The 56707-nt window shown below is 41.0% G+C and overlaps 11 protein-coding genes across 11 annotated transcripts; 6 read left to right on the forward strand and 5 right to left on the reverse strand.

The window, feature by feature from the left end:
* Nucleotides 1–3326: 3326 nt before the first annotated feature.
* Nucleotides 3327–5139, reverse strand: MELLADRAFT_46334 (uncharacterized protein; the record flags this gene model as incomplete). The annotated part of the gene is made up of 5 exons (XM_007404022.1): nucleotides 3327–4250; nucleotides 4362–4438; nucleotides 4516–4742; nucleotides 4820–4938; nucleotides 5008–5139. The coding sequence occupies 5 exons, from the start codon at nucleotides 5137–5139 to the stop codon at nucleotides 3669–3671; spliced, it is 1137 nt and encodes a 378-aa protein (XP_007404084.1).
* Nucleotides 5140–14428: 9289 nt separating this feature from the next.
* On the forward strand, nucleotides 14429–16136 carry MELLADRAFT_76274 (uncharacterized protein; the record flags this gene model as incomplete). The annotated part of the gene is made up of 2 exons (XM_007403528.1): nucleotides 14429–15050; nucleotides 15162–16136. Coding segments are annotated over 2 exons (1242 nt in total), but the record flags the coding sequence as incomplete, so codon positions are not given.
* Nucleotides 16137–19108: 2972 nt separating this feature from the next.
* MELLADRAFT_27594 (family 32 glycosyltransferase) lies at nucleotides 19109–19940 on the forward strand (the record flags this gene model as incomplete). Its single annotated transcript, XM_007403529.1, has 2 exons — nucleotides 19109–19520; nucleotides 19606–19940. Coding segments are annotated over 2 exons (747 nt in total), but the record flags the coding sequence as incomplete, so codon positions are not given.
* Nucleotides 19941–22024: 2084 nt separating this feature from the next.
* Nucleotides 22025–23351, reverse strand: MELLADRAFT_76275 (uncharacterized protein; the record flags this gene model as incomplete). The annotated part of the gene is made up of 5 exons (XM_007404021.1): nucleotides 22025–22375; nucleotides 22464–22731; nucleotides 22837–22945; nucleotides 23131–23168; nucleotides 23296–23351. The coding sequence occupies 5 exons, from the start codon at nucleotides 23349–23351 to the stop codon at nucleotides 22319–22321; spliced, it is 528 nt and encodes a 175-aa protein (XP_007404083.1).
* Nucleotides 23352–24340: 989 nt separating this feature from the next.
* MELLADRAFT_101103 (uncharacterized protein) lies at nucleotides 24341–24889 on the forward strand (the record flags this gene model as incomplete). Its single annotated transcript, XM_007403530.1, has 1 exon — nucleotides 24341–24889. The coding sequence occupies one exon, from the start codon at nucleotides 24341–24343 to the stop codon at nucleotides 24887–24889; it is 549 nt and encodes a 182-aa protein (XP_007403592.1).
* A 1294-nt stretch (nucleotides 24890–26183) lies between these two features.
* MELLADRAFT_123753 (uncharacterized protein) lies at nucleotides 26184–26900 on the reverse strand (the record flags this gene model as incomplete). The annotated part of the gene is made up of 5 exons (XM_007404020.1): nucleotides 26184–26212; nucleotides 26274–26342; nucleotides 26429–26530; nucleotides 26620–26688; nucleotides 26786–26900. 5 exons carry the CDS (start codon nucleotides 26898–26900, stop codon nucleotides 26184–26186), a joined length of 384 nt encoding a protein of 127 aa, XP_007404082.1.
* A 327-nt stretch (nucleotides 26901–27227) lies between these two features.
* MELLADRAFT_76276 (uncharacterized protein) lies at nucleotides 27228–28618 on the forward strand (the record flags this gene model as incomplete). The annotated part of the gene is made up of 5 exons (XM_007403531.1): nucleotides 27228–27322; nucleotides 27388–28011; nucleotides 28080–28109; nucleotides 28182–28354; nucleotides 28433–28618. 5 exons carry the CDS (start codon nucleotides 27295–27297, stop codon nucleotides 28616–28618), a joined length of 1041 nt encoding a protein of 346 aa, XP_007403593.1.
* A 5328-nt stretch (nucleotides 28619–33946) lies between these two features.
* Nucleotides 33947–37682, reverse strand: MELLADRAFT_46340 (uncharacterized protein; the record flags this gene model as incomplete). The annotated part of the gene is made up of 15 exons (XM_007404019.1): nucleotides 33947–34266; nucleotides 34412–34442; nucleotides 34520–34665; nucleotides 34780–34876; nucleotides 34978–35021; nucleotides 35087–35206; nucleotides 35307–35338; nucleotides 35429–35483; nucleotides 35578–35881; nucleotides 35976–36073; nucleotides 36153–36239; nucleotides 36307–36652; nucleotides 36729–36957; nucleotides 37035–37055; nucleotides 37133–37682. 15 exons carry the CDS (start codon nucleotides 37650–37652, stop codon nucleotides 34219–34221), a joined length of 2178 nt encoding a protein of 725 aa, XP_007404081.1.
* Nucleotides 37683–43569: 5887 nt separating this feature from the next.
* Nucleotides 43570–46456, forward strand: MELLADRAFT_101106 (uncharacterized protein; the record flags this gene model as incomplete). The annotated part of the gene is made up of 2 exons (XM_007403532.1): nucleotides 43570–43830; nucleotides 43982–46456. The coding sequence occupies 2 exons, from the start codon at nucleotides 43570–43572 to the stop codon at nucleotides 46454–46456; spliced, it is 2736 nt and encodes a 911-aa protein (XP_007403594.1).
* Nucleotides 46457–48517: 2061 nt separating this feature from the next.
* Nucleotides 48518–50574, reverse strand: MELLADRAFT_86856 (uncharacterized protein; the record flags this gene model as incomplete). Its single annotated transcript, XM_007404018.1, has 3 exons — nucleotides 48518–49173; nucleotides 49357–50097; nucleotides 50181–50574. 3 exons carry the CDS (start codon nucleotides 50572–50574, stop codon nucleotides 48518–48520), a joined length of 1791 nt encoding a protein of 596 aa, XP_007404080.1.
* Nucleotides 50575–53550: 2976 nt separating this feature from the next.
* On the forward strand, nucleotides 53551–55036 carry MELLADRAFT_73814 (uncharacterized protein; the record flags this gene model as incomplete). The annotated part of the gene is made up of 5 exons (XM_007403533.1): nucleotides 53551–53690; nucleotides 53757–54163; nucleotides 54227–54602; nucleotides 54678–54800; nucleotides 54877–55036. Coding segments are annotated over 5 exons (933 nt in total).
* Between the last annotated feature and the right edge of the window lie 1671 nt (nucleotides 55037–56707).

Here is a 56707-nt window from a genome sequence, read left to right on the forward strand (position 1 = left end):
ATAAGATCAAGGCAAATCTAGACCAGCTTGGATGGCAAGATGTTGCTTGGGGCATGCGGGACGATCCTTTGCACCATCTCGGTGCGAGTACAGGTTGTAATACAATCGCTTGCCTCGAACAAAAGACACAAGGCAGTATTTGCACCGGTAAGAACAAGGATCATTACCACTCTAAGTAAATCAGAAGGTCAGCACCATTCTTACTGGAAGAGATAGTTCGGAAAGATATCAAAGGTAAAGAAAAAGAAAAATTTGGGAGATTAATCCAACACACCTCGCCTTTCACATGAATAGGATCATCATAGTGCTCCAAGAGCTTGGAAACACGTCCAAGACGTGCCCGTCTGACTCCTGGAGTCTCAATGATTTCAACTTCGGAATCTTGATCGATATCTAGACCGGAGGGCACATCATAGTCCTAGAGAAACAAAGTAGAACCCTCAACATAAGAGCTATGGTGATAGATAAATGCAATGAAATACATACCTCGATTACCGTAGTCGACTTTCGTTTCTTGATCGGTGCTGGACGCAAAGACGATGAATTGGAAATGTTCCGAGAATCAGATCTCTTTCTCTTTCCTTTTCCAATGTTCACTTTGATAGGTTTGATGGCTTTCTTCTTCGAGTTCTTTGTCGAGTGTGCTTGGACTCGACTGGGAGTTGGTGATATGACATCAGGTGGAGTTTTGGAAGCTTCAGATGCATCATTGTCAGTCACAAATCCGTCAGATTCTTCGTGAGGTAATTGAAGGGCTTGACGCGAATCCGGGGACTGGATTACATAGCCAGGTCAAGGCCGTACTGGACTACGGACTCGAAGCGATCTAGATGAGTTCAAAGGAGGGACAAGACACGGAATAGTTCCAAACTGAAGAGTAGACTGAGTGATGTTTCTGGTATTGGCACTAGATGAAGGCATGTTGTAATGGTAGAAAGATACGCGGTTTAAGAGATCTATTTGGGAGGATATCAGATTAGATGATCAATCGGAAATGAAAAGTGAATGGAAGTTAACAAATGTAAAAGAATTTGTGCAAGATCTATGAGACAGATGAGGAAATGAAAAATCTTACAATTGTGGAGTCCTTGTATAGCCAAATCGAATGGCTTTGAATGCCCACAAAGCAACATCATCCTTCGTTTACGGTTTCTCTAAGGCTTGGGATCCGATTAGTTGAGACACATACAATGTGATCTTGGAGTTGTTATGTGGACAAGGAAGTTCTGGAGTGGTCCTAGGATAAAACAGTAGTGCTGGATGCTTGAGATCCGATTAGTTGAGACGTATAAGATGTGAAGTGAGTGAGAAACTGCTGGAATGGTGCTAGAATCGGTAGTGGTGGTGAGATGGAAGTGTGGTACTGTTGGTAGCATGAAAACATGACGGTGATTTTGATGGCTCGCGAGATGAACTGTTGGGACTGAGGGTTAGTGTCGAGGGTTAGTGGGTCAAGGGTTAGGGGATGGATAGAGGGTGAGTGAACTGCTGGGATGGCAATGGGCAACCCAAAACCTGTCACCCTTGGTGGCGCTCGGTGCACTATGGGCGCTATAGGATTTAGGGCGCTCGGGTTCGCTGTGAAGCCATATAGCACAGCGGTATTCCGCTGTACACAGCGCCAAAATAAATCGCTACATTTCCTAGGGTATAGCCATAGCTATAGTTATGGCTAAATATCGCTATGTGGCCAAACCCATAGCACGGGCGGAGTGTCCGCTCCGCTACCGCCCCGCTGCCGCTTTCTCGGGCGGAGCGACGGTGGTGTTGGTTGTGGTTTAAACCAAGCATCATGCCAAGGGTCAATGTAAAGCCAACTTATCAATGTCTAGGGAGGGCAGCAATGGCATGACCTTGTCAATTACAACACATTAAGCCTTTGAAGTGCTTGTTGTACAGTTGCCTCTGAATCAACCCATATGCCTGGTAGCCCATACACTGCCCCAGCCCATGATTTGTGTCTCCATATTTCTTACGGACAGAGGAAATGAGTCAAAAAAACCCTGACTCTATCATGACCCTTAAGCCATACATTTTTTTTGGAAACCAAAGACAAAAACCTCATAGTTTTTTGCAGGAAAAATGCCAAATACTACACAGGTGACTATTGAGAAATACTTGCAAAGCTCTCCAGGTCCATTTGATTTCATCAATTTCACACAGATCATCACAAGTTCAACTCTTCAACCAACAAAACTGATTCCTACATCTTCAAGGGCTGGTATCATTGGAGATTGTTCATAAAGATAACACAAAATTTGTTCCCAAACTCTTCATTTTGAATACCACCAATGAGCATGCAAGTGGCCTTGAGACCTGGACTCAGGAGGAGTTTTTCATCAAACAACACAACCACAAATACCTGCTCCAGAGCACTCTGCAGTTGAATCACCTGTGTACTCTAATTTACTCAAGTCTGTACATGTTTTTACAAATCACATCAGACACATATTCTAAGGCCGTGTGTGAAAGCATATGGGACTTAGAGGGCTTTCTGTTGAGCTCTGCAGGTATTTGTTGTAGTACTCTCCAAAACACTAGTTCAGTCCACACTTTTGTCTTTACTTTCCCAGTCCTCTTCCATATGCAATAACAGCACACCAAAATTGTGTCTTGCATTTTGTGAAAAATTGTCTGCAATAATCCATGAATCCATTGGTATGGGTCAGTGGAAAGAATCTTGGTAGCCTATCTAACCTAACAATGTCCCTCTTGGCAAGTGAGCCTGTGAGAGAGGGACTTGTGGGTTATCCACAAAATTTGGTGTGCGAGGAAGAAACTTTTGGCTGGGGAATTTTTCAACCCACTATAACTTCTTACCCTTCAAATAAACAGTGTTTGGACCAAAGAAAGGTCCTGTGTGCCTGCTCAACCTACACATGGTAGTCTTTGGAATCTCTCTCTAGGTTTCAGGAAAGTACTACAGAAAGACTTGAGAAATGGGTTCACATGTAACATTTCAGCTTGCCTGGTGTGAGCTTTTGACAGGTTGGACAGCTTTCTCGGAGATTTTGAGTTTTTTTTGCAAATTTCTGCCTTTCATTGCTCTGCAATCATCACATCAAATACACAATCAGACACATGAACATATGCAGGATGAGCAGGCACACAGGAGCCTTCTTTGGTCTGAAGACTGTTCATTAGAGGGGTAAGAAGTTATGGCAGGTTAAAAAGCTCCCCAGCCCAAAGTTTTTTGCTCACACACCAAATTTTGTGGGTAACCTGTAAGTGCCCCTCTTGCAGGCTGGCTCACGGAGAGACTTTGTTAGGTTAGGTAGCCCATGCGCTATGAAAACGTATAGCTTTTGGGTTCCACAAAGAGGTATGGGTTACAGTTAATGAATAACATGTATTGGATATCTGCATAGGGGTTGTCTACACAGGTCACGTGCTAAACGAACTTTAGGTGACTTTCCTTGCGTTTAAATCATGTGCTTCACCCGGCGGAAAGAAAAAAAACAAATTTGACAAGCATGAAACAAGTAGTTGGAATGGAACAGCAAGAGCAATATTGGCGAGATCACAAGGTGGGAAACTGTTGCAAGGCACATAACTGCAGGAAAAGATAAAGATGAATGAAGAGATTTTGCATGTGTTGATGATAAAAGTGGCAAAAAGATTGGCGTATCACATACGTCCCCGCAACACTCCGATACCTGATATTTGAGTTAAAGGCGCTCGAATGTAGCAAAGACCAAGTCATAACCTTCAAACTCGTATATGATTCGGTCGGTACGCTTGTACCCTCGGACAAGATCACGTCCAAGGACAGTCTTGAAACCTTGGTTCTCTCGTACTTGTACTTGATTGTCTTCGTCCGACTCCTCCGACTCTTGCGATACGAATAGGGTGATACTCATCCGCTTGGGTTCAAAGACCCCTAAGACACGATTGACTACCTTGATGAGATCCATTTTGCGACCTGAATAATCAACATTACACTCGAAAGATGCATAGCTATAAGCCTCTTCAGGTGTCACATGTATGGTGGCGTATCGTTGTTGGTCTGACCCGCCGATCATATTGGCCGAGAATCCACACGGTGAAAAGAGGAAAGCATCCGTCGCGCCGCCACCAATCAGCGATTCGGCATCCAATCCGAGCTCCTGAGCCAAAGCTAACCCAGGACGATGGCCCTCAACTGAAGGTTCTTCGGGGTAGCGGGTCGCAAGAGCCGTTGCAGAGGTGTAAAATTTTTCACAGGCCCGGGCCGAAAGGCCAGACATGAGGATCTCCAACGTGGAGTCAGGCTCAAACGAGCAAGGGTTGAGTTGGGCTAGTACAGGGGCTTCGAGCGCCGGACTAGCGATGTTGCTCTGCGGAATTCCGATTTGAGATATGGGTGAAGATGAGAGCAGAACGTCGTCCTTTGGTGGCGTGAGATATAACAACCAATGGTCACCTTCCATCTTGCCTACAGTATAGGCTGAACCACCATCTGTAATAAGTGAGAAAGATTGTGAGTCACCCATAGACCAGAAAGTGGTCATGTTCATCAAAGGCATTTTAACTGACCAAATAGGCTGTCTAAAAGACCGACTTCATGAGTCCAAGCTTTGTGGGGACCCAATTGTCGTTCGGGAAACATGAAGCTTTTGCGGCTATAGAAGCAACGCCAAACGCCTGGGAAACCGCAGATCTCTTTCGCAATCTTCAATAAGGTCTGGAGGCCCAGTAAGAGGGTCGTTGTCCCGCAAGTTTTCAAGATGAGCTTATGAGGCCAGACAAACATGGAGGACTCCCTGTTGTTCAGATGGAAAATGAAAACGGACCAATCAGGATGATGACGTGAGGAAGCAATGTGTGTGTTAATACTTACGAAAGGAGATATGCATCTACATCTTCCGCCTCCACAACACTCAGCACCTTACATTTTACCTCGTCCAACATACCATGCCACACTTCTTTCGCCACTCTTCGCAACCCCGTCAATTTCACCTGAGCGTGCGCGCCGTCCAAGACACCTGGGATCGAGTCGCGAGTGCCGATATTGGATTGGATCGGAACAGCGTTGGGCGAAGCTGAAAACCATAACTCTAGAAGCTTTTCAGGACCTTCAAATGGGCCTGAGGATGAGCTGTCATCCTGAAGAACTGAAAGGGCCGTGTTCTGAACGGCGGGAAAAATCGGGGCGGTCATGATGCGAGAGGAGCGAACGTTAGGTAGCTGCGATATGGGAGGGCGGATTATTTCGTTTTTGTTTTTGTTTTTTGCGCCCCCTTCTTCCGCGTAGGAAAGAGAGGCTGAAAGTAAGGAAAATCTGAAGCGGAGGTAGGCTATACGAAACGCTAGGCGGAAACACTTGAGGTTAGCTTAGAAGTTGATGATGGATTGGGTGATGTCAGCGAAGGTTGGAACCGAGGTCTGGCGGAGTGGCCAATCGAACTGAGAAGACTATAGTATGGGGAGCAGATGAGGGCATGGAATGCAATGGGTACACCGAAAGTGATAATTAAGAGTCACGACAGTGGAATGAGAATTTTAGCTGAGGAGAAGGACAAGTGTGAACGAGGATGAGGTCAATGGTTTCACACTGTCAAATTTCAATGCGATCGGGTATAGGTTGTGGTTTGACTGCTATGTACTTAACAACTCACCCTATGCTGAAACAGTTTAAACTTTACATACTGAACATGCCACACTCCAAGCTGCCTTGACTCTGGTATCCAAGGTAGATGAAATGTTGTTACCAAAGGCATTCTTCTCTCAGGTAACACCTGACCATGTGCAAAATGCTGTTTTGAATGCCAATGTCAAGGGATACGTTGGAAGCAGACAATCAAGTCAAGTCTGATCATTGAAGCTTAATCACAAGAAACTTGTCGGGTGAATAAGGCCATATCAGGCATAATTCTTTCAGGGTTTTTTGTTCAAGTTCTCTTATAGTTGTGTGAAATGTTGGACATGTTGCACTGAGTTCTTTTCTAGAAAATATTGACAACAAGTGGGTTTCCTGATCAGTGGGATCCCAAGTCTTCATCAACAATACAAAGGAACAAAGGTGTTAAATAAATAAATATCAAAAGATAGATAAAAACCGCCCAGACTGTTGCGGCTATCCCAATATCAGAGTCAAGAGGAACACATGTCATACATAGAAGGAAAAACAGCAAGTCTGATATATCAAAACAAATGACAAAGGTAGGGTTGCATAACCAAAGACCTCAACTTCCACCCACCATAAACCCCAATTCCTGTTGATTCACACACTGTTCAGTTGCCTTTAACTTTCAGGTTTTCAATCTTAAACTTCAGCTGTTGCATTTGAGATCTTTAAGCCTATGCTGAAGACCAATCTATGAGATGTCTGATGAATCCTCCCCCTGATGACTGCACAATGTTTACCTGCATAGAAGCAAGCAAGCACAGAAGAAAGGAGAGTTTTTATCTATACATTTGTAAAGAACCAGTAGTTACTCGCAGGAGGGGGTCTAAAGGGAGTTCTGTTGGGGGGTGAATGAGTATTAAGCCCCACTGAAGTGGGATTTGGACTTGGAGTCTAGAAGCAAGTCCATGTATGATTTATTTCTTATCACAAACACCGTGTTTGTATGCTTGTAGCACGTCGACGTGCGCACACCAAGTAGTTTCCTTAGACACTTGACAGACCTATTGAAGAGGTTTCACAACAGACACATCTTCCCTTTATAAACTGGGATTTTGGCAGTCAGTTGACCCCAGCTGATGAAAAAGGATTCTGTGAACCCCATAACTAAATCATTGTTCACAAAGGGTGCCCAAGAACAAGCTCAGTCTAAATCTGACTGAAAGACTTTCAAATTTATTATGAAAATCTCTGTGTGTGCACATTGACGGGCTCCGAGGATATTGACACGGTGAAAGGTTGTTGAGTTCATGATCTTGAATTCCTTGAGGTATATACAAACAAAAGGATTTAGAGAAATAGTGCTTAAAACAATAAGAATACAAGATGCCTTGATTACCTGTCTCCAAATGTTATTGAGATAACAATCTGTCTTGAATTCCTTGAGCAGTATATGTAAAAGAAATAAGAGAGGTATGTAGCAATGAAAACAATAAGACTGAATTGTGTCTTGATTTCCTGGCCAAAAGGTTATTGAGATAAAAATTGGTCTTGATTTCCCTACGGAGCCAGTATGAAAAACATCAAGCTTTGAGATGAATGATGAGCAGCTCCAGTATAGGTTCTAAGTAGTGTTATGCATATGTATGCTTGTAGTGATATAAGAATCATCATATCATCATTCCCATGTCTTGATGAAATCAGTACACATTTCTGTGTTTCAAGAGATAAAAATCCATGAAAAAAGGAAAAAAGTGTAGGTATAAAAACTGACAGTATGGCTGCGGAATTAAATCAACTTGTGTAAAAATTATATTTCAGTCAATCCAAAGATTGGGGAATATGATCTCACAAAACCTGAAAGCAGGTTTGAGGAGTGGTAGGTCAACATATTGACAAAGCAGAGTACCACAAATGGAATGCAATGTAGGTTTCATATAAATCTACTGGTGATTGGTGATTTGGCTGTGATTTTGCCAGTTTTTGGCATGTTTTGGGAATGATAAGACCTGTGAGAGGTGAGCAATTAGCATATCTAAATGTGTGATTTGGAGCCCTATAACATTTGAACTGGAATTGTCTCAGACAGGACAAGTGTGCTTTGTTCCACACAACTGTTCTTTTCTGAAACAAGATTTGAAAAAATGAGCTTCCCAAATCACCAAACCAAATTGCAATTGACTGTGTAGGCATAGTTCAAGGGCAACCAAAATACCTTCTGTGGAGTTCAGCACTCAAGATTTCTATCCCACTCAGTCTCACTGCACCTGTGTGGGGAGTCTATGTAAAATTGACAATGAGTGACCACCACACAGACACAGTCTGATATAGTTTGGAGCTCTTTGCAGAAATCTATTTGTCTCAAGCACATTTACATCAAGAGCATACATTTGCGCCCAAAAACCTCAGAAGTAATGATTTGATGACAATTCAAAGTCAGAAAATAACTTGGAGAAATTTAGTACCCTTTGACTCAAGCATGTGACTTTGACTATCCAGGTATTTTGTGTCGTGAGCTTCTGCACCCAATACCTTTTGATTTGCCAGTACTCAATGATATCAACACAGCAACAGATATGTTACCTTGTGTACTGGTACTGTGGGTTGAGACCACCTTATGCCTCAACAGCCAGTATCATACCATTGTTGAAAGGTAGGTATGGTACTCTACCAGTACCTGACTGACAAACACCAGTACAGTATGGTGTCATAACTAGGTAGGTACAACTGGTGACGGCAGCTGGCTAGTATCTGAAGAAACTTACAATTTTGTTCATATTGGTACACAAATTTTGTGATTATTTGCAGTTTGATAGCATTAGTGGTGCTGCTTGAAAAAATGGACAAAGGGTATTACTATCAAGGGTGGATGGGGCCCCTTGCTGCTCCAGTACCATACAGAAAGAGGTACAGTACAGTCACCATGAAAATATCCTTGTAGCACATTAATGTGCACACACAGAGAGTTTTGAAACAAATCTGAAAGTTTTTGGTTGGATTTGTACTGAAATTTTTGTTGAGCACCCTTTGTGAATAGTGATATATTTATGTCTTCAGCTGAGGTCAACTGACTGTCAATTTTGCAGTTGATAAGGGGAAAATGTGCCTGTTAGGGCACCTCTTTGATGGGTCTATACCGTGTCTAAAGCAAGGCCTGTGTGTGCACGTCAACATGCTACAAGGATATTTACATGGTGAGTACCGTACCCTGTGCTGTACCAATATGACAGGTACAATACTGGGTACCATACCTGGGGAATCAAATGACTCTGGAGCCCCTCCAGGACTGTACCAGCCAAAACTGAGGTATGGTACTCCTGGTACAGTACTGATCAAAGTACAGTCGCCTCTGCAAGAACCAATACATGAAAAAACCAATAATCATGCAAAACCAATACTTTTTTGAGCAAATAAATCTTCATTTTTAGTGAATTTTGCTCTGAGAAAACAGATACTCGGTGAAAACCAATAGCTTTGGACCCAATTTTTTGGGTATTGGTTTTCACAGAGGTGACTGTAGATATATTACAATACAATACCGGTAGCAGTATGGTAGGACCCCAGAAAGCTTCTGGAGAACAATACGTCCTGGATCCATTCCGGCCCCGACCCTCACACTTTCACCATTTGCATCGGGGAGACATGGTTTAACATGCATTTCTCGGTGGAAGAAGAACCGCCTTGATCAGCGCTCTTGATTACATATACTTTTACTTATGTACCACATGTAATTACCAAGATATCCGTATGTAAGTACCTGGCCTGACCCGGTATGGATTTTTGCCGGCCTGGGAGGGGCAAAAGTTACAAATTACACATTTCCAAAGCAACCAGGCATGTTCAGAGTCAGACATGTGTACCATCTGATAGCCCTTGTTGAGGCGCATCTTTTGCACCTGTCACATATCTGGTACTGTGTTACATGACTTCACAAAACACCGGTATCTGAAAACCCCTCCAGGACGCATTGTTCTCCAGGAGCTTTCCGGGGTCCTAGTATGGTATCTGTTGCTGCACTGATGATATGGCTACCTATGATGATACATATGAGCACTATTGGATAGTTCCACACAAATGATTGGTGGTAAACCTGAACTCCTCCTTGTACAAAAACAATGTATACCACTCTAGCCCAACTGGCCAAGCCCTTTGTTTAAGGAACTCTACAATTTTAGGTTCAAGCAGAATGAATTATCTCAATCTCTACTCCTCTATGTGAACCATAAACACTTATTATTAGAGTTGTCTTAAGATCTGACAGGAAGCCACATAATCATAAGCCTTTCATATTTTGCTTCTGCAAGATCAAAAATTGATGGACTCCTCACAATGTTCACAGGATGGTAGTGTTTTATATTTTATGGGGAGTCAATCAAAATGATCCCATGTTGACAGGCCATGAATCATCAAATTTTAGCGTGAGAAGTCCAAGGGCAAGATGGTTCTATCCATTCCTGTGTTCAAGCCAAAATCAATTCAGTGGTATTACTTTGACCCACGGTAGCTGCCATATATCTAAGATGATTTGGTGTTGGTAACTCATCATTAACATATCAAAAGGAAGTTTGGAGTCAATTAAATGTGTTATTGTAACTGACAGGTTGGTCTTATTCCATTACATTATTGGTTCTACAGCTATGAAATCATAGTCGTTGATCACTTTCACTTCTGACATTCCCATATTTTTTACTTGTGTCAAAACTCATAACTTTCTTTGAACTCAGTGTTTTGCCTTTTGTATCTTAAAAAACAGTGTTTTGTCCCACCCGCCCATCATCCTGTTGCTCTAAATGTTTATATTTTTGCTTCTTTTGTCAATCATTATCTTTCATAAATAGCTACATGGGACTACTTTCTTACCTTTGTTTTGATCATCCAGTTTATATGATTATTTGATTATCTATATTATTTGAAAAGTTTTTTCTTAATGACAGATGTTATTTTTCTATCTGGCTATGAAATTGTTATTGGTTACAGTTATTCCTTTATCTTCTCAATTTTAAATTTTAGTCTCATTATTGTAGCGATGTTGGTGCTGCAATGCTTGCAAGTTGCACCTCTCCTTTGCGCACACATTGAGCTAAAGATTCGGCGCACATGTGCGCGCAGCCTAGCAAAAACGGCCGCCGTGCTGTCCTCTTCTGTCACGGCAACGTCATCAACTGACTTGACCAAATTCCAAACTTGGAATTTTCAGAAAATCACACCCAAGCAGATCCACCCAAGACTCTGATGACTGGAGCTCAGCAGAATGAAAAGGACGATGCGGCGATTCGAGAACATCACATAAACAATGGTATGCACACTCCTATTTCTTTTTATCTCGGTTATCAAAGCATCCATATAACAAACTATCCATCTCTAGTTGCTGCTTGAACAATTATTAGGACACTAACATGAATTCACAACGATGAACACAGATGAACACATACGGCCGGGCATCACAAGACTTTAGACATTCATTTACCGCAAGAAATTCGAAAGAGAGTCTGCATTGGCCACAGAATGTTCTCTTGGGGATGTGGATAGGTCGAACACGATCCACGTGCAAGTACGACCAGATGACACTGTGTCTGTCTCGTCCCAACATCCTTGAGACTTGTGTGTACTCTGGCCGTACTTGCACTTGGAATATGTTTGACTTATCCACGTCCCCAAGAGAATGCCACCACGTTTGATGGAATTCGTTTTGATTCATTTATCAGGTAAGTAATTCTCTATATTCTTCTCATTGTGTTGGTTTATATGAATGCATTGTCTTTGATGGAACGATTTATGTTCTTCTTCTCTGATTAGACATGTGCTTAGCTTCCCTTTATTCATTCTTGTAGGCTGATATCCTTAGTCCTCTTGCCACACACTGTCTCTTGGCTTTCTCCTTCATGATCATTTTTGATCTTGCACCCTGTCATAGGATTAGGAATGTCTTTTTCATCTGCTAATCCATTTGGTTTCTTTCAATGCCATTCTTCGTTTGTTTATTTTTCGGTCTGTTTCTACTTTGATTTTGTATGTATCATGTTCTCATTGTTCTCACCTCATATATATTTACTGTATCATTTTGTGTGATCAGTGCCTTGAGTATCAATTCTGATTGTTGATGAAATGAACCAGATAAATAATGATAAGTTCAATCATCGAACCGACTTTGACTCTGACTAAGATTACCTGAGTCTAGTGGGCGTAGTAAGTTTTTGATTTCCACAAGGGTCCACATATAAAACCACCAAGATTTGGTACTTGACCCAGTGGAACTTGAATTATGCAACAACCTCAAGAACTTGCTCAATGTCAAAACAGTGACCCGCAAACCTCAACTCATGAGTGCGCTGGCCTCCATGAACCTGATCAGAGCGATGTGATCGACGCCTTCGGATCAGAATACGTACATCCTAATACATCACAATATTTGCCTACATATATGCATGATGAGTTTCAGCCACACCGATTGCCAAGAGAGGTGAAGTGAATTGAGGAGTGTGCGGGGGCGCTTAATAACACCCCCACTTGGCCCTTTGCTTGTGCACTTCAGCTTCTTGCATCGATGATCGTCATTTTGGCCCTTCGATGATTCATACAGTCACCATACAATCTCATTCTCTTGATCGTCGTCCGTTGACCCCTGTGCGTACACTGTTGATAAGAAGAGCTCAAAACAGGGGCTCCAGCTTACCGCCCATATACAGTGAAGATACCCCCAAGCATAGGGGTGATTGGGTAAAAGATTTCAGCCAAATCACAGCCTATTTAGGTCTATCTAGCACGTCTTAGTTTGATTGCCCAAATCGTGATATTTAATCAAGAGGATGAAGGGTAAAGCCACAAGAAGAAAGGAAATGTAAGTTTAGACTTATCCAGTTTAACAATTTCTTCTTCAATTGTTTGAAGACAATCGAGATCAAACTTCAGACAACAAAAGCAAATAAGATCGGCAAATATTTGACAGGCAACAAACTTCCTTCCCCAATCAACCAAATAAACAACTATTCATCTTCCATGTACAGTCAAACCAGAAAAGCTTGTCACAAATTCCCCGCCAAATTGCTCGAGTTTTGCGGGCAAAATCGGCCAAGCTTTTCCGATTTGACTGTAATTCAATTCGCATCTGCGCATGAATGCGATGGAACAAATCCTGACCATGCTGGTTTTGGTTTTCTGGTTATTTAGAAAATCGCTTGTTCACTTTGAGCTCTGTTGCTCCCATTATCTTCTCTGGATGGGCAGAGGGTATGAATATCCAATCATACTGGGGGCTAGTACGGCTTCCCGAAGTTGAAACTTGAGACACGGTTTCGATCTGTTTCGATTTAAAATTGTATCTTGAATGGAATTATTGGATTGAATTGGATTTAAGGATGAAGTTCAATTTCAATTTGAGGTGATGTTTGAGATCTTTTTTTTGGTTTGACAGGGGTGAGATTGACTTTATAAATCACAATTTGAATCTTAAACTTTAGTTCTATACAAACGTCTGCGTACAAGTTTAAACCCATTTTCTTGTTCAAAGTTTACGATTTCTTCCGATCCTGTTTGAATCGTACAGCTCTTCGTCTGATTTTTTATCATGTTTGATAATTTGTATAAATTGGATTGAATTGGATTGAATTTGTTTCAAGTTGAATTGTGTATTTGAAATTCAATTCAAAAAATAAATTTGATTCTTTTGAGATTTGGTTTGGATAGCTGTATGGATGTATTTGCAAGCTGTGAGAGCTGTATTGCGCTGTGAGAATTGAATGCGGTCAATTTAAGTCTTTTATGCTGACTGTAATCGATTTCTTTTATGTCGTTTGAAGTTTGAACTGTGCTTCCATATCTTCGATCAATTTCCGCTCTCGTCCCACTTTCGATTGACTTCAACTTTAGATATCATCCCGATCCTTACTTCGGTCCCTTCCGTCACACTCACGGCCATTTGGTCTTCGACCTCACATTTCACCACAAAAGATCAACAAGTTTGCAAACAAAAGCAATCTTACATAATTTGTCTTGTTATTGTTATTCTTCCATCAGCTTGTAGACCTTGCCTAGCCGTGTCTGGCCTCCACTGCGCTTTGGGTATCTCCGTCCTTTCCGTTGTGCTGGAAGAACTTGGCTGCCGTTGTTGCTGCAATAATCTTACTTCACTATCACTACATACCGCCCCTCTCAATTTCACTTGGCCTCACCCCTATCCTTTTTTTTGATCTTGAACCACATTTCAGTTGGCTCCTTTCCTACTTGTGCTTCTTCGAATTTGAGTTGCACTTCTGACGTCACTCTATCTTCTGGTTTTATTCCCCCCTTTTTTACTACATAAATCCCACCATTAACCTCGCTCCTACATTCTGAACTTTAAGTTGCGTTTACGGAGAAGAAGATAGAGTGTTGTTGGATAGTGGATCAGTAGATCTTAGCGCGTGCTACGTACATCCATATACAACATTAAAATCCGCAAGTCAATCGAAGCAAGACTGGAAGGAGAGTTTGAAAGGATTGGAACGCCTTCTTATTGTAATACAGTGTTGTTTGAATCATCTGATCGGCGAGTGCGACTCTTCAAGATTGTTGGTAGTGGTGGTGGTTAGTTTCTGTCACACACTTATCACCTTTTCACATTCTTCCTCTCCCTTGATGAGACCTCCCACGAGACTCGCCCGGGATCATCATCATCTTCACCTTATCGAAGCCATCAAAGCCAATCGCGACATGTGCACCACCATCTTGCCCATCACCGCTCGGCATCGATTAATAGTTCCCCTCGGTCCGGCTCGACTACATCAATTCAAAACCGAGGACTCGGAACATTGCACACAACCGCCAGTGCTAGTGCAGATCCCAGCGGCCACCCTGCATGAACCAGTTTGCAACCTACAATCTGATGATGCTACCAAGTCCGGTAGCGATCCTTCTGACCAAGCATTGAGCTTGACGCCACCGATCGCCCACCAAACTCCGGTCACATCAGACTCAGTTAAAGTTGATACGCCTTCTCCTTCAAACAAGCTTAAACAGAAGGACACTTCAGCCATCACTCGATCACAATCTACCCGCGCTCGACTCCCACGCCGCCGACCGAACCGCAATTCTCCACTTCAGACTACCACTGCTTGCATCGTTGCCGGCACTGCTTCCGGTCCTGCCCATCCTACCACCCATCTTGCCTCACAACCAACTTCTTCGGTTGCGATTGGGCCTAGGCGCAGTCAGCGCAAGCTTGTCAAGGCATCCGAGGATGGTTCTCGTGGTCGACAATTGATGACTAGGAGCAATGAGAAGCAAAACCTGGGGAAAACGTACTCTGGCTTAGATTTAGATGGCTGTCCATCATCGTCATTGGTGCACAATAAGCAACGACGCGCCAAACCGAGAAAAGTGACAATCAATATATCTTCTAAGCAAAGTTCTTGTCTACCTTTCCTAAATTCGCTTCAGGCCACCAATCCCACCTCGTCGCAGATTGAAACATCTATATCCTCATCAAGTAAGCCTACAGGTGATCGGACATTGCCTTGCGTCACATCCGGTCCGTCCTGGTTCCCTGTTGACTCTATTTCTATCTTTTCTTTCCATATTGCCCTGCCCTGCTCACACTATGCGTCCCGTTTTCTCTTCATTCTCTCATTGGTATCTTTAGTCAGTACGGATCTGAATCCATCCCCGTGGCTTCAAGATCAATCATCACTCGATTTGGCCCCTCCCTTCGTATCGAGTACATCATCTATTAAATCGATACCCAACTCATCATCCGCACTATCTCTTGGATTCACCAGTCAACCTCTTTACCCGAACCTACTGTTCCACTTTCCATCTCCAACTCCTTCTCGGCACCCACCTCCACCTTATCCTGGTCCACTTCCCTCATCACCTGCATCGATACACGGTTTCGTCTCACAACCAAGTCAACCACCTCCCTCTTCTTTCTATCGCCTAACCAACCCACCTCCCTATCCTTCTCCTTCACCACGATCAACACCGCGATCGCAACCTTTGTGTTGTACGACTACTACAAACACCACCCATCGACCCAAGCGACCTTTATCAGCTGCAGACCGGTTTGATAATTTGAATAGGACCAAGAAAATTAAGCTTCAGCACCAGTTTCGATCAACTTTAATTTTCTCGGCTCCCATTTTTCACACAATGGCGATTCCAACTATGCCTATCACTCCTGATAGCCGTCTCAGGGCCACCAGTGCATGCTTTATACCTTCAAACCCCCAACCGGGCTGGATCGGTAGCCCAGCTTCTGCCGAAGGTCGAGCCAGCGCCCTGTGCCCTATCAACAATCGATGGACCGGCACCGGCCAAGGCTGGCAACAGCATCCCGCTGGTGGCAAGGTTTTTTATCCTTGGATGGCCCAACAAGCCCCTTCCCCCTCGTATACAGCATCCGCCTCGCGGTCTTTCAACCATCATCCCACTCATCCCCAACCTCAGATATATCCCGCCAACAATGTGGTGATGTATGCTCCCCGTTTGATGCATCGCCCAGCGCCCGTCTCGCAGGCTGCACCATTAAAAGCCCATTTGTTGACCATCCTACGTATGAGATCCAACACGGGACCTGGCGAGGCTAGCTTGAAGTTTAGAAAATGGGTGTTCTGGAATGGTAAGTGTCTTCATAGCTTGATTTCAAAGGACATCTTGCTGACCTTGATTTGTATTTTGTTAGCTTGGACTCGACGAGAGCATCAACAACAGCAACAGTTGCTCTTATCTCAACAACGTCGTGTGATGATACCAATCATTCAACCACCACCTCGAGTCAAAGCCCCACCAGCTCAACAAGTATGGACTGGCAACGAAGTATTTGATGAAAATGGGGATCAAGTCTCAAGTGACGAAGAAGAGGAAGCCGGAGAAGCTGAAAAGGTCCAAACCATCCTTTTAGTCTCTGGTCATCCTACGCCTCCACCATCACCCATCGATGAAACACATAGAAGAGTGGGAGCTGAAGACGAAGATGAAGGGTCCCCAGTGACTAGTTGTCTAGGAAAATTGAATATCACTGGTACCACTACTACAGCCTACGTCGATCGACCTCCTACACCTCCACCTTCACCACCTCACTCTAGTGTAGCAGGATGTCATGCCTGATTGATTTGTTTAGATTTGTAATTCAATATTATATTCAATGATCTTGTTTATCATTATTGTTGTACAATGAAGAAAATGTTTTTGGAATCAGAGAAGAATGAAAAAAACCTTTGGAGCTTGTCTTTTTTATATCATTATTACATCATTATATCGATCATGAACTTGATTATTGTTTTGTGTGTTGTTACTAGTTTGATCTAATCTCAACCACCATTTTCTTATATCATTTCGATTAATGTTAGTTATCTTTTTTTTTGTTTCGTGTGTGTGTCGTGTGTGCGTGTGTCGTGTCGTGTGTTTGTTTTGAGACCATTGATATTTTAGGATGTGGTGTTTGATTAAAGAACTTGGACTTGTATTACTTTCCTTCGATCTATTTATATTGCTTATCATCTGATGATCGAAAATGTTCAAAATCTTGAACCATTATACTCTTCCAGAGAGAAATTAATTTATAATTCATTTCTTTACCTAAAACGCCTTCTCTGAGGATGTGTTTTTGAAAATACTGAGAATGGAATAATCGAGAGTCAATGTATGGGTTTGTTTAACAATTGTTAATGGGTTATGTACTATTATTTATACAGCTTGAGTAACTCTGTCTTTTCAAGTTGGAGTGAAGCTGAGGCAGATTTCTTAACATTTCGAATTACTATATGATTTTCATTTGGAAATGGTGAGAAAAGTTTAAAATTTTTTTGATAGAGATCCAAATTATCATTTATCATTTCGGTCCAGGTCAATCAAAGGCACTCGAATACAAGTGTAATAGGATTTTCAATGGGAGGAAACTAGGTTTTGTTTGAAAGATCCACGTCAAAAATTGTTGTGTGAATACATCTTTGGAAAAGATTTCTCTCGTAAAATTTGTTCGTATGATACTGAAGGATCTATGAGGTCTTTCATTTATATCTCATTTCCATCTGTGCTAAAATGAGGAATGGCCAATACCATAGATTTCTCTGCAACTAACTCTGATATTTCAATGCACATTTATAAAAAGCATCACGCGTTGATGGTACGAGTTGCCTGATTAGCTTCTTGAAGTCTTACTCTGCTTCAACAATGAATGTGTTATAATGCTAGAAGGAGATATAAAATATCAGAATAAATTATGATAAGATGGGATGTTTTTTCAACACAAGAACCGTCAATGTATCTGGTTCTACTAAGAATTCGAATGCAAGCAACTGTGCAACATAGGGAGCTTTGACGATCCTTTTCAAGGTCAGTAATAGTATCATATTCACCTCCCTTTATAAATCTACCTTATCATCATCTTCTGTGAACTTGAAGTCCTACTCTGGAACCTAGGATCCAACTGAAAAATTATCAGAGAACAAACCATGAATGAAAACAAATGATAAAGACATGAGATAGACCTTGCCTACTTTATAACTGAAGGGCACCTATTTTAAAATGAACAGCTTACACTGAGTTTGCAATCAATGTCAAGGTTTCAAAAGAGTCACATTTCCTCACAATTTTTCTCTTCTCAGATTCTAGCTGAATCTCACATTTTGACGAAGTTCTTTAAAGTCAAGTAAAGAACACTTTGATGCTGAGCTGATGTTCTAGATGTCATAAGTTTGGATTTAAGACGAGATGAATCACAAGACATTCGATAAGATTTTTCAATCATTAACATTTTGATCTCTACACCGCTGCCTGACACTGTGGTATGGTCGATCAGTGTTTTTTTACTAATGGTGCCTGAATGGCTTGAATGGTTCCATAATCTTTTAGTCAGTCTTTCTTGTTGACTAGATACTTGATTTACCTTTACCAATTCTCTTCATCAATTTATTCTCATTGACATCAACATCAACATCAAGAAACATGCAGCCAATCTCTGTTCTTCCATCTAGTCCTTCAACTGCTCGATCAGATAGACCACTTCTATCTCCTACTAGTTCGACCTATGAACCCAAAAACTGGCCTAAAAGTCCTACTTATTGGCCTATCAGTCCTACTTGGCCTCTCAAATCTCCAAGTAACCTTTTACCTTATCGTTTTCAATTCTTTCTATGGTTTCGACGTCTTTTATTAATTTCTGTCGTCTTACTATCAACCTTTACGCTTTCAAGACACTTTAATCATCCATTCTCAATCAAACAACTTCATAATACCTCATCTTGCAAACCATCATCTCTTAAAACACATCAGTATCCTTCTACTCAACTTGGTATTCGGGCAGATGAAGTCTTTGAAACTATCGGATCACTCTGTTTACCTGATTATCTTTCTCAATTAGATTCATTTCTTTCAAGTGCATTTCCATTCAAACAACTTGATTTAAAAAACCCAGACTCTATCAAATCACGTATGATTTCTTTTTTAAATCAAAATCAAATTCAAGAAATCCAATCAAATGAAACCAAGAAAGTTTTCACATCAATCCCTCATATCATTCATCAAACCAATCGAGAAGATGGATTTATACCAAAACCTACAGAAAAGAAGAGTTTATTGATCTGGGATCCAAAGAGTTGGAAAGATTTAAATCCAAATTGGGATTATCATTTAAGTGAAGATAAGGAAGAAAATAATTGGGTGAATAGGATTTTAAGTTTTCAAGAATCAAGTTTATTAAGGTCTTGGAATTCATTATCAAACGAACCAGTCATGAGAGCTGATCTTTGGAGATACCTTAAATTATTAATCGTCGGTGGTGTTTATTCTGATATGGATACTAGATGTTTAAAACCGATTGAAACTTGGATGGAATGTCATTTAAGTGATCATCAAGAAATTGAAAATAATTTCACCAAGAATGAGACCACAGTAGAGAAAAGTTTGTTGGATTGGACTTATAAAGGAACTGAAAAACCAAGTGTGATTGTAGGAATTGAAGCAGATGTAGGTGATCGAGCGGATTGGGAAGAATGGTGGCCGCGTACGTGACGCGTTTCTTTTTTTTTACATGTTTCTCAAAACTATCACTTGGAACTTGTTGATTGATTGTTGAATGTTTTTAATAGGTCCGATCCAATTAGTCCAATGGACAATTGCAGCCGCACCAGGACATCCAATCTTAATCGACACGCTTCGACGACTCGTCTCTACACTTGATTTACCACCTATCTCATTATCCAACTCAAGATTGTTTACTGAAAAAGTAGCCGAATCAGAAGCCGAACGGATCATGAGAGTGGTCAAAGCTACCGGTCCGGCTCCTTTTACAGATGCAGTACTTAGATATTTAGGTGTGATCACTAGAGGTGAAGTGGTTTGGAATTCTTTGAGAAACTTACCAGCTTGTGGACTTAGGATTGGTGATGTACTTGTTTTACCTATCTCTGGATTTAGTCCCGGGGTTAAGATTATGGTAAATTTATTATTTACTTTTTTTTTTCGAATGAAATCTTTAAGGCTTCAGTTGTTACTGTTACTGAGATGATTTGATTGACACATTCTTCGTGTCTGCTTGACTTTTAGGGTGCTGAAGAGATAGATTACGAAGGAGCTTTTGTTCATCATGGGTACGTCTTTTCATTGGTTTCAATTTGAAAATTTACATTCCGTTCAACTTGAGAATCTTGTTACTAATCATTTCAACCTTTTTAATTGTTTCCATTCCATTCCATCTCTGGACATTAAAAGATTTGCTGGGACTTGGAAATCAATCACTCAAGAAAGATGAAAGGATATAGCTAGTTTTAATGTTTTTAATGGACTTTAGTATCTCTGTGGTCGTTTTGTGATCTTTTTTATTTGTTTTGAGTTAGATGATTGTCGCACTTGTACGGTTTGTTTGTAGTTTCTTTAGTCATTAATAAATGTAATGGGGTGGTATAATTTATTGAAAGGCTCAGGAGTCCATCTAGTTAAATGTGTGTGGATATCTTCTTTGATATGAGGAATATAATATCAAGGTAGAAAGTATCAGTTGTCAGAGAAGTTTTTTGAGTTTGATTGTCAAATATATCACATTATAAAGCAAGTATCAAACAGACCCAAAGTACCGTGAACTATTTTCTGTCTTTTGGCTCACTCTAGAAATGAGTTCTACCTGGGCAATTTATGATGAACTTCTTAGACCTTTAAGTTCTGGGTGATGAATGATTCTTGACATTTGTTAATGATTTGGATCACGTTTGCTCGTCTTGAATCCTGGGCTTTCCTATCTCTTTAAAGAGATATAGATTTACATAAATGAGTTCCAGCTTCTTGTTCACATCGTCTGATTTTGGTCCTTGGAGGCTCATGAGCTCTTGAGACGGTGAGGAAGACCTGTTACCCGGCGGCCCGTGGAGGCGGTACCAAAGATTATCCCAAGCCTTCCGGATAGTTGAGAGTGAAGTTCATCAAATGAAGATTTTGTTGTTCTCAATCTGAACCACGAATCGATCGAAAAAGAAAAGAAAATAAACCAAATTAACCAAATTAACCAAGTTCAACGAAAAAGATGATGAAATTCAAAATACCCAATCCTTTCAAACCAACTCATCAACATTTCCATCAAAAAAGAAACATTTCACAAATCAAAAACACAACTACAACTACCACTGAAGAACCCAATCAATTCATAAGAGAAGCTTTCAAAAAATTACCAGATAGACCTCAAAGATTAGATTCACAACCTAAATCTAAACATGATGAAAACCTAATCAGATCATTAAACCGATCACACACACCTATCGGTAGTTCATATTCCAAAGCGAAATCACCTGTTTATTTTCCAAATATCTCATTACAATTAGTTAGACCATCTATAAATGAGAAATCAGATCCATTCACTGCAATCTTTCATTCGGATCTAAGATTAACTAAACCAGATATCTATAATTATTTAAGACAAGTATATGGATTAGGCATCACATCGATTCGTACAGCAATCTATAGAGGTAAATATATTAGAAAACTAAGGTCTAAGCTTACTGGAGGACTTTTAAGATCAAGAGATTCGAATCGAACATTCAAAAAAGTTTGGATCGGATTAGATCGACCGTTTTTTTTTCCTAGTTTTAAATCCATCAAGTTTTTAGAAGATCATTATATGTATTCAGATTCATTAAATGCTTATCAACGGTCTAAAGCTCAATCTATTAAACTTGCTGAAAGTGATCCTAGATCGGTTTTACCTAGAGGTATGAATCATAAAGGTGAAAGGAAAAATGTTTTGATGGAACTTTTCGAGTCTAAGAAATCATCGGAAAAAGAACTTAAAAGGTCTATACGGAAATCTTTGGCTAAAGAAGAGTAACTTTAAAAGGTCTAATGAATGAAATCCGGTTGGTTATTTGATCAAGTTAGTTTATTCAGCTTTATCTTTTTTTAATCAGAAGTTGTATCTTGGCTGATCATTGACATTCATTAGACTTTGTTTTTGAATTTCATAGATATCTATTCTTTTTTCATATTATTCAAGTTCAATAGTTAGACCTCTCAAAAAAGAATCGATTGATAAAATGGATTGAATTTCTTACAATATATCAAAACGACTCATCTAGAATAAGAAAAAAAAGATTCAATTTGATCATGTTTGAAATTATATCTTAGATTTACTTTACAACATAAAACAAGTTTTGATTAACTAGATCTAGTAATCGATTTGATCAAATATGGAATAAAAAATAGAGTATAAAAGAAGAAGTAATGAACACTATTGAGTGAATTGAAGTGACATGAGTGAGTTTGGAAGTCAAAAACTTTCAAGAAGAGAGATAGAAAACAAAAGTTTTTAGATTCGAATTAATGGTTAATAACAATTCCCAGAACTTCTTCACTAAGGAACCTTTCAGCTCCAGCCTACAAAACGAAAAATCCTGATCAGTTTTCAAATCTTGAGTAGATGAAATTCCAGTGTAAGTGAACCTTCGTAAGAAACCAAACGTACCGGTCTAGGTTCATACATAATCCAATCTGAAAGTCTAGTAGGTAAGAGACCCATGGTATTAACTTTATAAAGTCCAAGTCCAAGTAAACCAAGTTGAAAAGTAATAAATGAAAGTTTTTGAAATCTTAAATCATAAGTGGATTGACCGTTCGTTGAAGAAGGATTTCCAATGCTTGAGCTGAGTTGTGGCATAAAGCTTTTGAAAACTTGGTTTACTGATAAGGTTGAAGTGATTGCACCTTTTATTAACATATACACCATCATCACACTACGAAATCGATCACAATTCAAAACCCCCCAAAAGGTCAATTTGGGTTTTCCATGTTTGTTTGTTTTTCCTTCAAGAAAGTGAGTGGTACATAAGGAAACTTACCTAAAGATTTGAACACCATTACCACTCATCCACATCATAAACGCTTGCATGGGAATCTGTTTGGCTGGACTTAGAGCTAAATCCCATGCTTTTTGTTGTCTTAATCTATCTAATTCATGTTGAGATTTGTTGGATTGGATTTCTTTTGATTTAAGTTTGATTGACTTTATTGCGTTTTTTAAAAACAATCAAAAAATGGTAATTGAAAGGAAAACAAACGAAAGTGATTAGTATCAACATTATTATTGAGAGATTTGGATGATGAAGATGGTTTTTGAAGGTTTTTGAACTTACTTTTTGAAATGGTACAAAGTTGGGTGGGTTTGGAATTGCTGGAATGGGTTTAAGATTTCTTTTATTCAGACAAGAAACAAAACAAAAACAAAAGGTTCAAATCAATCAAACTTTGAATAGGTTACATTCTTTGTTGATGTTGAAGAATGAGCTTGGTTTACATACCTATTGATATTTAATTTTAGTTGATATTGATTTTGTTTTGAGTTGGTCTTTGACATGTTTCTTGATGAGTTGTTCTTCTTGATTTGATGAATCGAAATGAACTTTGATCAACTTTGAGAATGATCGAAGCAGATCAACATGAACACCGTTTTGCATCACTATCCGTACCGTGCAAGCCTTGGTCTGGGCTCGGCTCGGGCTAATCCAAAAGCCCGTTCAAGATGCATACCGGTTTCGGTCAGGGCCGAGACCGGGTTATAGAGTTGGAATATGGGTGACCAAGATAATTTTGCAACACGATTTCGATGAGCACCATGACCAAAGCCATGGATGAACCAAATGGTAAAGTGAACAACTTCATTCAAGTCTTCATTCATTGAGATCTTGCTAACCAAAGCTTTCCAATTTAGCAGGTACTGTTACTGCTAATATCAGTTCAATCAATCCCAGTTTCTTTCAAGCACTTGATCAAATCTTACTCAACTTGATTCAATTACAATCTCAATCTCAAAAATCAAGAAAACAACTCAATTCTTCTCATCAAAACCAATCCACATCTGTTTATCAAATCTCATCAGAAATTCAAAATGACCTTTTACCTAAACTTAAACATCAACTTACTTCCATCTCAATCCTAATCAAACCTACAGATCTACTTAAATCAAATCCAAATCAATTCAATGATTTCTTACATTTATTTCATCAATTCCATAACCACATTCAATTAATCTTTACTTCAATCCAACAACAAAAAACTACAACAAACTCTATCATAAACCAATCTAATTTGGTATCAATAGGTAAAACTAAATTTAAAGAAATCGATAATCGATTTGATCAATTACTTACGATCTCAATCCAAATCACAAACGCATACCAAACTTATTTTTCAAACCTTCAAGATTTAAATCAAATCGAAACCCATCGAAAGATCATCTTACAAAAAACATCTCAATCATGGCAACTCATAGATCAACTCATCCAATCCTTTAATCAATCTGATTACGAATTTCTTCAAACCAAAGCTAAAGAATCAGTGGAAATGATGGAAGATGCATTAGAAGAAGTTCGAACGATTTTGCTTAGGACGGATGATTCGATCAGATTAGAAGATGGATTTCAAAGACTCGATGTTAATCAAACTGAAGCTGTAACGGGAGCAGAAGAATTTGACAACTTTTTGGGATCAACACCAGATGAAGTGAAATTAACCGAAACCGAAAGAACAAGAGTTAATCTCTTAATCCCGATCATCCGATTATGTAGACTCTTAAGTCTAAGATTAGTGAACCCAACCCAACCAAACTTAAGTCTATTAAAATCCATTCCAACAGAACAAATTGAAAAGTTCATTCATCTTATCGAAAGCTTTCCAGAACATATAGATGAATTAGTTTCAGAATTAGATCTTTCACCTCATTCGAAAGCTTTGATTTCGAAAACTCTTGATGAATTATTGGCCGATTCGCATCAATTGATTTCAGGTTTGAAAGTCGATCAGATTGGGTTGGATGGAAAAGATTTGAAATGGTTTGGGATTTGGAAGGATCAGATGAAGAATGCTTCGAGTGCTTTACTTGAAGCGTTTGATTGATTTTAAATGATTGAAAATTTAAAGGGTTTGGTTGATCCACTCAGAAGTTTGGAAATCGTCATTTTCTTTGTTGATATATTGCATTCATGATGGATATATTTGGGTTATAAACACATCTTTTTGTGAGTGGTTATGTTCAGAGGATAAGAACGACTTAATGAATTTGGTTATCATTCAGTCAACTTGATCAATTTCTTGTCTTGAACCAGATTCTCATCCTTCTCTTGAAGTCATATATGTATACCTCTAAAAGAAACTTTACTGAACCGCATACTCAACACTTTGACTAAATTCATTTTGATCTTGGTTACCTCTGAAGTGAGGGGGTATTATTGTATGATGGAGCGTGGTACTTGTGGGATCCAATGCCACATTCTTATCTATAAACTGGCATATAGTGTGCTATGAAGAGATGGAGTGAGTATTTTGATTTTTTGAGAAAGGGTAGAAAGATGTCTTGTGTTACAGAATGAAGCGGCCGGAGAAGCACGAAATGGAGACGGTTGTCTTGCTTTGTGATTTTATAATATAGATAGATAGAATAGATGTATCAGAAAAATTCCACTGTGTAAGATCATTATCCATCTTGTCATTACAAATTCTTTAAAGATGTAGCCGAGAATGTACGCTCTTTATCTTCTCAACCCGATGACTTCCTTACTTAAGATCTCAATGTTTCTCATCTTGATCAACAGCTGGAAGTCAATATGGAGCTTCAATTAATGAAATTCAATCTTTGTACCCTTCTGCAGCTCCATGCAAGACTATGATGAAGTACTGTTACTCAAGTCCAAAGCCTTGGAAAATGGAACTGCCAAATCTTGGCTTGATTACATCTTGGAGCATGGCTCAGATTCAGAATGAGGAACTGATGCTACCTGGACCTACGAGTGGTTCAGTGCGAAGAACGGATGTCGAAATCCCCTTCCAGTGCGCTTGATTTTGTAAATATTGTACGTCAAATTTCACGATTTCAAATATATGTTGATGAAAATATGATTGAGATGAGTGTCAAAAGAGAGATAGAAATGAGTTAGATAGCAATAAGCCAGCCTCTTGTATGACTGATGAAAAGCACAACCTTTTAAAAGTGTGTGTGTGGAGAACTGCAGGGTTAACATGAAGGCCCATCGACAAGATACGAGAAAAAGTACGAATAAGGGAATGATTTGATGCGAGTCAGGAGAAGCTCAGGATATGGCTAAGATCGCTGATTAATTTCTTGACTCTTTCTGATTGTTTCCTTTTTGTCAGGTTGCTCGGAGATGCCCAAAAGGTCTTATCGGGTGATCTATCACGGTATCGGTTGGCACTTTGAACAATCTGAAAGGATGGCTACTCTTCAGTAAAGTCAGCTTTTGATTGATCACAAAACATGACTCACCCATGGGTATAACCCATTCTTGAGGATGGTATAGGCAGTGATAGACTAGACCCCCAGGGTTGGTGCATTCTGATTATCCCCCATGTGGATGCGAAAAAGCAAATCTGCAATTAAGACACTTTGACAAAACTCTCGGGTTCAAGGAAGATACTGACTGTAAACGTCATCCCCCTGGTGTTCGTATTGAGCACATTGTTGGATACTAAATCCTTCTGTTTTGTAGCGTCGACAATTTCCCAACTCGATATATTGATGATCTAAAAAAAGTGTCCAAAGCGAATGGCCCCTCATCATCAGAATTATGATGAGATTTATCAAAGGTGAAAAAGACTGGTAATAGGCTTACTATCACTCCAGCAGCTTTTGTAACTACAGCTATACGACTTTACAGCGTTCCCATTCCTGATTTTACATACTTTCAACATCAACGATCCAAAAGAGGTTCGCATTAGCCGTGGGTATAAGTGATGTTGGACTCAGAAGACAAGAAAGACAAAAATGAAATCAAATACCGGCAGCATCACGCGTGGTGGTAAGCGCTTCGTTACATGACCATGAATTGGCCTTTATGCCATGAATCCACAGAGAAAAGAGTAGAAGCGAGATCTTTAGGAAGATGTGGAGCATTTTTGGATACTGGAGAGGTCAACAAAAGAGGAAGAAGAACGTTGATTGGGGTATCTCAGCTTAAGACGAGTGGGATTTGATCAAGAGAAAACGGTCAAACTCGCATTGAAGTCTCTTTATACTATCTGCTTCTAGAAAATCTGGCTTCATGACCATTCAGCTTTGCGCTTTGGGATATGCTTTGTATGAATTTGGGAACCGGTCAATCTGCGCCACAAATTAACGTCTATGGCTTTGGGTGGCCGGGAGTCTTGACCTGTCGTGACAGGAGGAGGTTAGCCGTGCCGTAACCCGTTTGTGGATTAAATTCATAATTCATCATCTCTCAAACTATCTTCCTGAATCATCCCATTTCGCCACAACAAACCTCAGAACACCTTTGATTTCTATTGGAATGGCTAGACCTGGTATCATTCAACAATGTAAATATCTGCAATGTTTCATTTTCTAAAGACTTTCTCAAAGTTAATGATCTGCTTTGATTTAGGCTTTCAAGGTGAAGCTCGAGGTCCATATGAAGTGGTTTATTTCTGTTTGGCTTGTGAAACTCATAGAACTATGAAACCTGAATCGATTCAAGGTCATAAGAAATTAGAATCACACATTGCAAGTTTTGCTCATTGGTCAGCTCGTCGTGATAAAGAAGCTAGCGAATCGGTTGGTTTGAAGGACGATTCAGTTCAAGATAAATCGATTTCAGAAAGTCATTCTACTGGTCATCCTGGTAATAATACATTGAAGAGAACTGATCAGATAGATCAGCTTGAAAGTGAAGATGTAAAACGCCGTCGGACCCTCGATAATCTTAACTCTCGATCACCATTTCCCAAAATCACTCCTCCAATCTCGCGACGCTCGCTTTACCGAACATCCTCATTGAGAAAACCGTCAAGTCCGTCCAACACTGGTGAGACCTCTGGAAAAGCTCAAGAGACAGCTTTGGTTGAAGGTCAGAGCAAACTACATGATCAAGCAAGCGGTCAACAGGGGCAAACAGAAGAACCCTCCAATCAAGCAGCTACTGCAACTTCAGCTCCCGATCAGTCCTCTACTCCACATCGCGAGTCATCTTTTTCCTTAGACTTTGAAGGTACTGACGGAATAGACAGTGGTCAGTTCATCTTTTTGTCTCTGCTCACCATGCGATCTGTTTCACTTGACTGATTTTCCGTCCTGAAGACCTTGAAGATCATCATGAAATAGACAGCAGTAAGTTCATGTTTTTGCTTTCTTTTGAACTTGGTTCGATCGACTAATTTTGCCCACTTGATTTGCACGCAGGCACAGATGATGGACTCGCCGGAGTGCCACTGCCTCCTCGTTATACTCCCACAGCTAGCTCAAGGTTGGCCTCAACCCACGACAATGAAAGTCGTCTACGTATCTTCAATCAAATAGCCAACGCTACTGGGCTCGATGAACATCATCTGGAACTGGGCCGCCGACTCTGTGATGTATGTATGTGCATACAACATGTCAATTGTATATCGATTATAAGATGCTATTGCTTATCATTGTATGTTTGTTTACAGGTAACTGGCCCTGAATTTCAGTTCATGATGTCCATGATTACAAGCCTATCGACTCGTCAAGAGATATTGTCCTATCACGATGATATCACCCGTCAGATTTCGGAAATCAGAGGTGGATCCAATGGAATCCCAACATCTAATGGTTGGGTAGAATCTTTAGAGCTCAGGGTATATATCTTCTTCTAATCTATTGATGTTGATCAAACTCAGATACTGACGATTTGGGTTGTTCTGTCAGGAATTCGTCCGTCAAATAGCATTTCAATGTATCTTGGGAAGTGATCTTCAAGTGTACAGTGTGACTGTAGATCAAGAAGGAGATCAAGATAGACTTCCAATCTCCTTTTCGACAAAAGTCATGGTAAGCAAATTCGTAACATCTTTTTCCTTATTTTTTTATCATCTTTTGATCTCTAATTGCATATACATTGTAGAATGTGATACTTTCCAAACCCGTTGAATGGAGAAACAGATTGCTCCCAGCTAGGTATGGTAAGGATCCAAATCCAAAAGATGTGAATAGTTTTCACAAGATGTTCAGGACTGTTTTGGTAGAAGTACGAACGGAATTTGATGAGATTGTAAGTTTTCATCTTCATTTTCTCTTTCATATCTGACAAGACACCTTTCCTTTCCACAGATTTTCATAAATCTTCCGATCACAAAACCAGATCCCAGATCTTCAACCTTGAATGTACCAGTCCTTGATACAATCATTGTTAAGGTCAGTGACTCTTTCAGGAACTTTTCAATTGTATTCAACAGGTTGATGTCTCTTCATTTTATCAGCTCTATGAAAAAGAACATGGTTATATTGGAGGTCGTGTTCGTTCTCGCAGGGAGATTTTGAAAGATGTTGATCATTTTCGAAGAGCTCGATACGCATGGCTTGTGGGTTTGAGACTTTGAACCCAATATTTAAACCAGGCTGATGAAATTGTGGGTTACTCACAGAGAATGCAAGCCATCCATTGGAGCTTGAACCATCAAAGTTACGACAAACAGGTATATCGCTCGGTTGTGAATCAAGCGTTGGATGGATTGCGCAAGAAATCTAAGCGTTATCGTTCTGCGTATGTACCTCTTGATCTCTTTTGCGTAATGACGATTATCTGACTAGTTTCATTAAACAGGTACTACATCTTGGTGTTACAGTCTGATTTTGCTCGAATTGATGGAACAAAGACCTTTGATCGACTAAAAGGTCTTACTGATTTTGCGTTACCTACTGAGGCTGCAGTACTCAATACCATGGCAATCCTTGATAATCAAGTTGAACACGAGTTTGTCACAGATTAGGAAGCTCATGAACTGAGACTGCTTGGACGTTTGTCAAATCAGTATAAGAAGTGTTGTATCTTTATCTTTCTCTCCTTCACACATCTTTATCTATGAACATATATTACTCAATTCCAATTTGGTCTTTCTTCCAACAAGGACAGCAATTTTTTTCAGCTGTCATAAATATTTGACTATTTATTTCTTTGTCTTTCTCATGAGGTATATTTGTAGTTATATCCCTTTATCTTATGTCAAGACATGACTTGGTTCGGTATTATGGCAACCTAGTCACACCAAAGAGTGTTTCTCTGAAGGCCCAGATGAAGTTGTTGATCATTGTTTGGCTTGTGGAACCCAAAGAACTATGAAGTATGAATCGATACGAAGGCATGATATACCAGAAACACACAGTGGACGTTTTGCTCAATGGTCAGCTCTTCGTGACCAAGCTAACAATCATATGTCTTTGGAGAACAATCCAGTTCAACGGAATCTGGAGCCAGAAAGTCATTCCACTGGTCATATTGGTAATGATACATTGAAGAGAACTGATCCAATAGATTCAGATAAACACGAAGATGTAAAATGTTGTCGGCCTCTTGACGAACTAAGCAGAGTGTGGCTACAATCAACGGATAACAGCAAATGGAAAGACCCTCCTATCGTGCAGCTCCTACAACTCCAGCTCCAGCTCCCGATCAGTCATCTTCTTCACCTCGTAAGTCCTCTTTTTCCCGGGAAGAAGTCCTTGATCAAGAAAACAACGGAATAGTCCGTGGTCAGTTTATCTTTGTTTGTTTTTCCAATACGATGTGTTTCACTTACTGATTTTTTGCACTGCTTGATCAAGTCTAAGATCTCGACAAAGCAGACAGTGGTAAGTCCATATTTTTTTGCTTCTTGTTCACATTCAACAAGTTTCAATTGACTTATTTTGCGCACTGGCCATAACATAGATGATGGACTTGCTGGAGTGCCACTACCTCCTCCTTGTACTCCCACTGCTACCTCAAGCTTGACTTCAGCCCACCTCGCTGGGACTCCTCTACGTATAGTTAATCAACTAGCAAACGACGCTGGACTTGATGAGGATCATCTGGACATGGGCCGACAGCACTGCGATGCAAGTACATGCGGTCCTTCAATAAGATAATATCACTGATCATTTTTTTGTTTCTTTACAGGCGAATGAATATGAAGATCAGTTCATGCCGTGGACGAACAAAATCCCCTTGACTCCTCAAGAGCTATCTTCCTGTTGCCGCGATATTTCCCGCCAGCTTCCGAATTTGAGAGCTGGATCCGATGAACACCTCTCACCTAAAGGTTGGGTGAATTCTTTGGAGATCAGGTTTCTTCTAATCTATTCATTTTCATTGAACTCAAACACCAAAAATTGGGTGATTCTTTCACGACTTTGTCCGACAGATAGCTTTCCAATACATTCTAGAAAGTGACATCCAAGCGTACACAGAAACTTCAGATAAAGAAGGATATCAAAACAGTCTTCCTCTCTGCCTGACCTCAAAAGTCACGGTAAGTGTTTCTTGTCTTCATTTTGTATCATCTTGTGATTAATTTTATATTGCAGAGTGTGATACATTCAAAAGCAGATGAATGGAAGATACAACTATTCCCACCCAGGTATGATAAAGATCCAAACCCAGCAGATCTGATGACTTTTCACAAGATGTTCAAGGCTGTGTTGAAAGAAATACAAATGGAATTCGACAATATTGTAAGTTTGCTCCTTCCTTTTCTGTTCCGTATCTAACTACAATTTCTACTTATCCTTGGTGAGGACATTTTGGATTGAACCTTTACCTTCAACCAATGGATGGCTCTTTATCAGCAACCTCAATCAGTTATCAGGAATCCATTAGAGTATAAGAAACAAGGCAGACCTCTCATTTGCAATGATGAAGATTGTGTCTTCATCAGAAAACTCATAGCATGTCAACCATCCCTTTTCTTGAACAAGATCTGTGAGGCTAAAACAAAACCAATGTCTTGGTGTCTTGTGAAGAACTCTCACATGAACTTAACACATATATTTACCTTACTCTCAAGAAGGCCAAGACTGCAAAGTTTATCAATGACATGAAGATTATCCCAGATGAATTCCTTGTATTCCCTGGTGAGTGAATCTATTGTTTTGACTCTTTTTCTTTGCTTTCATTCAAATTTTTGCTGATTGATTCATGATCTTCCTCTGATTCTGTCAGATGAGAGTGCCATCTGTGAACGTGATCCAATGCAGGTTAACAACCAGTCACCATTTGGTCAGTGTGTCACACAATGGGTCAAGTGTTCTGACCCAAAATGCTACTTGTTGCTTCCTTTAATTAGACTATGTGGTTTGATCACCATGTTTGTCTGTGAAGGTAGCATCAACCACAGCTATCTTGAAACCTTCTTGCAATTCCAGCTGGTCATTTTTTTGCTTAATGAACCCTTATCCAGCTCCAAATTCAATCCTGGTCATGGACAACTGTGTGATTCATCATCACAGAGGTTGGATTGAAGAACTTTGCAAAACCACTGGTAAGTCTGTTTACTTGATCATACACCATGTATGACACTGACTTTGTTAGATTTCACAGTTGTCAGCTTAGTATATCTACCAGCCTATTCAATCTAATCACAATGTGTTTCTTGGTTATCAAAGCTCACTTCAAGAAAAGTGAGATTTTGGAGAAGTCAGGTAACAATGCTGCTTGGCCTATCCAGGAACTGTATTAGAATTCATCACACCAGAGCTTCTGGTGGACAAATTCAATGCGTCTGGGTATTGCTTACAAGAGGACCTGCATGAGATGTATTAGAATGAATGGTTATCTTTGTCAAATTTATTCTTATCACTTTGTCTCTATGTCATGGTTATCTTTCTATGTCTTATTGGTCAATATTTATGGTTCTCAAACCTGTGCAAGAAATGTGCAAGACCGACGTGCAAGATCTGTGCAAGATTTCTTGCACCAATCTTGCACATTAAATTTTTTGACGACCCCAGCTATTTTGTTCCAACTGGTACAAAAACCGTGCAAGACCGACGTGCAAGTTCCGTGCAAGTTCCGTGCAAGTTCTATTCATGTCTTGCACAGAAGTTGCTCAAAACTTGCACAAATTTTTGCATAGGTTTGAGAACCATAATTACATCTTATGACCAACAGAATTATCAGTCATATGCTTGTCCTCCTTTACTTATCACCCATTCCTTCTGAATATCAAACTTTAATCTTATGCCATTGGGTCAATTTCTGTGAACCCATTTCTCTCTTAATTTCATTTTAGGGAAACACTAAGAGAAAGTGAAAGCTTATCCATTTGAGATCCTTTTTATTCAATTATGGGGTCTTCTATTCATTTTTTTTGCAATTGAAACACTGTGATCAAAATAACAAGACCCACCACCACCACTCTTGACCATATCTCACTCTCTAATTAGAAGAGGGAAATTGAAAGTTTTTCACAAATCAAAATTTTGAATTGTGTATTATCCCTTCACCTTAAAAGATTGATTAAGACTTTTGGAGATATTGGATGGTATTGATGTACACTGGAGGAAGAGACTTGAAATAAGATGATAGTCCATTGAATGTAGAACTTGCTTCAAAGCTTGATCTGAATGGTAAAAAAGAAACTTGATGTGCAAGTTTCATGTTTGATAAAAAGACATTGATACACAGTATTTCATTTGTTCAGATACTGATACTTTGATAAAAAGATAAGAATAGTGAGAGCCTTGCATGTTGAAGTACAAAAGGAAATCAATTTTTCACCTTTAAAAGGTTTTGAACCAATTGACTCATAATGCTGGACATTTTGAAGTCAGATGTGTAAACACAAGTGTCCACAAGTAGGAAAACTGATTGGTCAACAATTGGCATTTCAAGATTAGGTCCACTCTGATCTTCAAGGCCGCAAATCAGCTTTCCAACAATGACCTTTGAACAGAGGTTTCTTCTTGGATTTTAATGATTAAATGTCTGTCTGAAGGTTTGGTCTCAACCATAGGTTGCAGTCAATGTTTTCGTCTTGAGTCAGGTTTCTTTGAAACTTGGTATCAAAATACTGTGCCAGGAATACCTGAAGGTACCACATTGATCAAGGGCCGTATGAATCAGTTATCAAAGTTGAGCGGGCTTCAGAGAACTCCAGGTGGCCGACTGGATAATCCAATAAACCTTCGAGCGGAAGGGGGCTATAACATCTGACAGCTCTTTGACTTGAACCACAGGTAGGTAAGGCATAATTCAATTGCCTCTTCAATTCAAATCTTCTGTTCTGTACAAGAATGCTTTCATCAATTCAATAAAATGCGTCAAACGTTCTCGACATGTGATATATTGTCCTTGAGTAAGAGGCATAGCTCAATACTTGACAATCTAGTCGTCCGTGACATCCGTTATGCGCAAACAAACAAAATTCATAACACAGGAGGCAAGAAACACATCCGGCTTGCCGTGTATGAACCGAGGTGTATAACTGTCGTTGGTCATTTCTCAGCAATCTGGGACAGCGACCGAGATTCTGGCGCCTTTCACCGATGTCTTGATTTCGACGCAAATGATAAGAATTTTGAGGACCGATGAGATGTGCAGAATTATTCGATCAGTCTGATGTGTAGATCGCGGGATAGATATCATCCCAAAATTCTTTGGGGAAGATCCAATTATGCGGAACAAGGTGACTCACTGCTAATCCAGCCCGACTGGTCTCTTTGTATCTTGAAGTGTGCAAACCAGGTTCAAGATACTTAATAAGTGATTTTGAGAGGGATGAGAAGAGCATCACTATACATACTTGCTTGACATGTCCTTGGCCGTCTGTCTCATCGCAGCGATCGCCTCGTCTAAAGAGACACTATGAATCCCGTCACTTGAGAGAGCTAATTGAGCGGCCGTGACGGCTTTGACAGCTCCAAGCGCATTTCTTTCAATGCAGGGAATCTACCAAGCGCCAGGTGCATCATTATCACCATCAGAGAGTCAAGTTAGAGCGTTATTCTCATGGATCTGCCCCTCCTCCAACTCTTGTGACTCTGAACGCTGAAGAGAGCGTACCTGTACTAAACCATCAATTGGATCGCAGGTCAATCCGAGGCAATGTTCAATTCCGATCTCCGCCGCGGCTTCAATAACTTCTGGACTCCCCCCCATGCTGATTGTTAAACAGATCAGCCAAAGATCAGTATATGCAATACCAAATTGTATCCTGCTTGCTGAGATTTGCTTGATGATAGCGTTGCGGAAGACACTTACCACGCGGCAAAGGCACCAGCTGCCATCGAACATGCCACTCCGACCTGCAATGTGTTAAAGAGTTCAAGTCTAATTGTAGGGAACATTATGAGAACGCATGACTACGAACTTCAGCCATACATCCACCTTCAGCGGCACTAATGGTTGCTCCTCTCTTATAAAGCATTCCGATCGCTGCTGCTGTCAGTAAGAATGTCATGGTGTCACGCTCATGGTCTTCGGAGATGAACTTTTGACCCACCAGGGCGCAATTTGATCATATCAGCTGATGCTATTCTTCAAAATCGCAAAGAGCCTTTGAGAAACTGCAGAAATTGGTTAAAACCTACCTCCAAGAAATATTTGAGCACAGCGGGGATGACTGTGCGATATGGAGATGGGAGCAAGTTTAGCCTTTGCGTGGGCATTCATTGGGCTCAAAAGATACTCGAAGCAAGAAAAAATGGCGTACCACCAGCTGCCCCATTGGTTGGAGCCGTCACGATTCTCCCACCGGCAGCATTGACCTCACTAGAAAACCAAATTTGAACCAAATTTGAACGGAGCAACAGTATGATTGTCAATACATGTCTGATCAAAAGATGCACAAAGAGGTAAAACTTGCTTGACTGCGATAGCGTAACAGGAAAGGAAGTCCATGGACGGGAAACTATTTCGACGAGGCATCACAGGTGGAATCTCGTGATCGAATCTGCCTCTGACCACCAACGGAGCACGAGTCTCACCTCTGTGCTCAATGGTTGCATTTGATTGTGGTGATAAAGCTCGAGTTGAATCTTCTTGGGAGGTAGAAGTAAGAGCTGTGTTGGAGACTTCAGGTAATAAATTTGGTTTAGTGAATGACAAGGCAGGTGGGCTGTTGCTGGGCGAGTCTGAGATGGAAGGGAAAAAGCCTCGGTGTAAGCTAGAGACGAAATCCGATTCAGTCGATTCAGAATGTGGTGATAGATCAATATCATGCTCATCAGCTTAAACATATCATAAGCGTGGTCACTAACCGTCGATAAAGATTCTTGGCTCTGCGTTTGACACGTAAGCGACCTGGAAGGGTTTCTTCGTCTGAAGAGACACCTTGTCTAATGGAATCATCCATCACCTGACAGAAAATACACGCGTGAGTTCATGATAACATTGGATATGGACAAGGCGAGTAGGAGTGTGTATATGCCACCAACGCGATAGATTTTCATAAGATTAGCCCTGATCTCGCTTGCGGACAGAAATTGCCTTTCGTTGTTGAAAACGATCTGAGCAATTGTAAGCTGAACCCAAAGAGGAGTGCACGATGAGCGCTGGTGTTTTCAAGACAAAGAGTGCTCTGTCTCTTACGTTGTGTATCCGAGTTAATTCTAAGAGACTGTCGCCATTATGAAATGGCAAAGGAGGCTGATTGGGTCCAGAAGTGCTGTCTTTGGAGTCAACTATGTCCGCCTTCGAATCCTTGCCACTTTCACCATCATTCTGGGACTGTGATTCCAAGAGAAGCTGAGAAACGGGAGCAGGATGAAATGGCTCCAAGCGGACGGCTGACGCTCCTTTCTTATCAATTTGCTTGTAGTAAAGATTCTCTCGAGAAAATTGTGTATCTTTATTGACGACGAAACCTCCTCCTACTGAAAAGTAAGTATTACTCGCAATCAAGTCACCTTGTTCATCATAGACCGAAAAGAGCATTCTGTGTTTATATGACGGCGCATTCATTGTAAGTAAAGCCGAGGTGGTATAGAAAGAAACGCAGAAGCTGGGTTTACCCATTAGGATGTTGAGGAAGGACTCGATCCCATAACCAGACCATGTCTTTCTCGATGTCAAATTGTGTGAGTTGACCTCCTTCACCATCACTCAGTTCCGCGCCAAGAACAATAGATTTATTATCGCAGACTGCTTGATACCTTGTAGGGATCGTGTGTGTTGGGACTGTTTCACAATCGCAACCCTCGAAGCCGGCTATCAAAGCTTCTGGAGACATATGACCTTTGCCTAAGAATTTGATGTCATTGTTACTCATCAGTGAAATACCTCGAGTACAGTGCCTGAGTGATAAAAAGGATCCTGACCTGTCGCAGCCAAACTCCCATCTGATACAGTGAGACGCGGGTTGCAGATCAGTGTATGATTCGATGCGCATCAGATTAACATCACAGCAATGACATACATAAGGCCACTTTCAATCGTCGAGCGTTTTTCAACACGCCTGCCTTCTTCAGATCATTGACAAAAATCTTGGCAGCTCTCATAGGTCCAACTGTATGGGAACTCGAGGGGCCAATGCCGATCGAAAATAGATCAAAGGTGCTCACGACAGCATGAAGTTCAGGTTGACTAGAAGGCTCGTCTGTGACTAAAGAGTCCTGAGATAATTTTTCGCCGTTGCGTGAGTCCGGAACAAGCTGCGAAAAAGGAATATCTGGAGGTTGAACTGGAAAGGCATCGAGGTGCTCTGGCAGGTAATCGGTATGATCGGCCTGTAAACGAGATGCAACTTGAGAAAATGTTCGAATGCTCAAGATTGGTGTTGATGGATTCGTAGTTAAGCCTGTGCGAGCCTCAGCGTGAAGTCGAGTCTCTTGGGTGAAACATAGTAAACGTCGGCGATTGTGCCCGACTGGAAGAGATGACAAGATGGATCGTGAGGTATAGGATGATAAACTCCGCGCTGCGATGATATTAGCCATTGGCTTATCGATTATGATCTCTAGAGACTCTCAAGGGTTTTCGAGATATGGCCTCACACCGCAGGACTTAAATCACAATCTATCAAGATGATCGAGTCCAAAGAAGCGTATGAAAAATTTAATTTCAGCACTGAGATTCTTGAGCAGTCTTCGCACAGATTTCCTCAATCAGACTTCAAAATCCTAATCTATCCTAATGCATCGACATGTATTGGCCCCAAGCTGCTTCAAAGCGAATTGTCGCCGGTCGGGATGAAAAAGAAGGAATGGTGAGATGAGCTGAGCGATGAGTGACACGGGACAGAGTTGTGTTTCAGTCTGTTTCAGTTTCATAAGCACAATTTAGTTCCGCTTTCAAATAATCCATCAAATTTCATCCGACAAATTTGCGTGACAATTGAGAAAAAAAGGGCTTGGTTTGATTCGATCACCCGTTATTGTGTTTCTGTGCAAACCTGTGCAGACTCAATGACCATTATGTCTTAAGCTTAACTAAGCCCCTCTTCCGACGCGGCGACGTCCTCCCTCTCGACTCGAAGAGGGGCTTGGCTTGTACCCCGACTTTGAGATGAGACCAGCAGGAATTTTAAGCACTTTTGCTTGAAATCTCTCTTTGAAGGCTCTAAAGATTGTGCAACCTGACAAAAAGTTGAACAGAGCTCCTTATAAGCCTTGTACACATGCTCATCCCACTTTTAGCACCATGTTACTTGAGCAAAGTGGCACAGTTCAGTTGTTGAGTTCTTGTGAATCTGGGTCTTAAGTATTCAAGGCGCGCGTAGGCTCACACACTGACCCCTTCAAAACCATGTGATACCTATCAGAATCAAATTTCCTCACAATCTCCAAGTGGTGACAGGCTAAAATCAGTACAACAAGAAGCAGAAGGGCTTGAAAAAACTCTGCTGTATATATTTCAAGGTTCCACAGTGTTTAGATCCCCCAAAAAGGAATCTCAAGCAAAAGCACTTGAAAATCTTGCTGGTCTCAGGCCAAAGTTGGGGCTCTTTGAGAGCCAATGTGACCATGTTGATAGAGAGGTGTAGTTAAGCTTAATTATGTCTGTACCTGAAACTGTCTGATCCCTTTTGCAAGATTGTTTAAACTTGAAGCTTGTCTAAAAAGTTCTGGGACTGTTGTGTAATTGATCCAAACAGCCCATCAACCTCCTGAAGAGGCAAAATTACCTATGCATAACAGGAACAGACTCAAGATGACATCCACCTGGTAAGGTAGAGTTATTAAGGGAGAAAGAATGACTTTGATGTTCCACAAACATTCAACAGGGGTGATGTTTGATCATATAGGAGAAAACTTCAACAACTTTACCTGATATTTCTGCCACTATGAATTTTTTTTTCTGACATGTTTCAAGACTGTTGTTTATGATTCACACTGGTGAATATTTGATCTGGTGGTGACAGGTACAATAGGGCTTGGGCAAAAACCGACCAACCAGTTTTGCGCCTTTCAGAAGGGAGTTGAAGCAAGTCAAAGATGGCCGGAAACAACTGTGTGCAGGTTTCACAGACCTGTCGCTCTGCCAGGTCACTCAAAGTCAGTGTTTGGGTCTGAAGACAGGCCTTTTCAACTGAGCTGAGCTCCAAAAGAGCCTAGGTGGTACCCGGCTCTCTGCTTTGTGAAAGGTGGAAAGATGTTGTTTGTGTGGCTTGAGTGGCACAAATTGCTTTTGGTTTTTGAATTGGTTGGGCTTTGGAAGAACACCGCTTACCAGTCAACTTTTGGTTTTTTTTCACAAAGCAAAGCAAAGAACAAGTTTTTTTGTTGGCTTTGATATTGTTTGAGCAATTTTTCCTGAACATTCCTAAAAAATTGAATCACAACTCAATGGCACTCAGAAACTGGTTGGTTGGTTTTTTGCCCAACCCCTAATTGCTTCTGCCAAGGACAGTGCTTGGCATCTGCACTTAGTAAAGGAGTTTTGGATGTATCTGCAAAATCTGGGGGGTGCCATGAAAGGGATTGGCTGTGCAAGGTGATGGTAAGACAGGGAGCGTCAATTTGAGAATATTGTAAGGAGTATGAGATCATGGCAATATGAGGGCTCTCACTAGAAACCAACACAGTTCACTCCACAAAGCTGAATGGGTGGCTTATTCTAGTGGTTCATCTTATCTATGTGTAGCTTTTCACAGCCAAGTAGTTTGGGAGTGTTCTGTTTGTCATGAGAATAATCAGGCCACCAAAACATGTGGAAGTGTCAAAGTCTACTCTGGCACATGCTCAAGATCAATGCAATGTTCTGCATCTTTACAAAAATTTCAAGCCCCTCAATACTCGGCATAAGCAAAGAATCCCACAGTTTTACATGTAGTAGAGCAAGGTCCTGTGGTTTGGGTTGGCTGTTTTCAAGCATCGAGTCATTGGAAGTGTGTTAAGTAATGTAATTTTGAGTGCAGAATCAGCAATATAAACTAATTTCTGTAGAGTTTGTGAGTAACATTAATTACACTTGTTGTCTAGTATAGATAATAGATTGCTACATGAGGATTAGAAGAGTCTAATCCTCCAGTCATATAACTAGAAATGAATATGCTACAAGCATGACTATTGTGTAAGCATAAGAATGTGCTCATAACAGAATGTAGGTGATATTCAATCTGATATTCTTATAACCTCTGTGCTGCATAATTGAGGCCTCTATCTACAGACATGGGCATCAAAATTAACTGGTAGAACAAGGCTAGGTGCCAAGACTCAGGCACATGCAAGTGTATCAAAGACCCCAAAACATTGAATTTCCTGGGGATTATACCATAATAATTTCAGCCTCTATTTATAGAGAGTAAAGATCAATTGAAAGATATCATGAAGATCAGATGTTTGGGTTGATTTGGAAATGCAGATAAAACAAGTGAGAAAAAAACACCAAAAGGCTTTCTATTTGATAATTTGCAAAAAAGAGATCCATAAATTGAAAAGAAACAACAATCTATCTGTCCTATCTAGGAAAACATCTCCCATAATTTGAAGAGAAGGAAATGTTGGGAAGAAGGAGGTGCATCTCCCTGACCCCCTTCCAAACAGTTGGTAAATGGGAATTTGATGTAGAGTAAATCTAAGATTAAATCTAAGAGTTCCTCTACTAAAACTTACTACCTTCTGTGCCAAATTTCAATCTTTTCCGGTAAGTCCCTCGTGCCTTGGGCCTCACTTGTTATGTTTAAACCCCTGCACAAGGGACTTTGTTAAGTTATGTATTTTAGGTTACATAGTCTGAGTTTCATGTCCATAAAGGCCTTGTAGATTTTTTGTTTTTAAGTGCTTTTGATTTCACAGAGCGCACTATCTATCAATGTGTGCAAATACTGTAACTACCGTACAAAATCCTTTATGTTTTCTACTATGAGCCAGACTACTAAGCCTTCACAACAGACCATTTTATAACAATTTTTTAATACACTAAAGAAGCAAAAGAATAGAGAAATTGATAACATAGGAAAAAAGGAAAATTTTGCATAAGTTGGACAAATGAGTGTGTGGCTATTTATCTAAGTATGTTCTGAAATAATGAAATCTTTTTGTGTATTCAATATATTGAGCTAAGTAAGGAAAAGCTGCTGGTGTGTCCAGCAGGTCTAGTGCAGAGTTCAAATTGACTTTGATTTTTTCTTCTTTGATTGTTTTCCTAAATGCTTGATGTTGCTTGTTATATCTTCTACAAAATATGAGAAAGTGGTTTGGTGACTCTGTTACTCCGCAGGTTTCACATTTTTTGTCTTCTTCAACCCCTGTCCAATGGAGGAATTTTTGGAGTGGGCAGTGACCACATTGTAATTGAAAGATCATGGCCGCCTGTCCTTTCTCTAAATTATTTGATGTGTCAGCTATGTATTTTCCTGTTGTCTTAAATCTTTTTATGGATACCGCTCCCCTGTTAAATTTTTCTTTGGTATGTATGAGTAAACCTCCTAGGCTTACTGGTAATAAGACCAAATCATCATTTCCTTCAGCTGCTTCCTTAGCGGCAGTGTCTGCTTTTTGTTCAATTCAGTTTCTTCATGCCCAGGCATCCAATACAAGGATATTGTCTTGTTTGTTGGAACAGTTCTATGTGACTGGCGTAACATCTTAGCTAAGTATTGTAAAGTTTTAGGTTGGATCGGATTCCCTAGCAGCTCTAAGGCTGCCTGGCTATTGTTAAAGATTGCTAGGGATGTGTATCTTGTTGGATTTTCTGTCATTGTTGTACTAAATTTTAATAAACCAAGTATCAGTGCCATAGTCTCCATTTCATGGTTAGATATGCCCTCTATTGGGCCAAAAGGTTGGCTCAGAATGCTATTCTCCATTGCCGCCGCAGCACCTCCTCCTGTGTCAGGGATGAAAGAGCCATCTGTGAATATGATACAAGCACCGTTAGTTTTCTCTTCTTGCAGTTGCTGTGGTATTTTCTTCTTCACTGGCACCACATCACATTTTTCTCCTTTATTCTTCACCTCCCATTTTGGTTTGATCCATGGGGGACAGGATATGGGTGGATTGTTTCTAATGTTAAGTCATTTGATACAAACATGTCAGCTTTTTGTAAAACTCGATGTATTGAACTCAAAAGGTTACGTGGTGTGTTAAATAATTCAATATCCAGTATATGTCTTGTTGGGCAAGTTTTTGGAGCTGTTTGTTGTTTATAAATAAAGTTGTGATTGTATCTTATAGCTAAATCTTTAAATGAGATCATGTTAGCGGCATGGGTCATGTGGTCTGTTGGTGAGCTTTTGAAACCTCCTAGGATTAATCTGTTAGCTGTGTTTTGTAATAAGTTGAATATTTTTGTGACTTTACCTTCTCTTCTTGTGTTGAACCACACTATACAGCCAAACAGGATACATGGTTTAAGAATAGACATGATCAATGCTTTTGCTTCCTTAGGACTAACACCCCAATAGCATTTGTTGATTTTGCTTATTTGTGTGATTGTTGTTCTTCCTATCTGGTACATCTTTTGGATGTGTGATCCAAGCTTTAGCTTGGGGTCTAACCACACTCCTAGCCATCACAGTTTCTGTTGTGGTAGTAGTACCTGTTTTCCAAATAAAACAATTGGATTTGTATGTTTTTTATGGGTAAAATGCATTATCTGCGCTTTTTTCTGATCAACAATTGCTCCATGCTGATGTCCATAAAGGCCTTGTAGATCACAATGGCAGTATGATTTAAGCAACAAGGGAAGAGGAGGGAAACCAATTGGCATATGCAAATTTTTAGCAGTCTCTGTGAAATAGGGATCTGGATAAGAATGGTTATGATTTTGGAAGCTACCTTAATTTTTCACAATGTCCGTTGGTTCTTGGTTCTCCAGATCACACATTGTACTTGAATGCACCAGTGGGATATGATGGTTCTGCACCTAAGAGTCTCCTGAATTGTAGGAATTTGCCTTTGACTACTCCTACATTGTATGTACACGTGAAAACCGATACATTTTTTGGGTATTGGTTATATCAGAGTCGACTGTACTAAGATTGCTGGACCCATCACAATCACAACAATGACACAACTCCTTTCATGGTTTTTGTCCCTCATCATGTAGTGCCGAAATCCTGAAAGCTTTCTGCAGCACATACAAATAGAGGTTGTATGATAGAGATTCATTTTGCTGATTTTATATAAACAACAATTGTACAAACACGCTCTTCTCGTTCCGCTTATAGTTTGACGCGGCGTCGCGAGCAGTGCGACCATCGAATGCATTGCATGCGTTGCTTCCTCCATACAAGAGATCCCGTCGTGTGTCGTGGCTGCAGCTGCGACCAAAAATCCAGAAATCTTACGCTGATGCCAATTTCTTTGCCGGACAGCGTTGCGGGGCAAGCAAGGGTGTGGTATACAAGACTTCTAACGAGTTGATGCTAAGCTTGTCTTCGTTGAAGCTGAGGCAATACCAACGGTGAAGATGTGTTTCTGGATCGTATCGAGGTCCCTTGAGGACTTACTGACATACTCTCTGGTTTGTCAGATCTGTGGATCGCGAGTCCACAGTTTTGTAGCTCGAGTGCTCTACACCCTCCTTCGAAATCACGGATTGAGGACAACGATTGGCTGTTCGAACACTCAAGAATACCTTGTGATCACCGCTTGGGAAACTATCGAATCTTCCTGCCAGAAAGCGCGCTCAGACCAGAGGTATTCATCTCAATATTCAATTGTCAAAAGGGTGAGTCATTTTATGATCAGCTACGATCCAGTTGGAAGTAAAGAGTCGAATAACGCCAACACATCCTTACCATGTAGCCACAATCCATTTCGTTTTCGCAGGGTCATAACTGGCATCTCAAGTGACGTGTCAATTTGAGTTTCTTTGTGAGATGCGGACAAGACCTTCCACTCAAAATGGCTTAGAAACGGGAATCTCACCATCTCTTTGGGCTACGCTGTACACCTGCTCCTTTCTGCTCAGTCAAGCTGGAGGTCTGCACGTGGAAGATATCGGAAAAGCGTGTCGGTCGGTGGCACCAAGTAGCTTATCATCGATTTCACGTATTACGGATGGAAAATGCGGAGGAGGAGACCACTTAATGATTGCAGACCAGACAATCATAACCCCAAAACCTTTTACAGCCGCACTGAGCCGCACACTGACGAGACAAAAAGGACATAAGAACCTGCTCGAAGAAAGTAACAACCTAAGCTTTGAAAGTCAAGTAAGCTGTCCAGACTCACCCGCACAATGGCCTACAAAATCAGGAAAAGATATACATCAGCTGCCGGAGGAAACCAGGCGGCAGGGGTCGGGTAACAACTGCCAAGGAATTGCTGATGTTGGGAATGTAGATTGGAATGTCCTTAGACATCGCATTCTCCACAGCATCCCAATCAGCGAGAGTGACCAAAGCGGACTCTGTCAGAAAGCAAGCGCATCACCATCACGATCACGAAAAGACATTTTAAACGGGCATACTGCAACTTCCGTAGAGAGACCTACTACAGACCCAAAACAACCGTGGTTACTCACATTCTTACTGTGGCTTTGGTCAAAGGTGATGGTTACATTCCAGTCTCTTTTGAGGATAGGAGAAAGACATGAAGCTACCAGACTCTCATCGTTATCTTGTGGTAAAGGCCCCTTTGAACCTGATCGTAGGGAGAGGACTACGCTTCGATTTTTTCAAAGAAAGCACAGCGATAAACTTGAGGATTTGAAAGACCAGACTGTTATACATGAGGTAGGGTACAAGCCTCATTATAGGCTGAGCCTCACAGAGCCGCCGGAAGTGACACCAAAGCCATCTCGCTTGGCTGTCCCGAAGACCAACACAAAGGAAAGGTCCAATGACCAGGGAATTACCGAAACTTCTCGTCTTGCAAGTCATGGGACAGAAAGGCACATATTTGTGAAAGAATTTTATCCCTCCATGGAGCTTTCTCACCAACCAACGGGTGAAAAATCACACGTCGGCCAAAGGAAATCCAATGGAGCTGAGGCAGCTGTCAATAACTTAGATCGCGAAATATATCTCGAGATCAAGAGCAGCGAGCCCTTCGAAAGCCACAATTCTTGGATCATCTCACAGCCCAAATCCACCCCAGGATCCATGCTGGATAAGATAAACATCAACTCCAGGAAATCGATGTCATCAAAAACTTTCAAGTTTTTGGAAATCTTGAGAAAAAGCGATCTCAGTAACCTTGATGGATATGAGACAATGAGGCTTCAATGTATCCAGGCTTTTGGTACTGATATTGCAAGTGCAGTAACACGTAGGCCGAAAAAGATTTGGCGAGGCTCTGAAAGACAAAAAAAGTATGATCTCAGCATTAGTAGGCTCTTACAATCAGTGCTGAAAGAAAGGGAATTATCCGAGAAGCAGTTGACCATTGCCTGGAAGCTAAAAAATAGGATACAACCATTGGTTTTCACACATGAGGAGTGGGAAAAGATCAAAAGAGGTATACAGATATGGAAAACATTCCCAGAAAGACAGAGTGATCAAACCTTGGCGATGGAATTCTTGAATATCTCTAACAAGGTTGGATTTTTACCGGACAAAAGCGATCTTAGAATGCTATTGTGGAAACTGAAATACCGTCAAAGTCTTAATAACATTGAGCACTTGAAGACAAAGGCAATGGTACTTTGTTATAAGAAAAATATCCTTGCAACCAACATATTCTTTGAAAATGCCTTGTGGTACGTAATGAAGACTCCAGACAAGTTCTTAATTGGATGTTCACAAAGACAGACGGACGCAATAAAACGCAAATTAGAACGCTTTGCTTTTACTGCAGATGAAAAATATACAATCATGGAAGCTTTGGAGCTACAAACTTACCCTGACAGGCACTCATGGACTTTATCCCAGATGGATATCCAAAACAGCAAAGACCCAGATCACAAATTGGCACTTTCACCTATTTATAAATCATATCAAGAGGCTTTGAAAAACCCCAAAACATTAAGACGTCCTCAAACACAGAGGGAACAGGGAGTCACAATGTCTCTTCTGATATCACATTATGATAACTTGAAATTTCCCAAAGATTTGGAGACAGTCAAGGGCAACAACTCAGAATCTCAAAAAAGAAAATTGATCAAAGTTGACAGAAGAGACAAACATTTGGCCAAGTCTTTGATACAGGCAGTTGGGATTCCAACTTCATATATTGAGATGTATCATCTGTTTTTGAATTTGTCATTGAAAGACATATTTCGTCTCAAACTAATCCATTCAGACCTCTTGACATCTTCAAATCCTGATTATGAGAATATGATTAATATGATATCAAGGATCATGGATAAGGCAAAGCAGAAAATAAATGCAGCCTTGTCATTGGGAGCATAGATAATTGTAGGTCCCAAGTGTTGCATTGATCCTCATATAGGCAAAAAAATCCTCTTGAGTGTCCTCATAATCCATGTGACTACCCAACAAATACTGAAAGACTAATCAGCTTTTGTGTTGCAATTCAGGGCCTGATTATGTCTCAATGCTCAAAATTTGACTTCAGATTGCAACTCGAAGAAAGATTGCATCCAGAGGGTTTTTCTGGAAGTATGAAAATTTAATTTGGAAAAAGAATACATATCATATTTTGAAATATGAATGGTGAGATAATTATGTACTTTGATTTGTTCTGGAGCCTCTTTGTGACAAAAATGAACCATAAATTACTCCAATATTTTGATGAACATCAAGCTGAGGTATTTGCCATTCTAGAATAGAGAAATCCAACTATATGTCTATTAGAATAATGATAGTTATCAGATGATCTAGGAAATGTAATGCGCAACAGATTTGACAGATATTGATCAAATTTAAAGAAAAAGGGCTACCACAGACAAAACCTGAAAACAGCTTCTACAGCTTCTGGATGTTCTGATCATGGCTGTGACTTGACCTTGTGCAATTTTGGCCAACCTTGAGGCAGGTCCAAGCTCTTCTGCAACTTGAAGGAACCTCAGAGATCTCCTGTGCCAGGCAGGGCCAGGTCATTTTTTGGAGGGGGCTAAGAGCAGGGCAAGAGATTCTCACAATGGCAAAAAGAAGTCTAGAGTCTGTGTTCATATTCATTTAGGAGATATCAAAGGAAACCAAAAAATCTAATGGAAAATCGACTTCCTTGACCTGACTTGGATCAACCCTGTTTGTGTTTTTGAGGCCAAGCCAAGCCTGGAGGTTATATTGGTACTGTGGAGGTGTGGAAGCCTTAGGTGAGCAAACACTGACAGGGCTTTTGATATTACCATATGTAACAGATTCTAGAAGCCTTTTCTCATGGCCCTGCCTAAGCCAGGAGAGCCTATTTTGAGTTTTGCAGGGCTTAATAGGAGTCACAACCCTAGTTCAGATCACCAGTAGGAAGCTTATGCACACAAGACAAAAAATCACTCTAAATAAAAGGCAAAAGTTCTGCACCATGAGTCTGATCAAATTTAAAAAAGGGTTTTTATGTTGAATTGGCTGTTGGCATGATACAATCACTGGATGTGTCAAGATGCGTGCATTTGTGCATTTTGTGTTGTAAGTCCAACTTATCTACAAGTCTACTCAAGTAGTATGAAATGGTTCACATATATGGCTGTTATGTTGTACCAAGGTCCAACATGCAATAACTTGCAGCACTAATTGGAGATAACTAGTGAAATGAGGTATCTTCACCCCCATGCTGTACTTTACCCCTAACCTTGTTTCTTACATCAGAATCTTTGATGAGTACTTGGAACCAACGCAATCAGCATGACAAGCTCAGTACCCACATCACAGGATTGAAGGTACAGCTGGTTGTTGCCCATCACTTGCCTAAGCAATCACAGGGTCAAAATGCTTCCTGTGAGGGTCAGATATTCCAAGCAACCATGTTATCAGTAGCTTACTCATTGATGATAATCTAGAATACCTTTAGTGCCGCATCATCACATCTTACTGATTATCAGACAAGATCTACCTTGTTTGTCAAGTCATTTCAATGCAATCTGGACATTAGAAGCTTGTAGCCCTATGAAAGGTCTACTATACAGATAATTAGAGTCTATAGTTGCCATTAACATTGAATTTGTATTACGCAAGAAATTTGCATTATTGACCTCTATGATAGCAAAAGTAATTTGCGTCGACGAATGTGCCTGCATGTTAGGCTACACGCCCATATAAATTTCTTGACTTATTGGCGTTTTGTAAGTGTGAGCCACTCTGCACCCCAGCGGGCATTATACAACGACTACATAAACGTGGGAGATAAGGACGAGCAGCACGACAACAATCAACAAGCCGGCTTAAACGCACGGAGCATTACCAAAACCACGAGTCCCAATTGATTAATACAAGCTTGGGGTCCACCATGCAAAGCCGTGCTTGCTGATAGACGGAACCGAGACCGCAAAAGTGGTATCAAAGTTTGAGGGCTCATTGTGTATTTGTGATATTTGAAGGGCCACGTGATCTTGCCAATCGACTCTCGCGCTCCCATTCCTCGGTCAGACGAGCCGCGTCTTCCGTTTGCCCAGCCCGAATGAAAGCAGACCGTAGCATAGAATATAATGGTCTTCTGAACCGTCTAAAGTCGGTACGGGTAAGGCGCTTGTCTTCTTCGTCAATTGGATTACTGGGTAGGACGAGCTCTTTGAGGGCCCATATTTGTTCGGGATTATGTGATTGTGAGCGCGAGAGAAATTTTTGTACGACTATGTTCCTGGTCACTTCGTCGCGTTCATAAGTAGCGTCTTCAATTTGCTTCATCAACTTGACAAAATTCAATTCGTCGACCATTAGTGAATCTGGGGATGTAGTCGTGCCCCATTGAAGAGCGCAGCGAGTTTTGGAACTCAATAAGATATTTGAGGTTCGGGAGGTTGGGGTATACTTGGGGGGTAAATGTTGTCGAAGCGTATTCCAGACACATTCAACATTTTCTCTCTGGCCGACTGAATAGAGAAGAATGTCGTATGTGTGTTGATTTGGAACGGGTCCTCTTCTAATCAGTCTTTTAATTATATTTGAGACTCCCTCGACATGACCCAAACGAGATCTTAATGATAAATACAGATTATAGGCATCAATGTCTGGCTTGAGAATCGGATGAGAAAGCAATGTAGACCAAAGGGAGCAAGCGGATTGAATCAAAGGTCGTGGTGTGCGTCGGTTCCATACAGTTAGACACGCTTTATATTGATCTAGTGTTTGCATCGCAAGGGGGATGGCTGCTAGAAGTTGATGTGCTTGATTCAGAAGTTGATGAGATGCACAGGTGTGCATGACTTTGTGCAGAAAGGAAGGAGATAGGGTTTCTGCTAGAGCTGGATGGTTGTATAAGATGTCTAAGATCATGGGAACCACTTGATCTATACATCGCATTTTGAAAAGAGTGCAACTGATGTATTGGATCGCTGATCCACCCAACTGTACAAATTCGACATCGTGTTGCATTCGATGCTCAACCAGCTTCGAGAGCTTTTGAACATTTTGTACTCGTAATGATTGATTTTCCTCTGAAGATGAGAATGCAATTTTGCGACAAGCGGCTTTGACCAAGATGATCACATCTTCTTTCGAAAGCTTCCGGTGACTCAATACCCAACAAAGAACAGGCCAATTTTTGGCCTTCAAGCTAGCATCACCCAATGACCTGAATGTCCGAGGCTCAAAATGAATGCCCGATCGCTCTTGTACTCGTATATCGCAAAGTAATTCGGATAGCCGATGGTGACATAGAAAGAGAAAGGCGCGGGAAATTTGATGAAACGTGGTCCGCTTAATCGCCTTTCGTTTAGGATTGAGTAGAAAACTATGCCATCTTCTCCATAATTGCAAGACCGTCCGTGAAACTGAACTTAGCTTCCTGGAATTGGCGAGCGATTCTAAAGACTTTAGATCGGCGAGAAGTGTTGGCGGGTCTATTGGTACGGTTCCACAGCTGCAACTTTCAAAGCGGGTGATGAGAGTTTCTGGAGACAGATGAGATTTATTTGTGGCAGCCAAATCCCCGTCTAGTTCAAGAGAAGGTACGGTAGATATCAATGTCTGTGAAAAGTCATTGTGCGTACCAGAGGGTATCATAATGGTGACATACACGAAGCCACTTCCAAACCGCTTGCATCCTGGTGCTCAATCAAATTCTTCGATGTGGAAAGGAACATTTCGTTATCTTGCGAGACATGCGAACGGTCTTCAATGGCTGGAGTATCCTTGCCTCGACGCTCGTTTGTTGAGGGTTGCCCTCCGATCGTCGGAAGTTGCTGATCCTGTGGATGGAGGCGGATATCAATGTGGTCTTCCATGCTATTGGAGTGTGCGATCTGAAAGCGAGCTAGTTCTTCGGAAAAGTTTCGAGTTGAGAATATTGGCTTTAATGAATGACTGGCGGAGTTTGGTGAGGTTGAAAGCATTTGTCTTGAGGAGGTTGTTAAGACGAAGCGTGTAGGACTACAATTTGATAAGCTTCGTACTGCAATGGTTGCAGCCATGTGCTGATCACGCGAGACTCCGCCTGATCCCGTATAATCCTGATCTCGAACCTCGGAATTGATGACGCAGTGGGTGACCAGTCCAAGATTTTGAGTTCAGCTGTGAAAGTAGCGTTGCATGTCCTTCTAGGTGTAAGTTTCCCTAAAGATGAATCCTGAATTCCTGGCGAAGTTGTCCAAAACGAATGCTTGAGCTTGAGAAGGATATGAAGAGCTTTGAGGATGACTGTCCTTGTCACACTCGATCAACAAATCTTGAAAAAGTTGCCAATCGCACAGTATGTAAATATGTACAACATATGTAAATTCACTCGGACTCGAGTCGGAGCTTCGGAAGCCATCACTCGACATAAGCATCTTCATGTGACTTTGACACATCAGCAATGCCACAACAAACAATTGCACATTGCCTCACTCTCATAATGATTTACCACTCCACTATGATCAAGTATTCAACTTTTCAGTAAAGAAAGTTTCGCAATTCTGGAAGCCTGATATAAAAAAAAATAACAGGAACACTGAGGATTTTGGCTCAAAGTCTTGACAGAGTATATACTTGACCATAAAAAGCTCTTGACTTCACCACTACCTGGCACCTATTGAATATTTTGATCATTATACTTACAAATAGATGCATTGTGAGGGTAAACCTTTTCTAATCTGGATTTAGCTGCTCACTAAATTTTTGTAACTCTAAAATGGAGCTGAAATGAGAAAAGCCCACAAAGACTGCTGAGATGAATTGAACTTTGCTCCAAATCTAAAAAATGTACCAAGGCCACTACAGAGGTATAGAAAACAGTGATATGATTGAGTACATCTAGAAGAACCATAGAAATACTAGAATACAATTGCTGAGGTCTCTAGGTGCAATTATCCAGGGATTTTTGTGAAATTGAGGACTTGTCTCATCTGGATGAGCTTATAAAAGGAACATCAAAGTTAGAAAGCCTTGATGCACAGATCCATATACCAGGTCATTGTGGTAATGCTGGGCATTTAACACTGGGCAAATGTAGTATTTTTCCCAAGTGAAAAATGATTGACCTGAAGGACAAACAAAATTGAAAAAGGTGGAATTCTGCATTCATTCTGCATGTGCATTAACACTGCATTTTTCTGCATTGATGCTGCATTTTTTTCATTAATGGTGCATTAATGGTGCATTTTTATGCATTAACATAGCATTTTTAATCATTTTTGACATTAATTCTAATCATTTTGCATAGCCGAAAAATACTACATCTGTGCAGTGTAAGTGCACTGAATGGTGTATCTAGATATCCTCAAAAAGAGCCATTGGGCATTCAAAGATTTGAGTTTGCTTGAAGTTTGGATCCTTAAGTATAATCAAATGAAGGCAATAAATATGATGATCTTACTTATATAACACCAACAAGCACATCTGCTCTAAACACAACAATAAAATCAGGAATAGTCAAAAATTTGACTTCCAAAAACATCCAATGAATTTTGGATGAATTCTGGTACTCAATACTTTTCAACAGGGAGAAACTAGAGAAAATGTTTTTGCACGTAAAGGAATATTCATACATCAGCTTCCAAATCCTGGATAGCGCTCAATTTCACACACAAAATTTTCTCATGCCACCCTGGTCCATGGTACTACTAACCAAACTACAAAAGCCATACAACCACTGTGAAAAATTTGATTTTGATTTCTTCCAGGTCTTATCTGTTGACTTTTCTTGTCATGGATCCAGAGTCTTACTAGACAATGGCCAATATTTGGCAGACACTTCTATCAGACTGAGCATCACTCCAATATTTCAGAAATGCTTGTGTAGACTCCTTTGGTTTCAATTAAAGTTGACTCTGAAGTAACCAGTAAGCAATACTCTACCCTAACCCACGGTGTTTTCCCTCCATATTCTTTATGGGCAGGAAGATGGGCCACAAACCCACAAGTCTATCATAGCCTGTGACCCATAGCTTTCTCTTGAAAATCAGCAAAAAAAAACATAGTTTCCCACAAAAAAACAGATACTGCACCATAGACTTTTGAGACACATCAGCAAATCTCTTGAAAGCTCTCCAACTCCAAAAGTTCCACACTCATCATCAACACCTCAACTCATTGACCACCAAACATGATTCCTCCTGATTTGTCACCTTTCTCCACCCAATAGATTGCTAGAGGACAACAATGCAACTGAAATTCAAGACTTTGATCTTGATACAGACCCAATAAGCAATCTACCTGCTCAGCAATAGCTTGAGCAGGATATTTGAGAGCTGTTTTGTTCATAAAAACATATGATGTCAGTTTTGGGTCTCCTAAATCCTGCAAATGAGCAGGCAAGTGGCCTCAAGACCTGGAGTCTTGAGGAAATCTTTGCAGTAATCAACAAATACAACAACAACTCTAACATTCCTGCTTAATAGTAGTCTGAGGTTGAGGTACTTCCGTGTCCACCACACTCTGATTTACTCAAGTCTGCCAATGTTGTCACCAATTACCTCAGACCCAAAGATGCCAAGGAAGCAAAAGCTGTGGGAGGGCTCTTCAGCAAGCTCCGCAGCATGTAGTGCAGTACACTCCAAAACACTAGTCCAGCCCAACCTGTTGTCTTTCTTGAATTGTATGCAATAAAAGTGTTACTGTCTTGCCTTCTGCAAAAAACCTCTGCAACAACCCATGGTTTTTGGGTTTCACAAACTGGTACAGGTTATCTCAGAGACACGGAATTTGAATTGTGCCCGTGCGCGCCCTTTGTACATACCTCCTGAGCAGCGGCCATGTCCAAGGTGTGGAGGGGTGTCCATGAGCGTGCCCATCATTTGAGAACACGTGGGTGACGCTGCTGACGCTGGTCGTGGCGGCCGTGCCGGCGTGCAGTGCAGCTGGCCTTGGATGAGAGCGAAACCTAAGTGAGTGAGGGATATAGAGCTATGAAACCTATGTACCGCATAATCCTGACCAACCTCTCAATTTACTTCCCAACTTGGCCTTCCGCATTCACGAACGCATACATACCGAACAGCAGCCTTTAAATTCTGCTTCAAAACAACGTTTTTGTAGCTAGGCTGCCTCCCTTCTCTTATCAATTCGGTATAACAACTATTCAAAATGGGCAAAACTCGCGAATTCAAGGGTATGTCTGGCTATCGTTTTCAAACTATGGCAAGCTACTGACTCCGTGTATTATCACCTCCCACAGCGGCGTACTTCACCAAATTGAGGGACTTGATGGCCGAGTTCCCCTCGGCCTTCATTGTTAACGTGGACAATGTCGGATCTAACCAGATGCATCAAATCCGACAAGCTTTACGTGGCAAGGGTATCGTCTTGATGGGAAAAAACACCATGGTCCGACGAGCCATCCGTGGTGTCCTCGCCGAGAACCCCCAGTACGAGCGTCTCTTGCCCTTGGTGAAAGGAAACATCGGTTTCGTCTTCACGAGTGGTGACCTCAAGGAAGTTCGCGACATCATCACTTCCAACAAGGTTGCCGCTCCTGCCAAAGCTGGTGCCTTCGCTCCGCTCGATGTCATGGTTCCAGCCGGAAACACTGGAATGGAACCCGGAAAGACTTCTTTCTTCCAAGCACTTGGTATTCCAACCAAGGTGAGTAGCTTTCGTCCCTACTTATGCAGTCTTCTCAACAACTGATCTGACTTTGTAATACAGATTCAACGTGGTACCATCGAAATTGTGTCAGACATCAAGATCGTTACTGCTGGAAGTCGTGTGGGAGCCTCCGAGGCTACTTTGCTCAATTTGCTCAAGATCTCCCCCTTCACCTATGGTATGACTGTTCAGATGATCTACGACAACGGGAATATCTTCGCACCCTCAGTCCTCGATATCGATGAAAAGACCTTGATCGACAACTTCTTGTCCGGTATCAAGACCATCGCAGCCATCTCGCTTGCCACCAACTACCCAACCTTGGCCTCAGTCACACACTCTCTCGTCAACAGCTACAAGAACTTGATCTCTATTGCTCTTGTCACTGATTACATGTTCGAGGGAGCTCAAAAGGCCAAAGATTATCTCGAGAACCGTACGTCCTGCTTTTATTCTTGGTATGTCTTGAAGCCTAGAAGTTGCGGCTAATATTTTTTTACCGTGTTGATAGCTGAGGCTTTCGCTGCTGCTGCCGCTCCCGCTGCTGCTGCCGCCCCTGCCGCCGCCGAGGCCGTCAAGGAGGCAGAGCCCGAAGAGGAGGAAGATGATGATATGGGACTTGATCTCTTCGGATGTAAGTTGTCGCTGATCTAATCATCTAGACCGTCCTGAAGCTAAATGCAATTCCTTTCATCTTGTTCTATCAACAGAGAATTCTCTCCTTCACGTTCTATGTCACAGTGCCTCATCCCGTCTTGTGTGTTGTTCCGCCTTGTATCTTCTCATCACCGCTTGAGCGGGTACTCTGTTCCCTGTGCTGCAACGATACCATTGCGTTTGCCCGGTCACTATTTTAATCACGCTGCACCGAGAACCCATCAGAGATTTGCCGCAGTCGCATGTGCATCTTTGCCTCACTCATCCAAGTATCCTGTCTTGCCCCCACTTTCATGCAGTATCACGTCAACGAGCCATTTCACTCTGAAAGTATCCCTTTCTGGGCCTCAGATGTCACGCTTGACCTACACTGGACTAATTCCCCTCCTCACGACCTTGACCAGTCTGCTCACTGCTCGAGCCAGATACTTGAGTCTCATTTAGATTACTTCTACCTTCTTGAAAACCTAGCCTCATAATTTCAACTGCAGAATCCATTCGATAAGCCATACTCTCAGCTGACTCGTACTTTTACAGTCATTGTGCATCGCCGGGGGAAATAGTCAGGAACCCCATAACCAAGAGCTTTTTGGGGCAAACTGGAGGTGCAAAACCCATACTTATGGTGTGATTATTCTCATGATGTAGAGGTACTCTGATTTTGAAGCCTGGGTGCGAAAAAAGATCCTTTTGGTCTTGCTTGACACAAGCTCCACCAACCGCAGAGACGTCCCCAGAGCCTGCGGCAAGGGGGGGGTTGCAACTCATCATCAAATTTGCCTAATAACAATTTCAATCTGGCTAGGACTATCTCCAGCTAGCATTTGGGGCATTCAAACAAACCATTCAAAGTGCTATGTTGAAGGTTGTAGTGCTAATTTTTCTACTTCTTTTGCTCTCTTCAGATTTTCCATATTGCTCACAACTGCCTAAGAAGTTCAATGTATAAATTTATTTATCATTGAAATTTTACATGAGATTCTGCTGTGATCACTAGTGTGTTCCCACATTTGACTATATTTTACATATCTCCCTGATAAACCATCCACAGTTGTATGATTGATCTCCTCAAAAGTCACACTCTTTCAGTGAAGCTTGAAGACAAAGCATTGTTTTGGAGTCCTCCCAAGTTTGAGCAAGGATGTGTACAAGATGCCTTGAAAACACTTGGCATCTTCAGATCTTGGATATCAATAATTGTGGCATGTTTATTAATGATTTTGGCCAAAACCCACTGAAAATGTCAAATTTGGAATTGACTGCCACATGAAAAATTGCAATAAGCTGTAAGTGCCTCCTCTGCAAGCTCCAAAGGATGCGCGCTTTGAGGAGGGACTTGGTCAAGTCAACCTTTTAATGGGTACGGATAAAGATGCCCCTAACCCCAGAAGTTTGAAGATTGCTATGGTCCTTCCCAGTGGGTTGAGGATTGCTTCGGCCTGATGCTTTCCTGGGGATTGCTCTGGCAGGCAAAAAAAACTGTTCTCCTTGGGGCTCAACAGGGATTGTTATTTTTTGGGGGCAGGGATTAAGCATTACAGCAACAAAAAAATCTCAAAAAATATATGTACAGGAATGTGAAAACACAACATAAAACCCAGTGAATGGTGATAGGAACATCCCTAAAATGGTAGAAGTGTCCAAACAAAAGATGTCCTTTGAAAAAAAGTGGTTAATCAAAGGTCAACTAAGCTGTCACAATATGCAGAATAACTATGGGGTGCACCCCAAGATATTTTTGGGTTTGGGCACCCCTGGGGGTGTCTGTGCCCAGGCACAACTTTTTTGTCCCCTTTTCACTGTTTGTGCCACACCCACAACAAGAAATCATTCTCAAGACCAGTGAAGCATTTGGCTTGGACACACTCTCTTTGGTGAACAACT

The sequence above is a fragment of the Melampsora larici-populina genome, assembly GCF_000204055.1.
Source record: "Melampsora larici-populina 98AG31 unplaced genomic scaffold MELLAscaffold_1, whole genome shotgun sequence".
NCBI classification, from domain to species: domain Eukaryota; kingdom Fungi; phylum Basidiomycota; class Pucciniomycetes; order Pucciniales; family Melampsoraceae; genus Melampsora; species Melampsora laricis-populina.